The 63,993-nt window shown below is 33.0% G+C and overlaps 3 protein-coding genes across 3 annotated transcripts in view; all 3 read left to right on the top strand.

Moving 5' to 3' along the window:
- Positions 1 to 3,519: 3,519 nt before the first annotated feature.
- LOC127718772 (uncharacterized) lies at positions 3,520 to 11,091 on the top strand. The gene is made up of 4 exons (XM_052224821.1): positions 3,520 to 3,523; positions 4,162 to 4,452; positions 5,653 to 5,967; positions 10,973 to 11,091. Exons 1-4 carry the CDS (start codon positions 3,520 to 3,522, stop codon positions 11,089 to 11,091), a joined length of 729 nt encoding a protein of 242 aa, XP_052080781.1.
- Positions 11,092 to 19,756: 8,665 nt separating this feature from the next.
- Positions 19,757 to 32,217, top strand: LOC127718827 (perlucin-like protein). Its single transcript, XM_052224902.1, has 6 exons — positions 19,757 to 19,770; positions 22,378 to 22,572; positions 23,494 to 23,567; positions 26,625 to 26,706; positions 31,046 to 31,255; positions 32,103 to 32,217. Exons 2-6 carry the CDS (start codon positions 22,380 to 22,382, stop codon positions 32,108 to 32,110), a joined length of 567 nt encoding a protein of 188 aa, XP_052080862.1. The 5' UTR covers positions 19,757 to 19,770; positions 22,378 to 22,379; the 3' UTR covers positions 32,111 to 32,217.
- A 24,333-nt stretch (positions 32,218 to 56,550) lies between these two features.
- The window catches only part of LOC127718798 (uncharacterized), a 10,839-nt gene continuing 3,396 nt past the window's right edge, over positions 56,551 to 63,993 (top strand). The window contains exons 1-2 of the mRNA XM_052224860.1: positions 56,551 to 56,685; positions 61,164 to 63,181. Of these exons, the coding sequence (XP_052080820.1) occupies positions 61,394 to 63,181 (1,788 nt within the window). The 5' untranslated portion in view covers positions 56,551 to 56,685; positions 61,164 to 61,393. The remainder of the gene's footprint in view (positions 56,686 to 61,163; positions 63,182 to 63,993) is intronic.

Raw genomic sequence — 63,993 nt, 5'->3', positions numbered from 1 at the left:
TGCCCCCTTCTTCCCTTTTTATCAGAATTAATTTTTATCTTTTATCTTACTCATTAAGTGTTATATATTAATGAACAAAAGTCAAAACATTCATCAAAATTGAAATGTGTGCATGATAACTGCTTAAAATGGGTCATTTGTGTTAGTTAAAATATGCATTTCTGAGGTAAAATCCAAGGGGACCCGTTACCATGGCAACGGGGACATAAACAAATTTTTTTGTCAACATACTTCTTGTTTGTTTATCGATAGCTACCAACAAACAAAATTTCAAGAAAATCTGAGACTATGCGTGCCGCAACTTGGTTGGTGGTTACAGAGAATTGCTATTAAGTAAACGATAATTTGTGGTAAATTTGGTACCAATATCCTTTTGCAATAATCGTGAGGATATCATTATTAAGTTTTCGCCATCTTAACATAATGATATGTAAGTTTCAGTACAAAAAAAAATCTGAACGAAGATACCTTGTATGTTACAATTTAAAAATGAATCAAAAATTTCTGAAAGGTTTTGCTTCAGTATTGCGAGACATGCGAATCTTATCTTTTGTATGGCAAAAAAGGTGAAATGAACAGCAGATGGATAGCTTTATAATTATCTTTTTCAATGTATTTGTTTCAATCTTGTCAATAATTTTAACGACCGTTTCTCAGTCGTTTATTTGTCATTAGCACAAATTATCACATTAAAAGTAAATTATCATGTAAGGTCTTCATAAATGTAAGTCATCAAAAATTTGAGAATTTGAAAACAAAAACAAATTGATTTGGTTGTTTTTGTATTTCTATTTGTCCTCTTCATCTTGGTTGAGTTTTTTAGTACCTTGAATTAAACGGATAAAACTGAACTGTAAAGTTCATTTTTTCTAAAACTGAAAATTCCTTGAATAAATTGTTATATGTCACATTAGTCTAATAACACCTAAATGATGAAAAGAAAACATAACAGGGTTTCTCAGACCGTATTTACCTATAGATGTTTCTCTAGACTACAGGACAAAAATGATTTGACAAGCAAAAAGTTAGATGTTATCGTCATGAAATAAGGACTATTGGAAAAATTTCCGCGTAACAAAGCAAAACGCGGAAAAATTAATCATATGTATATACAAATAATGAGTCTAGGAGAAATTAATCAAATTCTCATTCTTCTTATTCAACTAATGAAATTACAAATAAACTAATATAATTTAATGATATACAGATTATCTTCTTTTTATCTATATGGAATCCAGGAGTAACATTTCAAATTGGTATAAAATTATATGGTGAAAAAGTTGTGAAAAGGTTCGATTTCATACACCTCAACTGTACTACAGAGTCTATGCCTATTGGAAATTCAATAGAAATAAATGCAAACCATGAGTCTTTCACCATTAGATTATTACAAGAAAAATGTTTTTCGTCAGCCATAGGAGGTCAATGTGCACCCGAATTTTGTCAATGTTCAACAAGAGGACTATGGTATAGCCATATTTATCAGGCAGATCATTCAGAGGGCCAACTTGAAGTTACGTGTTCAATGGTATTTAAATCAACAGGAATACTGTCGGATAGTATTCAAGTAAAGATAATTGGTAAACATTTATTTTTTAGATTTACTTTACCACTAAATAGCAACATTATACTATAATAAATGTATAACAATTACATTCATTATTCTTATGAAGTTTGCATTGATAGTTATGCGGCGTATACACTAATACAACTAAACAACAATACAAATTTAGAGATCGAATCACGGTCTTCATCAAGGGACTAATACATGTAACAATCTCACATGCCAAACCCTAAGTCGCCATGGGATATATAAAATATATAGAACAGAGATCACCATATATCTTTTATCAAATTATTTCTTAATTAATTATCATTACAATTATGAATATTTTCTTTTTAATATGTAAAGTGAAACAATGACATACGCAAATAAATGGAGGGACCATTTACTTTTATAAACACTATTCTCTAGTTAAACTTGTATTTTTTTTTTATTTATCTAATTTTTGGGAATCAGATTTTTCTGGCCCAAAAATTAGAACTGTTGTAGAATTTCCTGTTCATAGTGGTACAGTAGTGCAGTTTATCTGCGATTTTGAAGGATCAAATAAAAACATTACCTTCGTATGGGAATGTGCCAACAAGGAAACAACATTTAGTGGAATAGAGAAAAACCGGCAATATTCTTCAATCATAATTCGAACGATTGATCTTCAACATGACAATACAAATTGTACCTGCACTGTTAATGTAAATGGATATGTTGCGACAGATGCAATTCAAATATATATAAGTAGTAAGTAAATGATAAAATTCATAACTACTGTACAGTAAATATTTCTTATTTTTTGAACTCCTTTTGTGATTCATAATACTTTATATTTGATTAAAAGGTGAAAACGAATGCGAGTCCATTAGATACTGCATACAAATACAAAATTTTTAAGATCAGTTCTTATCAATGCAGTATTTCTACTGACATAGTTTTGCAGCGTTCAGCACGTCTTTTTTTTTTTATCTAATTGTACAGTATATAGTTAAACTCATAAATCATAAATCATGAACGAAAAGCAAAAAAAAAAAAAAACAAAAAAAACAAAACCAAAAAACCCAAATAGATATCTGATACTCAAATTACACTTTGCAGAAAATTTGAGACTCGACAATGCTATAATGCTTCATAAAGTGTTGGAAAAGTTGATGGCGGTCATCTTAGCCAATGGCAATACCAATATATTAACCATATTTATATATTATTATAATAAAGTGTTTCTGACGTATCAAATTTTAAACCGGGAATCCATGATGAGTTTTTATTTCATCAACAAATGTAAAAATAAGAAATAACTATACGAAAAGACGGATGCAGTCGAACCAAGTAAAGACAAAACCAACAGGGCGAAAGACGGGAAGTTAAAACTTTTCATTTCAAACTTAACTTTTATCACTTTCAAGATAACATTTCTCAAATCCAAGTTGATATTCTTATTTCTAAATTGATATTTCGTACTTTCTGATTTTCAAATTGACATATTTCAGTTCCTACTTGATATTTTTTCATTTCCTGAAATTACTTAACTCCAACATGATGTTTCTGAAGTTTCAGAGAAATATCCACTTGAAATTGATAAATGTCAAATGACAGGTGTCTTCAATATATCAAGCTTTAATAGTCTAATTGAATGCAAATCTATGCATCCGAGACTATCAAATTCCATAATACAAAAACCTAATGGAACTTAAAAAAAAGGTGTATAGAAAAACATACAGTAAATATCAGGATTGTGAAATCAGTTAACTCTACAATACCCCAAAAGTACTTTACTTGCTGATAATGTAATCATGCAACGAAGTAATATGAAATAAGAGTTGTTTAGGCGATAGAATGTTATATATTTCTTTTTTTTCTCTGATGAAATGCATCCTCAATTTGAGCAAAAATCACAAAGATTATCAACAATAACTCATGAAAATGTACATAATAATTACGACTACCTTCAAAACTTTGACGTCTAGATGGGTAATAGTTTCATCACATTAGAGAAAATGATAAAACATGTTTATATGAAATGATCGGATTCACGGAACATCACTTCACGCGTGCATGCTGAGTAATTCATGGTAATGTTGCCTTATGTACATTTACATCCTCTCACATTATGTCTTGTGTATTCATAAGAAAATTCAATTCCTGCAAAAGTAGTCACTAGCATCATAGCTGACATCCTTTTTAAATGTATAAGTGACATTAGTGTTTTTCTTGTTCATTACTTTCTCTCTGTTTGAAATCATGGTCACCGAAGGACCAGGACATTGATAGGACAATTTTGAAATACTTATTCTCATTCATAGCATCACTAAATCATTGGAAAAAGATTAAGGTGTTGTAAATATTTTTTTAAGAAAGCAAACCTGTAATGATTGATAATCCTTTTAAATGCGACAACAGAATGACGAAAGGTTGAATGTCGGTGAATATTTTGTAAACAAACATTGGAATGATAAAACAAATATTATGTGCATAACCATCAGACATCAAACATGAGTGTGAATGATATTTTTGAATGTCGTTCCTTCGTAAATGTTATCCGATCTATACAAATCTTTAGAGAAAAGATTTTTTATCATTGTAACCGCTTTGTTCAATTCTCCCTTCAGAAAATCATATTGTATATTCGAGTGAGGCTATTTATTGTAACAATACATCACGAATAGATGTGTCATGCACACTGTCAACTGAACTGCCTGTGTATGGATTTGGTATGTGGAAACATTCTGTCCATGGTACAGCTCTACGTGTTTTGAGAGGCAGAGTGAAGGATGATCAGTCCATTCTTATGTTAACCAATTGTAGTTATCAAGACGCAGGAGACTACGAATGTGTTGCATGGACTAAATTTGAAGGAAAGACCTATTACACCAACACAACTATCAGTTTATATGTTAATAGTAAGTAAAACATAATTATTTTATATTATGTTTTATTAGTAGCATTAAGTATGCATCAAATATTGGAAAATTGTTATTTTGAACACGGGAAATGAATATTGAAAAAAATGTTTTAAGTATGAATAAGAAATGCAGTGTATGTAACTGATTGTGAGGATGTGTATGTAAGGAAATACCAGCATAAGACAGAATGTGTGATTTTGGTGTCCTCAACACATAAACTTAACTATACTAAGTTCCCTTTGATACAACATATTGTCTCGTGGTAGCGTGTTCGCCTGTAGTTCCGGAGGTCGTGGGTTTGAACCCCGGCTGGGACAAACCAAAGACTTTAAAATATGTATTTGCTTCTTCTCCGCGGCATTAAGGAGTGAGAGCAGAGAATGGTCGGCTCGGATTCAGAATACTGTAAACCAACTTATTTTCGCGAACGATTTATATTTTCGTGACTTTCGCTAGTTGTAAAATAACGCGAATATAAATCGTCGCGTATATGTTAAACTTTGAAATTTCCTTTTTTATCTACATCAAGAAAATTTGAGAATCGCGAAATTCAATTGGCGCGAAATGGGCTAGAAAGGGATAAAATCGAAATAAAGTATCCGCGAAAATAAGTTGGTTTACAGTAATGTGTCGGGTAGGATGACATGCCTTATTGTGGACTGTTACCTCGTGAACTTGCACGTTAAAATCCAGCTCAGTGCGTCGGTCTTGTAAACATCAGTCTTTATATTCATATCGCATTAACTTGTTCTCGTCCTGAATACACTTTTATCATTAGATACTGAAAGAAGACAAGTTTAAAAAAAAACATGTTGTTAAGCTTTGTCACTGTCTACAAAGCGTCATAGATCAGTCAATCATTTTAATAGACCAGACTCTTGGGCTGCTCTCTAAAGAAACTTAGGGTATGGGTAACTTATCAAATCAATTAAGTATGTATTTGGAGTTAACTACTTCGAAGGAATAATAACTTTGAGCACGGTGGAATTTTACCAGAGACTTTGCGATTTCACTGTTCACTTTGATAACTTAAATTAAGATATCATGAAATAGTTATATATTTTCAAAATACCCATGCACACTGCTATTGTTAACACGAAAGTATGATACTGTACATATACAAATAAATCGATCTGTCTTGGAACGTTTTCATCAACGGGTATTGTGTTGCTAATCTTGTTTTTCTTTGTTTTGAAGGCCCACCTGTAATCGTTTCAGCCAACAAATTACGACAAACAAAGAGTATAATTCTAACAGTCAAGTTCTGTTCTTCTGAAGAAACTACTGCAATATGGTCAGTGGATAAATCAGTTGTCAATTCTGCTGGGATTATACACACGGTACTCAACAGAACAATTGCATTACAAATTTATAATAAGACTATCTACTGTGAAGGATATATTGCAAATTTGTCAATAAATTCTGGGAAAGCAGGAACATATGTCATGAGCATTCAAAACGACTTTGGTGAGACAAGGCAAGCGTTTAGTGTGGATGTTTTTCAAGCTAAAGGTAGTAAAACTTATATCATACAAATTCAACATGAAAAATAAATGTCCATTGAAGAAGTCGTTCTTCATAAAGGTACTTCTTTATGCTGTTTTTTTTTTTACTGTGGTGAGAAGTGGTAATACATGTACCCTTGTAGAAACATCCTTCAAGGTACGCTTTAAAACATCAAAAAGGTAAAAAAGAAAAGAAATGTGGCTATAAATTCAAGCTTCAACCAAGGGAAACAAGAAAGGAGATGAATAATGTAGTGTGGTTATTTTGATCGCTCAAATAAATAAAATTGTAAAGTTCTGAAAAATTTATACAACGGAACTATCATCAAAAGTCATCCAAATGGGAAGTTTAGCTTGCTATAAAACCAGGTTTTACCAACCGTTTTCGTAGGAAAATACCTGTACCTGTACCAGGAATATGACAGTTGTTTTTCCATTAGTCCTTTTGTTTGATAAAGTCTAACGTTTGATTTTGTCCGTTTTTATGGACTTTCTGCTTTTTGAATTTAGCGTCCAGATCAATGCACATTGATTGTTTTTTATGTCCTTCAACCTTGTAGCACTAAAAGGCAGTATTAGACGAGTGACCTTAACCATAAAATCATATTTTTAATGCACCACCCTAACATACGGCTAAATGATATACCATTCGAAAGCATATCATCTGCCCTATCTTTTTTGCCCGGTCGTCAAATATTCGTACGGTGCAATTTCCGTGAAATCACGATGAAAGGTCAAGGTCGCATACTTTCTAATTTTACAAGATGTCAGCATTTTTGCATACTCTGTCTTCTGAACAATAATATTTTGTATGGAAATATGAAAATCTGTTAGAACAGATGTTAACAGTCACTTATCAAACGCACTTTAAAAGATTAGTGACGGATTTTTGATAAATAGCGCCTTTTTTCATTTGTAATTCACCATAGAACCAAATAACATATTCTATTTAGTGCTCAGGAAGTTTTTGACAACATCAAATTACTACAATTACCTTTCATGATAATTAAACAGCCAATTATAACAACTCGTGCAATTGCCCAAAACACCATCATCTGCAAAAAGATAGCTTTATTGCTGTTCTATGTGAACAAAATTTGTATGTATCAATCTTTTAAAGCTAATTAATTTCTTGAAATACATATACATTGACACATACTGCAAATCTATTTTTTTATTTGAAAATTCTAGCAGTTCACTATTAGTACAATTTCACTTCCTGAGTACTAGTAGTTAAAATATTACACTGTAGTGTAAAGATGAATGATTGATTATTTAACTTCACTTTCGGCACTACTGGCTATTAAATCAAATTGAGAATGGAAATGGGGAATGTGTTAACGAGACAACAACCCGACAAAAAAGCAGAAAACAGACCAAGGTCACCGATGGGTCTCCAACACCTCGAAAAAATCATGTACCCGGAATCAGGCTTCAGCTGGCCCCTGAACAAAAATGTGTTTTAGTTTAGTGAAAACGGACGCCACACTAATCTCCGAAACATATAAATGAACTAAAATTAAATATTAAGATTAACAAAGGCCAGAGGCTCCTGACTTAGGACAGGCGCAAAAATGCGAAGGGGTTAAACATGTTTTGTGAGATCTCAACCATCATCTTTACCTCTTGCAAATGAAGACTAAACAAACACACATCAATACGCACAGTAAAACTCAGTTAAAAAGAAGTCCGAGTCCGATGTCAGAATAGGTACAAAATGTAACTGATGAAATTAGCAAAATGACGGTGATACACAAATTAACAAAGGACTACAGCAGTATTACTGAAATGCCAACTCCAGACATCATGTATCTTCATCATAATTACACAGTATTTTGTGGCGATCAGTTATTATTCGAGGCGGAAGCCGGAGTGCTCTGAGAGACCTTCAGCAGAAAGCTGACAATCCCCGTCAGTTATACTTTAATTATATTTATTAGTATGAATGACGAAATTACTGTGTAGGTGTCATACAAAAATTCAACCAATCATCATCAATGGCCTTTTGTTAAAGTAGGCAACCTCTAATCAAATAAAGCAGTTTTGATGTAGATGTTGAAAATTACTACAGCTACATGTTGCAAGTAAATTTTCTTCATAAAAACTGATATATAAATATGCATTTAAACCAATTTTATTCTAAATTCAATTGCCTATGGTTTTGCATTTAAATCTAATTGTAACTGTATCACAGAATATTCTCATTTAAGACATCAGAAAACAAGCGCGCCGTTTCATACAAGTGATAGGTTTTCCTTGTTATAAAGCCAGGTTTAATGTACCATTTTATACGCAAGAAAATGTAGTATCAAGTAAGGAATATGGCAGTTGCTTTCCTTTTCCGTTATATTTGTTTGAGCTTATAATATTGCCATTTTATAAAGGACTTTCAGTTCTGAATTTCCCTTGAAGTACGGTATTTTTGTCATTTTACGTTTTAGTAGATCATCTGTCATGCATTGCTTATACATTGGCATATATAAGAATGAACAAAGGCAACAGTATATAAGAATGAGGCAGTCTAAAACTATAGTCATAACTTTTCGTGCATAGGTTTCATATCAATATTAAGTGATATTAGTTGGCGTGAAACAAAACATACCAAATGGTATGCATAAGTGTAAATAACATGGGTTAAAACAATCTGTTTAAAATTCAGATCTGTTGCAACTCGCATGTTATTAAATCAGGATAACAAAATCAGAGATCCATATAGTAATTAGATTGTGTTAAGGTAAGATTATGAGATGTAATGGTACATTTGATTTGCTTATTATTTAACTATTTTTTTATCATGAAAAAAATCCCTTCATGTACAATTTCCATATGTGCACTTTAAAGACAAACCGACGTAGGGACGCAAGGTTTATATCTTACATCGATATCTGATCTAGCTGGTTTTCAATTTGAAAAAACAGATAACACATGAAAAAAGCAAAAAAGTCGGACAAACAAACTTCACTCTTTAAAACACTATACCGAAATGTGCGAACACTACATTACACCTGTGGTAAATGCATTTGCTCAGTAAGAATATATTCAATCTTCCACAATATTAATTTTCTGTAAAACAACTAATAATATATGTAATAATGAGCTAACATTTAAAAGAATCAGCCGGATTTGTGATTGAAAAGGCGCATTGTGCAAACAGTATTCGTTCGAATATTGATCGAGAATAAACTTCGTCTTTCGACATCGGAAACACATTTTTACTATATATACCTTGTTTATTCATTAAAGCACTTTCATTACACCTATTCAAATATGGTTAATCATTTTCTTCCGATATTTACTATATTATCTAGCCAAAGAAAAGCCAAATGATTCATATTTGAAGATGGTGTTTTTATGGGGCAACTGCAAAAGTTTCATTAGAAGGCTACATCTAGACCTATATCATATTAATTAAGTTTACAATGATGCAAAAAATTCTCTCGGCCTATAAACGATAAATTAGTTATATTTTTGACATATAGATATTGATTCCTGAAGAATTATTTAGCTTTAAGTGCAATTTTATCATTTTTGGAAGTTTTTTTAAGAAATGCAATTTTATGTAAATATTGCGCAATTTACATTTTAGTTTGCATTTGATTTAGAATTATGGCATTTTGTTTTATAAGATTCAGACAATGTTTAGATGAAAAATAGCATACAGGTACCAGAAAAGAGCATTTTGTTTAATTCTAGCAAAATTTTGTAATATTCATATTTGACCTTTAACCTTGATTTAACGAAAATTGCACCATACGAATTATTGACGACCGGGCAAAATAGAAAGTACAGGTAATAAGCTTCCAAATGATATACAATATAGCCGTATGTTAGGTGGGTGCATTAAAGTCGTTAACTAAGCGTCTTTTTGAAAAATGTCACTCGCCTATATTATGATGCACTCTATGGAAAAGATGATAAAAGATGATCGTTTATTGAAAAGGATGTTGAATACGACCAAAGGGGGAATAATAGTGACTGTCACATAAAATGTTGAACGACTAACCTTAAGCTTTGGAATCTGTACAAAATAACCGAGATCTTACTAAATTATACTGTGGGTGCTCGTAGTACTATTCGTCTTTTTGTGCTCTCCTAACATGTGACAATGAATTACGTATCTTAAGATGTTGTGTATTCTATACATCCATGTACCTTTTCAGGACACACCGGTAATGGAAACTAGTTCTTATGTCGAAATCTTGCAGTTGATTCTAGGAATCTTTTTAGTTAAACATTCTTTTAATTTTACAAAAAAAAATCACACAATTATTTTTCAAATCATCTATAAAAATATTGTTTTGAGCAAAAGAATACAATTTATGAATGATTAAAATTCACAGCATGAGCTGTTAATTCAAAGACACAAAAATATTCCCATAACTTGTTTAATCTAAACATATATACATGTAATCCAGGTATGTACTTTTCAAATAAATACCTAGCAGTTTTGAAATTGGATTGAAGCATATTCTCAGAGGGCAATACCACGATAACATGAATTAGCAATTAACAGCAAACATTTTAAATTATAAAACTGTATGTAATAAATTATAATAAACACAATTTTTAGTTACACAATATTTGAATTTAACACCATATGTACACATTCAAAAACATATCACTATAAGACAATACTTTTATGTTAAGTTTAACATGCAGGCCCTGGATTAGTTTCAGTTAAATCGAATTATGACTATTGAACAGCGGTATACTACTATTGCCTTTATTTAACACATCCACATAGAACAAACATACGACTATAACAATACACACATTACAATTAAAAAAAGCAAGTCATGAAGGAGTGAAATATTAACAAAACATATAAGTATCCAAATCCATATAGTCATAATATCATAAACGGTACGTCATTTTGCTAACATAAACATTGGGAAGATTATGTTGCTTTTTTCACCTCAAACCTCAAAAATGTTTTTCAAAAACATAAATACTTGTAGTTCCATCTCACTAAAATAATTTTAGCTATAAAGTGATTTATCTTTCTAATTTAGGTTTGACAACTACGTTTGACTTCCGATCTGTCATAATTGCCATTACAGTTGTAGGGATATTCATATTAATTATAACAGTTACGGTAATTCTGATGAAAGAAAGAGGTTCTAGTAAGTAATTGTTAGCAGTAGAATTTGAAAAAAAGAAACAAATCTGACAAAAAGTGGAATGTATGTTATTTCCGTTATTATATGACCGTTGTGATGGTATTTGCAAAATTAACAGCCTACATCTTCTCTCAAGTTTTCAAGTTATATATACAATCATATACACTCAACCACACTTGAATAGTAAAAACAAAATGATTTCTAAATGTTACAAGTGGCAAAACCAAAGGTGTTCCTAGCTAGCCCTTTACTAAAAGTAACTGTCACCTGATCTTAAAGCAATTTGTCGTTTTGTAATACAATATTTAATTGTAAATTACAATTTGAAGTGGATTCTTTCAGGAAGAATCCAGAGACTCGCTCTTTTCTTTCATGGAAGTGTTTACAATTATAGGTCAATCTCGGCTTTTCTTAACTAGAAGAATTATGTGTACTTGGGACTCCTTGATTCTCATTTCCAAAATTAGTTTGAACTGCTCCCACCAATTTCGTCTTTTTATTTTTTCATTGATAAGAAGTTTCGAGAAACGTGCATTATTTAGCCGCTTTGTGAGAAATGTTTGCTCGATATACATGTAACGCAAAAGTCAGTATAATTTAACATGTTTAAATTTCTGCGTGGTATCGTCGAACTTTTGTTAAATAACAGTCTAATTACGAATAGATTTCACACAAAAAGCAGTATATTAAGAATGGAAATCATGAAACCATTAAAACTGATTTAACACAAATATGTTAATATAGAGCACTTGCATTTAAACATTATTTGAACGCTTTTCATTTTTATATTTTCTGTTACAAATTTACAATTTACTGATCATTTCAGATATAGTACATATAGTTGGTCCCCATGAACTGTCTAGAATTCCAATGTAAGTTACCTTAAAGAATAAACCAATGTTCTTCTGGTAGCTAACGAAAGGCTTTTTATGTCTTTCGTCACATTAATTTCAAATTTATCTGAAACACCTAAGATAAATAATTTTCCAACAAACGTTTGTTAATCGCATAAGAAATGGCCTTCAATGAATGACTTTCATTTGGAACCTGTTCTACATTGTCTTCAGAACTGTCAGAATAAACTGTCATGGTGAACTTGAGAGTAAGGATAAAATCGTAACGTTAAAGATCTGCTCCTTATCTTGATATTTTCCTCGATACTGATGAGTCTTTTACAGACAAAATGCACAAGCACAGAATTATAAGCCTGCTATCTTTGATGAGTTTTTATGATACATATACTGCAAATTAAATAGCTAGATTCTATGATATCAACTTTCCAACTGACAGATTTCAATTTCTTAGCAATAACATTGCCTCAGCCTCATCGTATGGCGTTTATATATCTCAGATAATACGTTAAACTCGTTTATGTCTACACTAAACTGTCTTTGGAAGCAGGGTAGTGCTTATACACAAACACTGCACCGACAAAGGAAGAAAGACTGAACTCAACAATACAGAATATTTACTGTCACCATCATGAATTGTTAACCGATACGATATGTCTATGTCTCAACTCACTAGCGAAATGTGTTCGCAGTCTTAGATCTTTATATATCAAAATAGTCATCAAATCTGTTAATTTGTGCCAAATTAACTATTGTGCCAATTTTCGGAGTGTTGATTTGCATATTGGGTGGTGAATAAGATGCATGCATAGAAGGAGACGACTACTCATTCGACGCGATCTGTCTTGTTTCTTTAGAAATTATGGTGATTCTGTTGGTTTTTTGTTTTGTCAACTTGGTTAGTCTTCTTAAACAATTTATGAGATTTCGACATCGGTATGCATCATTTGCTGAGAATTACTCATGTACTGAGTTTGAATCATGGACAAAATTTAAGCAGAGTATTACAAATATATTTTTAAATATAATTGATTGCTTTACAATCCGAATTACAGTGGAGATACAACACTTTAACTAAAACAATATTTGCTCTCTCTGAACTTTCAGTGTCTATATTGAGGAATAAACTACATTATAATATAATGAGAAGTGTGGGGATAAAATCGTTTGATTCTAACGAAAATTCGTAAAACGTAGAGATATTATATTATAGGTGTGTAAGGAGACAGATCACATATATAAACATATCTTCAATGTGAAAAAATAGACATAAAATACTACAACACTGACACAAAAAGTTCTATTGAAATTGCCTGTAGATTGTAGTGAAGTGAGAACTGATCAAACTGATCTATGGGTTACCTCTTAAGTTCCCTTCCTTTTCTTGCTTTGCATGGAGAAGTGAAGAACTTAACTGATATGAATGTGATATACTAGTTTTATCATGTTTATATAACATATAATGCTTCGCTTTCTGCATGATTAAAATTGTTTATTTGTATAAAACAGTTCATAAAATTATCTTATTTTGCTAAGACTCATAAAATATACCAAGCTTACAATCTGGTACGCCAGACGCGCGTTTTGTCTTCATAAGACTAATCAGTGGCGCTCGAATCAAAACAGTTGAAATGCGAAATAAAATACGAAGTAAAAGAGCTTGTAAAACCAGAAATTTCAAAAAACTGTGCCAAAAACCTTTAAGGCAATCTGTCCCTTGGGGAAGAAAATCCTTAGCATTTTGTATAATTCAACTGAAACTATGAAAGCAAAGCCCTAAGGCAAAGATCATTTTACGGGATTTGTTTTTCTACCTAGGATCTTGGTTTGGTCTTTGTGCTGTGCAATGTTTTACATGTTTGGATTTTAAAACTTACGATTACCTGACGCAGTAAATTTTAGAAACACAGGTGGTTCAAAACAGAAGTACTTCCATACGTTTTTACAAAAATGTGAATCCATTTCCAGAAAATAAGGTTAGTTAAATTAGTTGAGGCAAGAACACCCGCAAACAAGAGAATATTATGTTTACGTTTAGGATCGATCATTAGTATAGAGAACATCAAGCCAGCTTCAACTATCCACAATGACCAGTGTGTTATATTATCTAAACTATACATGTATGTATACTACATTTCAATAAACCAGTGTTTAACTTTTATTCATAATAATTTCAGATACCATTCAGCACCGTCATCGGAACCTGTTGTTCACATATATGATGACGCGATACCTGGGTATCTTGAAGTAATTGACAACCACTCGGAAAATGAAGACAAAGAAAGTGATGAAACATCTACCAACACGATGAGCAATGCACATGTTTATGAAGATGTCGATTAATTTATGTATGTGGATGTCTCGTTTGTCAAAGACTGTTATCAAAAAGTACTTCTCTATCTTGCTCACATTGACTTTCATAGTGTTCTACATCAGTGCCATGACAGTTGATGATATCAAGACAAAGTTACACCAAGAAAGCATTAGTGCTATTGTTTTGTTTCGTGTTCTGTTTTGTTTTTGAGAGAGAACAACCATCGGCTCTATTGAACAGGTTCATTTATGGTCAAAAAACTAATTTTTGAAACCAAATGCGTTACAGAAAATCAACTCAAGAGTTACTCTGTAATGTTTTTTTTGCAGATTTCTTTTGTCATTTGATATGTAACATTCACGTGACAATTCAAACTTAAAAAAAAATAAAAAATATTGTTTTGACTAATAAAAATGTCCATTCTCTTAATTGAGAAATCACTCTTTGATAAATATACTAATATATTAAGGTCTTATGAAGAAACCAAACAATGTCGTATTAATTTCATTCCAAACACTCAAATCTAAATAATGATCTGAATTTCAAACCATCTTTAGAATTGAATTTAAACCCTATAATTTTACATCTTTCTACGTATGTTCTGAAAAAATATTTATAATTGTACATGTATGTTATTCAGTATGATATTTTTACTGTATTAACATATTTGTAATTTTTACGGTCAGAAATCACCTTTAAATTGTAGTAAGTAAAAGACAAAAATCAATAATAAATTTAACAAGATTTATTATTCAATTTTACAAGAAATATTATACACATAGAAATGTCAACTTAACTGTTAATATCTGAATGTCTGATCCTATAGTCTTTTCTTAATCTGGAATTCTTCTCTTAACTGTAACAGAATCCAACTGAATATTTATATGTCCAATAAGTTCACAAAGTAATATGATGTTGTTAACGTAAATAAAAGTGTCAATCCAAAAACTTCAGAGGTCTTCTGAGATTATTTCTATATTTCTGAATATTAGTACAATTCAGCGTCTGTATATATAGTTACAACAGAAACTTCTAGAAAACTGTAGAAGATAAACTTCTGGAAAACTTTTGAAGTTTAAACTACGCATCGTAGATTATGATCATTCTAGAATTATTATGCAAGTCAAATAGAAAGATTTAATCATTCCATCAGTAACTACGATTGTTCCAGTGATTTCTAAACAGCACAATAACATTATTTTGTAAACAACTATAAATAGGCCACTACCCAATTATGTAAACATCTTATAAGGCCACACAAAACAAATTAGGCCAAGATAAATAATCATAATAATTACAAGCTCATAACATAATGTTATTGTATCATTTTAACAGTACAATTTACACACAAATATTAAAGTCATACGATACTTTAAATCTAGAAAAAAGTTAAATATGTTTTAAATACTTGTATGGCTAAGTTTCACTATAAAACAAGTGTAAGTGGACTTTCTTGTAAAAGAAAATACTTTATCTGATCAAAATCTGCAGAAATGTACTGTTTTGAACTTTTGTCTATCCGTACTCTAATTCGCCGATATTTTTCCGTTATCAATAAAGGCAACAGTAGTATACCGCTGTTCGAAACTCATAAATCGATAGAGATAAAAACAAATCCGGGTTACAAACTTAAACTGAGGGAAACGCATCAAATATAAGAGGAGAACAACGGCACAACAAAAACACAACATTAAAATGTAACACACACAGAAACGAACTATAATATAACAATGGCCATTTTCCTGACTTGGTACAGGACATTTTAAGAAAAAAATGGTGGGTTGAACCTGGTTTTGTGGCATGCCAAACCTCCCGCTTTTATGGCAACGTCAAACACAACACCAAAACGATAAAATCACATGACAGGACCACAATACAAATAAATGGGAGAACATATAGGACAAAGAAACACACGAATAACAGCTAACAAAAGGTACTAGGCTTAAAATTCAATACACCCGACGTGCGTCTCGTCCACACAAGACCAACCAGTGACGCTCAGATGAAAAAAGAAAATAGTTTGAAAGCTAAAACAAGTACAAAGCTGAAGAGCACCGAGGACCAAAACTTCCAAAAAGTTGCGCCTAACACGGCCAGGGTTTTCTGCCTGGGACAAGAACATCTGTATTATTTAGAATAATTTATAATTTTGCAAACAGTAAATTTTATAAAATGATTATATAATAGATATACATGATAAAACCGAAGTAGGGACTAACTACAGAATAAAAACGGATACATTACATAAAACAACTTAATCCAACACATAAAAATACACAGCCGAGTTAGCCAAAGCCTCAACGCACAAAGTGACGTCACTTTTGAAATTCTAAAAAAACACACAAAGTGACGTCAATGACCTTATCTACAACTCCTCTCGTTAGATTTTTGGCCACTGCACAGCATAATTTCGAGGGAAACCGTAATGATATCATGTAAACAAACATGCACTGGAAGGTATATAGTAATATAAAACAAATCAAATACACCAACTCATTTTACCACTGCTATGGAAAAGTTTAATTAAAAAATAAGAACGCGTTGACAGTATAATACCAAATTAACATAGCTCTATCAATTAACTTATTGTTCACTTGCTCCACGATTCTGTGTTGATAGTTTATCTATGTCACGATCCGGTAAACTACTGCAACAAACTCGAAAGTTAATTAGCTTGCAATCAACAATTTCTGAATGAAACATTTGTCGATAAAATGTTTAAAATTCGTAATAAGTGTAAAAAACGTGCATATTTAGAGGACTTAGTTTAGTATATTCGCATGCATTGGTTCAATAATTTTCTTAACATTATAATCACAATAAACTTTATGACTTTAATGAAGTTAATTTATGACTATGTCTATTTTGTTTAGAAAATAAGAAAAATGATAAGGTAAAAGTGTATCATACATATAAATAAACATATGTATATTTATAAAAAATATTTATGTGTTAATATATATGATTAAAGTATTGAATCACGATCTTTATTTCTATTGGTATCAGCTCCCTTCTATTCCGTAATAAATAAAATTAAAATTTTACCAAACATGTAACAGTACAATTATAAACAAAAATACAGGAGAAGCCTGTATCGAGTGACTAGGAAAACATTAGGTGCAGGTGAGTTCTAAGGACTTCCAAGGCAAATTTGAGTCTAAGCTTGTTTTCTTTATATTTGGTTTCAAGATTTACAATGCTGGAATAGTCAATTTGGCAACATCATTTGCTGATATCTCATTAGGGCAGGGAACATGTAATAAGTTGAGAACTATACTGGGACACATCAATCAATTTATATAGCTGTTTTGTTTCGCATCACGGTGCGAAGCTATTAGTTTCATGCGATATTGACGCCTTTTTGAAATCATTACGTAAAAAATATCGGTTCTTATTGGTTGCCTGATGATATTGGCTAGAAAGAGATAAAGAATTTGGAACATGTCCAGAACAGGAGAAGATATTAAATATGGACAAAATTACAATATGGGTATTTAATATCTGATCCGACACTCAATCAATGAATATAGTTGCCTTTACTGGTTTATCTTGCTTATGCAACGTCGAGTAACATTCATATTGATAAATAGGAGGAAGGGCAAAGATGAACAAGTTTCTTAGTGATCATATGCCTATATATAAATATACAACAACACTTAAAAATAACATTACAATGATCTTCAAAAATTTTGTAAGAATGCATGTATTCCATTTTATAAAACCAAATGATATATAAAAAACCAGCTACGCAAACATCACATGATACCCCGAATACAATTCCAATGCAAATCTAGATTCAGTAATACCAAAAAAAAAAGTGTAAAATATGTTAAATTGATCCTAGCATACTAGATGTAGTGCATGACATGTAGAATATTACCTTTCATTAATCTGACCGTCAAATTAACTATAACTGTGGAATGACAAATTATAGATCCATTTAAATTTTGTGGGAATTGTTTTAAGCAAACTTACGTTATTGTAGGAAGTGTTCATGGACAAACTAAAGTTCCCTTCTAAGACGGGTTTATAATACCACACTTATGAGTACATGCACAAAGGAGATAAATAACACCTTTCCCATACTTAAACAATCACATAAGCCACATCTTACTTAAAAGTATGATAAAGCGAAGCAATCCAATTTTAACTTGTCTACACAATTAATATCGCGTGTCACTTATCCCAGATAAAACCTTATACAAACGCTAAAGAGTTAAATGAGCTCAACAATTTACAGCATTTGTATATTCAAACAAACCTAAATGCATTAATACACTTTTGAAAATTACCTACTTTCAATTCGAGGCAACATCAGTTAACTGATGTTCAAATCTCATAAATCGAGTTAAAAGATATAAATCAATGTTTAACAACAAAAACTGACAGAATCGCATGAACTCCAAAAGGAGCCAGACCGGATATATCGGCAGAGTAAACATCTCCTGCTATGCATCCATCGCCATGCGAATCCATACTCAGTAAAAATGTTTCGATCTGGAATAGGAAACAATCAGGAAATATACTGATATGACGACTATTCCAAAGAGCTAAGACATTGTAAACATAAAAGGTTTGTTGGTATCCCTGTTTTCGATTCAAATAACAATACATATCATTATATAACTTTATAAATGTAGAACTCATCTTGATTTAAAAAAGATTATGCCTAATTACCTGATGGTTTAAAATGTTTACGTGCAATGGTTTTAGTTGATGTGTTTCCCTCAGTTTTGGTTTGTGACCCGGATTTGTTACAGTTAAATCGATTTATGACTATTGAACAGCAGTACACTACTATTGAATTATTTAACACCTCAGTTTTTTTTTTAACCTCAGATCGCCTTTTGAAATTACAATAAACAACGTTGGTACGTGCATTTATTTGAACTATTATGTCTGTTTTTTTTCGCTGATACATTGTTGCCAATATAATGGAATTTTATGCGACTGTCATACAAGTGAGAGGTTTAGCTAGCTATTAAACCAGGTTTAATCCACCATGTGTTACCTAAGGAAATGCCTGTACCAAGTCAGGAATATGACACTTGTTTTCTATTCGTTTGATGTGTTTGAGCTTTTGATTTTCCCATTTGTAAAGAGAGTTTCCGTTTTGAATTTTCCTTTGAGTTCGGTATTTTTGTTATTTTACTTTTTTCATATTTTATATGATATAGCTATATAGTAGTGCATTTTGGGTTTAAATAAATACTAGTATCAAACATTTTTTCCGTTCTCGAACATTCTTTGTATGCGAAATACGTAAGGAATACTATTAATCAAATATGATTAACCAAACTCCTATTTTTCTTTTTCTTGCTTACTTTGCAGACTTTTTTTTATTGATTTTTTAGTATTTTTACTTTATGGAAGTAAAACAGCGAAAATAGTAACACATGTTGCATTATTTGGATAAAATCACGTAAGGATCATTGTTGATCTGAGTGTTAGATTTCATTTCATTTTTGAATATCATGTTTCCGTTCAATTGGATTGAGTTATTCGTACCTTTTCTGTTATAGCAGGTAAGTCTTCTAAAACTTATTTCATGATTTCTTCCTTTGTTATCATTGAATAGTAAAAAAAAATTGTAGATTGATGTTAATTTCAATTTTATTATAAAGTTCTTTTACTGTCGTTATATTTTCTACAACCCAAAATATAAAAAATGACTTTATTAGCTAAAAAACATTATAAAAGAGGTTTGACTAAAATACACATGGGGTATATTAATTTTAACAATTATAACTATTAAATCGTAATTGTGTTTAACCAATTATTAACTAAGACGGTTATTTAAATCTGAACAGATCTGAAAAAAAAGTAAAATAAATAATTAAGTCAGGTTCAGTCTTTCAGTCAATTTGCAGACTAGGCAACTGCGGTGAATTTAGTTCAGCCATTTCGCTTGAAGTCAATTAAGATCTGTTCAGTCTATGTCCAGGCTGTTCAGAAGTTGATCTTTACCCGTACAAAACGATTGCATACTTAATTGTCTGAAAACCTACAGAACAGTACTGGATTAACTGCCTGTTCATGTCTGCAGAGTACTGAATTAACAAAAGAAAAATATTTGAAAAACTACTTAATCATTCAACAAGACTGGATGATTTTAGGTTCATACCAATTAGAATTGTTTAATTTTCTAAAAGTCTTAATGAAATAAAGTGTGTGTTTGGAAGTGGTATCCGTAACCATGTGAACCCATATAACTGAAACAAAAAGGGACAACGAAAACGGGTTTAACCCTGCTATTTCTCTCTTGCTCAAATACATTATTCTCCTTGTTTAACCCATGGAACATGTCCCTGTTGGGTTTGGTTGACAGTTTTAAATTAATAACAAAAGGTAAATATTAATCCGTTTTTTTTAAATTCTTCTTGCCATTTAAGACGGACATTTGAAAGTTCTGGAAATCTAGTTTGATTTAATATTTCAATTACAGTCAAGTCATGCACAGTATTAATACTTCACAAACAGTAAATATCCTAAAATTATATAAGACGTTAACATGGTAATCACATCAATTAATCAAAATGAATAAAGCAATAGAAGTACATGTTACGGATAACAAATGTTTCGAGTTAAGTGATCTTACAACAACAACAAAGATGTCAGTATATATTCCTTAAAGAACCGAGGTATACAAGGCGTTTTTTTTCACCGTAATTGGAACCGCACTAACTTCAATATTAGCGAACGTTTCTATGTGGCGTATTTATCTACATAATAGTAACAGAATGTCAAAGGCTCTCAAAGGGTCTTAAAATGATGACTTTCTTTACTTTTTTTTTTAATTCAAAAACAACTTTTTACGCATAAGATTCTAAATTTTAAAATTATTATAATTAAGTATTCACGTATGCGAAAAACTATCAGATTGTGTTTATCAATATTTCTGGTGACCAAAATACACAAAAGTATCACTTACACACGAACAGTATATCTATATGTATATGAAAGCTAAAAACTTTATTTTTAAACTATCTCTAACGGGACAAAAATTTATTTGTCTAGATAAATATGTGTATTTAAATGAAGAAAACAAAATATTACGAAACATGCACTGACTATCTATAAACTCATCATAGATACCAGGATAAAATTTTATATGTGCGCAAGACGCGCGTTTCGTCTACAAAAGACTCATCAGTGACGCTCGAATAAAAAAATGTTAAAAAGGCCAAATAAAATTCGAAGTTGAAGAGCATTGAGGACCAAAAATTCCTAAAAGTTTTGCCAAATACGGCTAAGGTAATCTATTCCTGAGGTAGAAAAGCCTTAGTTTTTCAAAAATTCAGAGTTTTATATACAGTTAATTTATAATTATGACCATATCAATGATAATTCATGTCAACACAGAAGTGCTGACTACTGGGCTGGTGATACCCTCGGGGAATAAAAACTCCACCAGCAGTGGCATCGACCCAGTGGTTGTAAATAAACTCATCATAGATACCAGGATAATATTTATATGTGCGCCAGACGCGCGTTTCGTCTACAAAAGACTCATCAGTGACGCTCGAATCAAAAACTGTTAAAAAGGCCAAATAAAATTTGCAGTTGAAGAGCATTGAGGACCAAAAATTCCTAAAAGTTTTGCCAAATACGGCTAAGGTAATCTATTCCTGAGGTAGAAAAGCCTTAGTTTTTCAAAAATTCAGAGTCTATATTGAATGGTGAATGGTCAACAAAAACATTGTACAGGGAAAAACATGAAGACAGGGATAATCTGTAATATAACTCTTAATCAAGATTCACACAGGGTATATAATGTGACATTTCTAGAATAAACCCTTACTCGGGAATATCATATATGAGACCTGAATAACGTATAATATACTAATATACCTATACATGTTATATAAATACTGTGATAAAAGACATGGCTACAGTGAGAATTTTCACACACATTAATTGCGTTTTGCAAGCAAAAGAAACAAGGAGATTTATATTTAAGAGAGATGAAAACGAAAAAGCGTAAGACGAGTTAAAAAGGTCCAATTCCTAAACAATATATTTTAGTAATGCACTTCATATTAATAACTTTTCTTTTTATATATTCAATTATTATTTATATTAAATAATTTTAGAACTATTATTAAAATACTTTCCTTTGAATGTTTTCTTAGCAATGTATTTGTTAACCTTCGTTGTTATTCTGGCCCTGGCAACATTTGACGTCTTCTCACTGCCATGTCTGTCAAGCAAGGCTAAGAAAGAGTTTGAAACTGTTAGGCAGAAACTCAAAACTTTACATGCTGACCTCGGAAAAAAGGTTTTAGGGCTTGATACCGATTTGAAATCCATGGAAACAGATCTAGCAAGTAAGTTTAGTTTGATGAATACATACAGCACTGGAATGTTTTGCATTAAATAATACGTATTTATTTGTTTGTGTTTAATTTGTTTTTATTTTTTTATTCCTATATAAATGCAGGTTTTCATTTCAATGTCCAGCCATTAGTTTGAAAGTTTGTACGCTTACCTTTAAGATATGTATAATGTGGATATAATACCCTTGCGTTATGTACCGTGTGCAATTTGAAATTCATAAGACCTTAGTTTGATTAGGGTCGTCAAGTTGGTTACTTATTCCTTATTCCTAATCCGTGACATTACTTATTCCTTATTTGTTACTTATTCCTTATTCCTTATTCATTACTTATTCGCTTTTAATGTGTTACTCACTTTTAAGGTGTGTTTTCTTCTATTTTCTTGTCTCTGGTATTAGTTATGGGTTTGGTGCTGTGAAATTACCTTGTGGTGCGTATATGTACCCGTCTCTGTGCTCTACTAATACCCTGTTACTTATTCGCTACTTATTCGTCCCTTGTTTGTTTTTAATATGTTAACCTCTTTTAATGCTTTCTTTGTTTGTTTTTGGAGTCATTGTTGGTTTTTATTCGATTGTGATTCTCTCTCGTGTGACCACTGGATAATAAGAACGGATACAATAATTCCGTTATTCTATTACGTAATGAAAATGATTATTGACATTGTACGTACATTCTGTTTTAAGAATAACCAAGAGCATGTCGATTAGTTTATCATATACAAAAGATGTTTCTGGTGAGTTGTAAACGGAATGAACAGGGGTTAAAAATAAAGAGTAAAAATTTCAAAACAGATATTATTTTTCTAATATTACTGACGAAAAATTCTTTATGTTACCTGGCGCTTACAGTTATTGTATCTTTTTGATCTTATAACTGTAGTTATCTAATTAAAAAATACATCTTATACAGAAAAACAATGGCGGAAATACAATGGACATTGCTATTACCTTGGTGACGATGTTAAATCCTGGTTTGATGCTGAGGTAAGACACATATTAATTGAACTCTAATAAAAAAAGGATACCTGAACAGAATATAAAATTTGTGATGTATTATCCGGAAACTATTTTTCTGCACACAAGTTAGACTATATTTAGTAACCATGACATTAACCTTAGACGTAGTGAACTTAAAACCTATAGGGATCTGTCTCTCAACATATGGAACCATATGTCTAAAGTTGCAATGCAAAATATTGTATATAATTTAATTTCTTGCAATATACCAATCGAAAACTAATTTAAGTCATTTACATTTATTCCAACATTATGTTGCTACCGCTGCTGTCGGACTATTAATCCTCGAGGATATAATCAGCTCGGTAATGGACATGATTTATAACATACTTTTGCAAATCAATTCTGTTATAGATAATGCATATTTTAAGGTTTTTCTTGTCGTAGAACACACCGAGGGGTGTCAGGATTGATCAAATGAAAGACCGACCGTAGGGAGGTCTTTCTTTGGGCAATCCTGACACCCCGAGGTGTGTTCTACGACAAGAAAAACCTAAAAATATGCATTATCTGACTTATATACCGTCAAAAAAATATTGTTTTTTTATAAAGATTTGCAAAATTTAGCATCTTATTTTACCGACCACACTAAAGTGGAATATTCCTTTCTAATGCGTTCAGGTTTTAACACGCCCTACGGCTCATTTAGAATATGAAATAAAACTCACTAATTAATCTAGATATAAACCTTAGAAATTATTATCCATACACAATAAAAATATTACTGTAACTGCATGAAGTAAGACCCAAATGAACTGTTACCATCTGATAACGGTGTATGAAAAATACAAGACACTTTGTAAGTAATTTATTGTACCAACTTAGTTTATGGAAAGGGGAGGTGCTATGTTTTTTTTTTGGTCTATTTGTAATGACATTTTATCGCGGAAAAGTGATTATTTTTTCAACAATTTTAATTGAATCGAATCGAATGAAATATTAAGAATGATATTCTTTTGAATAGCAATACATTTTTTAACAGATAATCAGGATATAATTATATACCCTCCCCCCACCCGACCTCATTTTGAGGTACGTGAATGTTATTCAAGAATATTTTATTAGTTAATCATTTGATAGAGTAAAAGGTATACATAAATGTAAAAAAGTTAAGAACTGACACGAAAGGGGCACGAAATCGTGATACATGTACATGTTACACGAAAACGAATATCAATACATGTAGGTCACAGTATGATTTCCTATTCAGTGTATACCGTCCTGAACATGCATGAAATATTTGCCACTGGACGTTAAGTACCCATCAATTAATCAACCTATTCAGTGTGAATCAATAAGATTTTCAAAACCTTACACACGAATATGTTAAATCTGGCTTTATTTTAAAGTGTAATTAAAGTTTTACATTAAAATTCATCTCGCATATATGATAATGTCTCTGTATCGTAGCGATAAATTAACAAAACTTCACATTATTTGTTTCTAAAAATAAAATTCGGGCAATGACGATTTTTTTTACACCTATCATAGATTGAACTTTAAAAAATAAATTCCCAAATCGGCAACAGAAACTATCAGACGAATATAATTTTGAAGTAAATTATAGTATGCATTTTTATCAAGGAAAATAATGACCCCACACAGGTCATTATTTTATGCCTTGGAGCATATTTCATTGAAACATGGTATCGTCCGGGTTGATTCTTCGAAAGAATGACCTATCGTTCTGAATGAAAATAACTCCATATAGGTATATATATAACTGATGATAATTTGCGAAATTATTAAAAAAAATAGGTTCCAAGTCTTTCTTGGCAAAATTGACCTCAAATGGATTTTGTAATTCTTTTAAATCCCATACGATCTTGTATAAGTAGTGTTACATCTTTGGCTTTAAATGTTTTTGGTTAGTGTTACTGATGAAAGTTAATCTAGAAAAGTTCTTCGAAATCAACACATGTATAAAGTGCTATTTTCAATACTTTTATATACATTTTAATCAATTATTTGCCATGGAGCATTAATGTTTTCGCTAAACACCCGCAACTAGCTGATTTTTATCGTCATAATTTAAATTTGAAGGATGAAACACGCTTTGGTATGTTGTCATTGCGCCTTTTTCTGTTAAAAGTCACATTTTTTGTTGTGTCAACAATCTTGCTACTTCGAGTACGAAAAGAACGACGACTGCGTATAAATAATAACAGATAGTTGAAAAGATGTCCAGAAAGAGTATGCTTCGTATGACATTGTAAAATGCTATATGTATAGTATATCAGCATTTTCAATTAATAAATCATACATTCTGTTAATTTCAAAAGACAAGTACAAGATTTTACTTAACATGCAAGCTTTAAGTAAAGGAATGTCATATCTCATTGGATACAAAACACACGTCTTGTGTGCCAAGTTATATTTGTAAGCCTTGCATCTTTATGAAATTTTACAACCACTGGGTTGATGTCACTACTGTTGGACATTTTAGCCCTACAGAGTAGCATCACAATAGTCACAATTTTTTTATTATTAATATAAAAAAAAAGATGTGGTATGATTGCCAGTGAGACAACTCTCCACAAGAGACCAAATGACACAGAAATTAACAACTATAGGTCACCGCACGGCATTCAACAATAAGTAAAACCCATATCGCATAGTCAGCTTTAAAAGACCCCGAAATGACAAATGTAAAACAATTCAAACGAGAAAACTAACGGCCTGTTTTATGTACAAAATAATGAACGAAAAACAAATATGATATACAGCAATAAATGACAACCACTGAATTACTCCTGACTTGGGAGAGGCACATACAGAATGTGGGGAGGTGGGTTAAAGGCGCGCCAACCCCCCACCCTCGCCACTTAACCTGGGACAGTGGTGTAACAGTACAACATCAGAACAAACTATAAAAATCAGTTGAAAAGGGCTTAACTCATCAGATCAATACAAAGCAGAAATACATCTAACAAAAACACAGAGTGGACGTGGCAGGGTATTAAGTCTGTTATTTTTATGAGTTTTTACTACTTCTACAGTTATTCTCTAATCTTTTCTTTTCAGCGAAAATGTAAACATATAGGTGGTCATCTTGTGAAGATAGACGACAAGCCAGAAAATAATTGGCTGAAATCACAACTTGCAGGTATGAATTTTAGTTTATTCATTGCAGAAGGAAAACGCCTTTAGCATATGTTTAGTGTTTGAATTAACTATCCAATGCATTAACTATAATTATCGCATGTTAATTACATGCAGCTTGTGTAGCCATAGTTACCATTTATGTACGTGATTTATTCTGTAGGTAAAACAGTTAATATCCAAATGTATTACATGTTTCAATATAGTTCAGTAATGAAATATATCGGAAAAAAAAAGAAAAGAAAACATATACATAACAACCAACCAAAGGAATAGATTCATGAAGGGGCAATGTTGACCTGAAATTCCATTTAATTTCACGTGACAGAAGTTTTAGTAATCGTTATATGAACAAATGTGTAAACTATCTGATATGTAGTTTGATGCATTATAAAAGAAATGATAGCATTATGACGTCAAAATTGTATGCTCTCACGATGATAATCATGATTTTATCTAAACTTAATGTAATTTTGATACTATGCCCTTCAAACGGCATGATTTACATGAAACATACATTTTAATGATCCCTTAAGATGTGTGTGTTACCCCTATAGGTATTTAAAAAAAAAATTTGGTCAAAGGTTATGACCGATATTTGTCCCGGAAGCAAATTGATCTGAAAGTTGCTTTTAACAACACAAAATATGACTACACAAGTTTTAACGTTTATTCTCTAAAAGTAAACAGTAGAGTATGAAAATGTCTATTTGTTTTTAATTTTCTTATACTAGATTATAAATATTAAATTTTAGAAATGATATTAAAAAGTCGAGTTTTAGGGATAAATTCTATTAGTGTTAATATCACCCTCCTTTTAGGGTATCACAAGCCTTATAGTAAGCACTTCTTTGTTGACATGAAATATCATTATTAAGTTTAATTCTTGTTACTTTGTGGTATATGAAATATTGAATTATTCGAATAACTAATTTTATTCCTATGCATCTACAGACTACGCTGTATTTGGCAAACTTCGTATTTAATTAGCCTTTGGTTGGAGCTCTTCTGACATGTGTTTGATGTAGAAAAAACTCTTGTCTAATATAACAAACTATAAGCCTTGTAATTTAAAAAGTTTTCATATCCATAAGAAATTACTTTTAGATATATCTTTTATGCCCCCGCTTCAAAGAAGAATTTTACCTCAGTTCGTCCATCTTGTGTTCATTTTTTCAATTCCGTTGTCCGTCTGTTCTTGATAAATTTTGTCTCATCTTTCTCATTAAAAAATCAAATCAGAGCTTTTTTTTTAAATTGGTAAGCTGTACCATATATCCTAATGACACCTTTTTCAAACCGTGACTTATCAAAGACGAAGAACTGGATCTTCCATCACTGTATTGGATACCTAAACTACATAAGTGTCCTTACAAACAACGGTATATTGCTGGGTCTTCCAAGTGCTCCACGAAACCTCTTTCTAAATTATTAACATCTATTTTATCAGCAATCAAAGCCGGGCTCCAAAGTTATTGTGAAACTGCCTATTCTAGAGATGGCGTGAATCAGATGTGGATACTAAAAAATTCCAAAGATCTTTTAGAGTACATACAATCTAAGACTCTCTCATCTTGCAATAGTATTAAAACATTTGACTTTTCTATACTTTACACAAGTATTCCCCATTTCAAACTAAAAGACAAATTGAAAGAGTTGGTATTACTTTGTTTCATTAAAAAGAATGGCGAACGTAGATACAAGTATCTTGTCTTGGGGAGGGATAAATCCTACTTTGTAAAGAATCACTCTGATTCAAACAAAAAATTCTCTGAAACTGACATTATCAAGATGCTTGATTTCTTGATTGACAACATATTTGTTACGTTTGGAGGACGTGTTTTTCAACAGACTGTCGGAATTCCAATGGGAACCAATTGTGCCCCTCTTCTTGCCGACTTGTTTCTTTATTATTATGAGGCTGACTTCATACAGAAGCTTCTTTAGAAGAGAGATAAGAAGTTAGCAATATCCTTTAACTCTACGTTCCGCTATATAGATGATGTTCTCTCACTAAATAATACAAAATTTGGTGACTATGATGAACGAATCTATCCCATCGAACTAGAGATAAAGGATACTACAGATACAGTTAAGTCTGCCTCATATCTTGACTTACATCTAGAAATTGACAATGAGGGTCGGTTGAAAACAAAACTTTACGACAAAAGAGATGATTTCAGCTTCCCAATTGTGAACTTTCCATTTCTATGTAGCAACATTCCAGCAGCGCCTGCATACGGAGTATATATCTCCCAATTGATACGATATTCCCGGGCTTGTGTTTCCTATCATGATTTCCTTGATAGAGGATTGCTGCTCACAAGGAAGCTATTAAACCAAGAGTTCCAAATGGTGAAGTTGAAGTCATCCCTTCGTAAATTTTACGGACGCCATCACGAGTTGGTTGACCGTTATGGAATAACCGTTTCACAGATGATATCGGATATGTTCCTTATGTCGTAACTACAATACCCTTCCCTTTTCACGAATGTGACTTACCGAATTAGACTATTTACCGGATTTGTAATAACATAAGCAACTCGACGGGTGCCACATGTGGAGCAGGATCTGCTTACCCTTCCGGAGCACCTGAGATCACCCCCAGTTTTTGGTGGGGTTCGTGTTGCTTAGTCTTTAGTTTTCTATGTTGTGTCATCTGTACTATTATTTGTCTGTTTGTCTTTTTATTTTTGGCCATGACGTTGTCAGTTTGTTTTCGATCTATGAGTTTGACTGTCCCTCTGGTATCTTTCGTCCCTCTTTTATCGACTTCCTGCTTTCCGACTACATTATTATATGTTCTTCCGTGATGAAGGTGTAAACAGTAATCGTCGCAATTTTTCTCTGTAACTAACATTTTGTTTGTTCTGAATTTTGGAAACATTCTTTTTTTGATAAGCTATACAGTATGCCATGGTTTCGGATCCGTCACTGTCAAAGCGTCTTGATATTTGGTACCAGGTTTCATACTTGTAACCTATACCGTAGGTATCTTAACGAAATTTCCAATGGCGTCAGTCTAGTACTAAATCTAAAGACTTAAAAGTTGATTTCAATTCTCCCATTGTGAAATTTTCCTTTCTGTGTAGCAACATTCCAACAACTCCTGCATATGAATTATTTTCCAGTTGATACAATATTGCAGGGTTTCTGTTTCATATCGTGATTTCTTAGACAAAGGGTTCCTGCTTTTATAGAAGCTATTGCCCTAAGGGTTCCTGCTTTTATAGAAGCTATTGCCCTAAGGGTACCGAATGGTAAAGTTGAAGTCATCCCTTCGAAAGTTTTACGAAAATAAGGATGATTTGGTCGACCGTTATTGATTATCTGTGTCAGAAATTACCACTTGACGAATATGTTACATTTGTAGTAACCACAACCTCGTACTCTTTTCCTCGATTGTGAAATTACCGAATGCGACTTATCAGGGTATTTTTACTTGCAAGTAATACAACTACTGGAGCATACCCATCCGGAGAAAATGAGATCATCCCGGTTTTTGGTTGGGTTCGTGTTGCCCAATCATTATTGCTTTTTTATTTTTATTTTTATTTTCGTATTTTTTTCCGGTTTTCGTATGATGATGTCTGTTTTAATTCACGTATGATTTTTAAATTTTAACTACCTGTATGCCTTATACGTGTAGATACTTTACATTGGTGTTCGTATAAATGATTTTCGTAACATTGTTCGCAGTAACAGTAGATAACTTTCTCCTGAGTTTTGGGGCCTTCCTTTATATTGGTAGGTTATACAGTTTGACACATTTTCAAACATGTCACTTACAAAATGTATCAAATTCATGCTTTCCACATTCATGCATGCACTTTATATTGATGATAACAAAAGAATATCAGATCCCCCCCCCCCCCCCCCCCCGCATTTTTCGTATCACTGTTAAGTCACAACTTCTTGGTTGTCGGTTTCTATCTTCATATACTTTTAAAAGGTATACATTGTAGCTTGTTTTCATACAAGTCAATTATACACAGTCTTTTTTGGCTGGTCACATGTACGTTTTCCCATTGGTGCATTTTTGAAAAATGTCTTTTGCGTTTTCCAGTATTTTATTCGTTTGTGAATTCATTTCTTTTTAATCACAAACACGGATATAACCAGTAAGTAGTTGCTGACATACTTCTTATTGTATTTTTATTCATAAATTTTAAATTGATGCGAAACAGTTTCGAAGCATCCCAATGTTTTAGCATTTGTTTTTAATTTCTAAATATTTTGTCAATATTTGAGTATTGTACTTTGTAAAAAACTAGATAGTTACAATAGACAGTATGCAACAACATATTGATTTGCATTTGTTTGTTTATTTTTGTTGTAAAAAGCTTCTACATACTGGATTGGACTAATTGATTTAAAAGAAGGGGAATTCCGATGGTCCTATGATCAACAGCTGGTGAAATATAAAAACTACAACAAAGGTGAACCAAACAATCATGGAGGTAACGAAGATTGCGTTACTCTATTGTCCAGTGGAAAGTGGAATGACAATGTATGCTCCAATACATTTATGTATATTTGTGAAAATAATTTTTGTGAGTAAACAAGTAAACAATAAGATTAATATCTTTAAAATCATTCTTTATATTGTATTTGACAGATTACTATATTTATTTATTTCTGTTTGTTTGGTTGTTTATTTTTTTCTTTGTTTTCGTTTTGTGTGTTTGTTTGTTTTTCATTGATTGTTCTTATTCCTTGGTTTGTTTTTGCAAAATTAATGTTCGACATAAGAACAGAGTAACGTACTTTTGCTTCTTTATTTCCAATGATTGAACACACTGAAAAAAGATAGCGGTTACAAGTTAGCGGAAAACATCAAAAGATAAATATACTAGACCGACACGTTAAGATCAATGTTTAACGCGGTAACACAAAATGTCAGATGATAACAATCCATAGGGACCACTCAACCTGCAAAAAATATATTCTGATATTGAACATACAGAAAAGTACTGCGGAAATTCACAGCATGCCCGTCCTCCCTGTCTGGGTAAAAGCTATAATTTAATATTGTGTTTTACGCTGAAAGTTTATTGGGAAAACAACAAAGAGAATAAACAAGGAAATATGTATAAAATTCAATATATAATACCCCAACATGAGCAAACAAACATATCTAAAGGGCAAAAGCATACTTTTAGCATCCATAAAAATATCACCCTTATTCCTATCTAAAATGCATCTATGTAGAAATATAATAAAACGTACAATGAACATATCGAGAAACCGTAAGCATTGGACTGTTTGGAAACCACCTTGATTTAATTTACAATTTAAAAAATCATGGTTTCACTGCTTTCCCCATGTATTTTATATACAATATATGATATATCGTCTACATCACACAAATCACTAACATATTTTAGTCCTTTTTTTCAGGCTATTAAATGGCAACGAAAATCACATCTTGAGGCAGAAAACACGATCGAACGGCTATTAAAAATTTATTTCAATAAAGAATTAGTAAGTTTGAAAATAACAATTACCATGTTCATGATGTTGTTTTCTATAAATGACATGGTTTAGAAATTCAAAGATATCCATGATGTCTTTCTTATTTTTCGCTTGATTTAGGCTTTTTGCGTTAAAGTGGCGTAAAGCTTATATCAATCAATCGATCAATCTACTTTTCAAAGATTGTTTGTGTTCGTTTGCAGATTCTGTGTTAATAATGTATCTAGTGCAATAATAAAATTGAGAATGGAAATTGGGAATATGTCAAAGAGACAACAACCCGACCAAAGAGCAGACAATAGCCGAAGGCCACCAATGGGTCTTCAATTCAGCCAGAAAATCCCGCACCCGGAGGTGGTCCTCAGCTGGCCCCTAAAAAAATTATGTGCTAGTTCAGTGAAAATAGACGTCACACTAAACTCCAAAACATATAAATGAACTAAAATTAAAGACATACGTTTGCCCATGCTTCTCTATATATTCTTCTTCAAATTTCAGTAACCCATTATTCTCTATTCTTTATATTTCAGCACCCCAATACTCTCTATTCATTATATTTCAGCACCCCATTATTCTCTATTCTTTAGCTTTTGGTCTGTTTTTCTCTATTCTTTATTATTTTTTTACCTGTATTTTGCTCATTTTGCCCATTATGCTCTATAAAATTGAGAATAGAAATGGGGAATGTGTCAAAGAGACAACAACCCGACCAAAGAGCAGAAAACAGCCGAAGGCCACCAATGGGTCTTCAATACAGCGAGAAAATCCACCACCCGGAAGCAGGCTTCAGCTGGCCCCTAAACAAAAATGTGTACTTGTTCAGTGAAAGTGAACGTCACACTAAACTCCGAAACATATAAATGAGCTAAAATTAAAAAAAACCCAACATATTAGACTAACAAAGGCCAGAGGCTCCTGACTTGGGACAGGCGCAAAAATGCGGCGGGGTTAAACATGTTTTGTGAGATCTCAACCCTCCCCTATACCTCTAGTCAATGTAGAAAAAAGAAACACATAGCAATACGCACAGTAAAACTCAGTTTAGAAGAAGTCCGAGTCCGATGTCAGAATAGGTAACAAAAGAAACTAAGCAAAATGACAATGACACATAAATGAACAAAGGACTACTAGCAGTTACTGACATGCCAGCTAAAACCTCAATTAAACTGATTGAAAGATTATGTCGTCGTCATATGAAAATCAAGTACAATCCCTCCCGTTAGGGGTTTAGTATCATACCATCATAGAATATATGAGAAGAACATAACCCGTATCATGCCAACAACTGGTTTTAGAATAAATGTGTTTATTTCCGATGCGAAGACCCTATGAGTGAATCAAGATTAATACCAAAATATGCAATCCTTAATGACTTGACAACAGTATCGTACATGTAACTATATCCTTTCAGAATAAGTCTGTTTAAAGGTTTGGTTAGCTTTTTAGGTGAATGCCGACATTTTTGTGCTTTGTAAAGAATATTACCATAAAATATTGGATGTGAAATACCTGAACGTATAAGATGTCTGCATGTTGATTTATATTCACGAATGATGTCCTTGTACCGATGATAAAATTTAGTATATGTTTTGACCAGTTTGTGATATCGAAAACCCTGGTGTAATAATTTTTCAGCAAACAGAGATTTCTTTTGTTGAAATCAAATACGTTGTTACATACACGAGCGAATCGAACAAGTTGAGATATATAAACACCATAAGATGGCGACAAGGGAACGTCACCATCTAAAATGGATAATTAACAATAGGAAATGAAAAATCATCTCTTTTATCATAAATTTTGGTATTAACTTTCCCGTTCAAGATAAAGATATCAAGATCCAGAAAAGGGCAGTGTTCATTGTTAGTATTAACTTTATTTAAAGTCAGTTCGGCAGGATAAATCTGTTTAGTGTACAAACTGAAGTCGTCATTATTGAGAGCCAATGTATCATCTAAATATCTAAAAGTGTTATTAAATTTTTGAATCAGATGTTGTTTCGATGGGTCTTTGCTGATTTTAGTCATAAATTGTAACTCATTACAAGAAACAGAAACAGGTCCGCAATAAGTGGTGCACAGATAGTCCCCATGGGAATTCCGATAACCTGACGATATACGGAATCTCCATAGCGAACAAAAATGTTATCTAGTAAAAATTCAAGGGCAGTAATAGTATCAAAGCAGGTCCAATTGACATGATTCTTTTGTTTGTTGTTACTAAAAAATGACCTAAGAGAGTTTGAACATATATATTCGCATTCCGACTTTTTAAATGCCCATTTAATCAGGTGTGTGAAAGATTATGAGGCAACGTGGTATATAGGGTAAAAAAAATCAAAACTTTGAACAGATTCGAAATCACCAATATAAGCATGTAATTTATCAGGTACTTCCAACGAATTTTTGACACTCCTAAAGTAATAAACTCCACTATTTTCTAACGCCTTATTTTAACAATTTATTACCAGGTTTTTGATTGTACCAAGTGTACTTGTAAGTAGAATAGATAGTTTAGTAGTGGAACAATGGCTTGAAGACGAAATAAATCTATATTTGTAAGGAGTTTTATGCAGCTTCGGAAGCCATTACATAGTTGAAACTTTCATTGTATTTGGTTTTGCTTGTAAAGAGGTAGCTAAAAGTTTATGTTTGTTACAGATGTCATTTTCCGAAAAATGGAGTCAGTTGGAATGTTGGGGAATTCTTGATTTCCTTTTGTAGAACATCAATGTAAAATTTACGTCAAACAATAATGATATTGGTAGCAGCCTTATCAGCCGGGACAAAAATATATTCCTTGGCGAGTTCTTTAGCTTATGTTTGATAATAAAACTGTTTGAGTTATAATGTATTGCTTAACATCCAGTCGCGATAAAAGAGTTTTGAAATCACGAATAAATAAAGTGTTGTTTTCATCTACATATTCAGGACTAAACGATATTATATAAATAATACATAGCTGAGAGGGTGTTAGAGCATATCATTAACCCAAAAAATCATTGTCAACCGAGGCGAAGCCAAGATTTACTATGTTTTTTCGAGGGGTAACAATCTGCTCTATTACCCTCTTAGCTTTGTGTTATTTACTTTATTATACTGAATGTTCTGTTATTATCTTTTGAATTGAAAGTAAATATATATGAAATCATGAGCATAAAAACGTTACAGTTACGAGATGTACTGTTATATTTTGACAGTCTATGAAATAGTTCTGAGGCCAAAACGTATAACTTGAGAGCATTATTTTTAAAATTATTGATGTAAATTCAATTCATTTTGTCCTTTAAATTGTCGTTTTTTTTTATTGGTTTGCACGAGAGGGTGACATACAAAAAATTGTCTCCCGCTGAGTCATGGGATAGAGTAAAATATCTCTCGTATCAGCCAATCAAAATCTAACATTTTAACGTGAAGTATAATAATAGCAAATATCGACTTTGGAGATCTGAAATATTCATGGATTAGGATAAAGGGCAGCAGGTTGTCTTAACGGTAAGATAAGTAAGAGTACATTCCTGATGGTCATAAATTTAGCGCTATAACAAATGTGGTCCTTTTTCTTACAAACAGGGAGATCTTTCTCTTCCAACATATTTGAAATAACTGTTCTAAATCAGACCGACATAACCGTCTGATTGTCCTTTGCAATTTTGTGAAGGCACACGTAACGTCAATGTTATCAATCTGGTGTATTAATTAAGCCCAGAAAAAACAATGACAATATTAATTTTCGGTATTAGGCTTGAAATGACATTTTCGGGATTCAACACACGCCAATGTGTATGTCATGAGTAGTACGATTTGTCTTATATGGGTTCGTGTTGCTCGGTCTTTGGTTTTCTATGCTATATTTTGTAGACGGTTATGTGCATTTTTTGTCATTTTACGTTATTTTGCCATGTTGTTGGCACTTTGTCCTTCGACTTATGAGTTTGACTATCAGTGAGCTTTTCTCATCACTTGGTGTCAGTCGTCCTTTAACTTATACAAAAATCTACTCCTCTAAAACTATTAAGCCAAATTTAACCAATTTTGGCCACAATTATTATTAGAGTATATAGTTAATAAAATGTACCCGATGACCAGGCTGACCAACCAACAAGGCTGACTTGGCTTAAAATAGAACATAAGTGTAAAATACAAGGTTGTCTATTATCTTGAAAACCGCTGTAAATATTGAAAATTTGTTATGGTAAAAATGAATTTTCTGCCAACAGGCGAGACATATCTCCGTGTCAACAGTTTATTGTGTTTTCTGCCTTATATCTTATAAACTATAATAGATTGATTGATTGATTGATTGGTGTTTAACGCCACTTTCAGTACTATTGTGCAATAACATGGCGGTCAGTTCGTATTGGTGTAGGAATCCGGATTGCCCGGAAGGAACCATCGACCTTCGGTAGGAAAACTGACAATCCTAGTAAATTAAGATTGGAATCGAGAGCACCTGCGGGATTCCAAATCACAACTTCAGTGTTGACAGGCTAGTAATACAGCAGTCCGACTACTTTGACCAATCGGCCACCGAAACCTCCTATAATAGATAAATAAAATCTCAAATAAATAAAAATGATCAGCAAGACAAGATCTGAGTACAACTTTATATTTAGGACTATCAACATAAAACCAATGGTCAGTATATTAGGCGAGACATTTCAGAGTGTGCATTCTTGTTTATATTGAGTCCGATTTTCAAATTGGTTCGCATTAAGGTCCAAAGGGATAAAACTTAAATTTAGTTTGATATTAACAAAATTGAATTCTTAGGGTTTTTTGATATGCTGAAACTTAACATGTATTTAGGTTTTTGATTTTGGGTCCAGTTTTCAAGTTGGTCCAAATCGGGGTTCAAAATTAAACTTTGTTTGATTTCAACAAAAACTTAATATATGGGGGATATTGACATTGAAATATATGGGGAATATATTGGCACTCACACCACATCTTCTTATATCTATTATTTGATATTCTGAATCTAACTGTGTATTTATATTTCGGGATTTTTGTCCCCTTTTACAATTGGTCCACATTGAGGTCCAAAGGGATCAAAATTAAACTTTGTTTGATTGTATCAAAAATGAATTATTGGCGTTCTTTGATATGCTGAATCTTACCATGTATTTAGATTTTGGATATTGGACCATAATACATTTTGTAGACTGTCACTAGGTAAATGTCCAATTTCAAACTTTTAAGTTCTTTGACCACATTTATTCTGAGTCAGAAACCTATGCTGTGTCAAATATTTAATCACAATCCAAAATCAGAGCTGTATTAAGTTTGAATGTTGTGACCATACTTTTCCCTACTGTTGAAGGTTCGACCTCTGCGGTCGTATCAAGCTGCGCCCTGTGCAGCATTTTATCTCTTTGAGTTCAACCAATCATATATAAGAAAAGGCTAGGCCAGCCATCATGCTTTTTGACGAAATCAGACTATAGTTCTTTAGGCTCAGAAAAGGGCCTTGTAAGGAGCATATCTGCCTAGTTTGATTTCATTTTGTGGAGTCAAGAACTTTAAAGATCAAAATGTAAAAAGTTAACAGACATATAGGGCCAGCTGCAGCCCGCCTCCCGGTGCGGGATTTTTCCGCTGTGTTGAAGACCCATTGGTGGCCTTGGGCTGTTTTATGCTCTTTGGTCGGGTTGTTGTCTCTTTGACACATTCCCCATTTCCATTCTCAATTTTATATGAGTCATGACAGACTCAAATGATGTCAAATGATTATACTTTTTGACAATTATTCTTTTTTCTGTGAAACCCCATCCAGACCCTCATGTAGACTTCCAACATAGCAAAGAAAACGAAATAACTCTCGTTCAAATTGTGTCAATCCAAAACTATCTATCACATGATTTAATAACAATTGTAGCTTATTTCACCTTACACTTTGAAACTGCATGTACCTTAAAAGCCAATGATTTAAGGAACACTTTATAAAAGACTGAGTTAAATAGATATAAGAAGATGTGGTATGAGTGCCAATGAGACAACTCTCCATCCAAGTCAAAATTTATAAAAGTAAACCATTATAGGTCACAGTACGGTCTTCAACACGGAGCCTTGGCTCACACCGAACAGTAAGCTATAAAGGGCCCCAAAAAATTACTAGTGTAAAACCATTCAAACGGGAAAACCAACGGTCTAATCTATATAAAAAACGAGAAACAAGAAACACTTATGAACCACATCAACAAACGACAACTACTGAACATCAGATTCCTGACTTAGGACAGATGCAAACAAATGCAGCGGGTTTAAACGTTTTAATGGTACCAAACCTTCATCCTTTTTCTGAAACAATAGTGTAACATCACAACATAGAAAGACACACTATAAAATATCAACTGAAATAGCTTAACTCAATCAAAGGACATATTAACACCATTGAACATCATTGAACAAATAAATTTGACCTATGACACAATGTAAATACAAAATAAATAAACTAAGGGTAGAATAATAAAAGTAACATGTTATATCGGTAAGAAATGTTAAACAATTAAAGAAAAACAATATGCTCGAACAAACATATCAGCCATTTGTAATAACTTTTAACACAGGTAAATGAAAATAATTTTGTTGTTAGGTATACGTGTACAGTACCAATAGAGAAAGGAAATATTTTTACAAAATAAATAATTTTGATGTTCATAGTACGAAGTGAAAATTTATAGTTATACCAAACACTTATCAAAGCTGGTATGTAGACCAGATATAACCCTGAATAACATTAAATAACAAAAAAGCAATACAATTAGTATCAACAGGTCAAATAAACAAGAAAGTACGATTTGAGAGTACTCGCAGTTACTGACAGCTAATTAAAAGCCAAAACAATTAATAATAAAAAATCATGCATCAGAGACTAAATGTCGTTTTTAATTTGATAGCCTTGCTTTTCTTGAAAGAAGTATAATTATGATTTGTTCTATTATTGATTTCCTCAAACAGGCCTTAATTCCACAAATTTGACTTTCTTGCAAAATCATTGTTTTCGTTTGTTTAAGACGACTGATTTGCTATGGCAACCAAGGACACTACTTTATAAAAATTGACATATTTTTTAAAGCTTCATTGAAAAGTCGACAAATTTACATAATATGAATGAAATCTAAAGATAGCCATGGCCCTTATAGAGAACGTCTCTTAAGTACAAATGTATTTCTAAAGGCAGATTATCTTGATGATACCTCTTTGAGTTAATGATTACTTAAGGATATCTCCATTTGTAAATATAATGGCGTACATGTCGTTTCAGAACACCAGAGTCAATGCGTTTATCAAGGACTCAGTCAGTTGAATTATTTTTGTTTGGAGTTACAAAGTAAAAAGTCCGTTGATCTGAGTAGTATTGGACCGTTGATCTTGATTTATCGGAGTAACGTTTAAACATCTATTGCAAGTCATATATTATTTCAATTTGTATAATTTATATTATTTTGAAATATAAACATGTGTGTCATTATTACAAAAACATAGTCAAAAAGACATCCATCAAAAAAAATAACGGCGTGTTACTCAGTCGATGATTTTGTAACAAAAAAAAAAACACATTTGAAAGCAACCTATATTTGTCTTATCTTATCATAAAAAAAAATTTGATGGTTGTAAAATACAAATTTTGTTTTTGTTAATATGTCTTTTGATTGAGTTAAGCCATTTCAATTGATATTTTATAGTGTGTCTTTCCATGTTGTGATGTTACACTATTGTTTCAGGTTAGGGTGAATGTTGGCGCCTATCAAAACGTTTAAACCCGCTGCATTTGTTTGCACCTGTCCTAAGTCAGGAACCTGATGTTCAGTGGTTGTCGTTTGTTGATGTGGTTGATAAGTGTTTCTCGTTTCTCGTTTTTTATATAGAATAGACCGTTGGTTTTCCTGTTTGAAAGGTTTTACACTAGTCATTTTTTGGGCCCTTTATAGCTTGCTGTTCGGTGTGAGCCAAGGTTCCCTATTGACGGCCGTACTTTGACCTATAATGGTTTACTTTTACAAATTGTGACTTGGAAGGAGAGCTGTCTCATTGGCACTCATACCACATCTTCTTATATCTACTAATTCAAACCATTACCAACAGAAACATTTACATTGAGATTTTTAAGTTTTCAAAGTGTGTAGTTTTCAAGGATCTGCTTATAAAAAAAATTTAAAAACAATTTCCTGTTGTAAGATCGTCCCTGACAAAGGTCTATTGAAGTGCCGAAATATTTGTTTTTCAATAAGATAATATTTCATCCTTTTTGTACACATCTTTTATCTGTATTGTTGCACAAATCTTTAGTCGTGTTTATTCACATTTGTCATTTGTCTATGGTCTCTTTCATCTCTGTTTTGCAACTGCAAAGGACTTTGGTCCCAACAATTGATAGTCAATTCCAACCACCTACTTGTACCAAGGTACTGAAATGCAACCATTTAACATTCAATAGAGAACAATATTTCCAGGGTTACGAAATAGCACAGCACAGCATTTTTTTGCCAAACATCTACATTTGAATGTCACCCCGAATGAATGTCGGAAGACATATTGTTATTTGTTTTTCTTTCTTCATATTTTTATTTTTCCTCACTTTTTGTCAGACTTATTCATTTCCCATGCATAATATATATTATAGTCGAGTAACGAGACGACTTAAGTATGATTACTTATTAGTAGATCATGTCCTGCTATTCAGTTTTGCTTGTAAAAGTCTCTCCCAATTTGCTGTAGTGCAAAAAAAATTTAAGACAAAATATGAATAGTTAAATTCGACCATGCTGTTGATCATGTCATGCTGATCGTCTTTCCTATTTGCATTTTGTTTTTTATCTACTAAAGAGTAACAAAAACTGATTAAAATCCGTCATTCAATGGTAATGATGAATATTAAGAGTAAAAATCGTCATTCAAGAGCAATAACTCTCTACTGACGATTGCAACCAACTTTGGCGTATTAGTAGGTCTTGTCCAGCTGAAATGTTTTGCTCAACACAGTTTTTTTAAGTATAAAAATAAGAAGATACTGTATTTTCTGCACAAAAGCAACCAATAGATACGGATAGAAATCGTCCTTCGACATGTTCAAGGTCAATAAATTGTACAAGGAGTCGACTGAAGAATTTAATCATGATAACTGATTAACAGATCCAGTTCCTTCCTTTTACATATTTAAAAGAGCAATGATTTGTATAATGAGTCAACTGTCGTGTTGAGTCATTATAAGGGTGGTACATAACACTACAGGGAGATAAATCTGTAAAAATCAGCTGAACGTTTTAATCACGTTCTATTGTTAAGGAAATATTAAGCTTCTCAATGATGAAAATTTGTGTTTGTCAAACTGCTATATATCCAATGAAATGTTTCCGATAATTCGGATCTATAGGGGGTCACCACGTGACGGCGTTAAACCAATCACAACATCATAATTTACCCGCGGTGCGATAAAGTAGATTTCATACAGAAGCATCATAACGCTACGTCCATTATACACCAGCCGTATAACAACAATTGATCACTTATCATCTGATTTTAAAAAGTACGAAATGCCACTTTGTCTAAAGTACCTCGGCAAAACATGATAGTATATAATATCAAGATTCAGGATTTAATTCATATAAAGGTGACGGACCACCTACAGCCAGATAAAAGAAATAGATTTCTATGTATTTATTTGTTATTTGCGTGAAATTATTGATCATAAATACACACATATTACAATTTTCTATTGTGAGATATCATATTTTCTACAGCCGTTCTATATTAATGGAGAAATAAGTAACAATGCACGACAACATGATGCATAGATTGAACCTTACTTCGAATGTGTTTAATGTCGCATTAAATTGTGCACATTGAATGGAAAGAAACGTACATACAGAAGGATATTGCGAAATCAGCCACTTTTTCCACGCAAATATTTGTATTGCTAAGCATTATTCTCTATTATTTATCTTTTTTTTTCCTATTTTTTCTTTATTCTTAATTTTTTAGCCTTCATTTCATGTATTCTGCACCTTTTGACAATTATTCTTTTTTCTGTGTAACCCCATCCAGACCCTCATGTAGACCTCCAACATAGCAAAGAAAACGAAATAACTCTCGTTCAAATTGTGTCAACCCAAAACTATCTATCACATGATTTAATAACAATTTTAGCTTATTTCACCTTACACTTTGAAACTGCATGTACATAAAAAGCCAATAATTTAAGGAACACTTTATAAAAGACTGAGTGAAATGTCGTTTTCAATTTGATAGCTTTGCTATTCTTGAAAGAAATATAATTATGATTTGTTCTATTTTTGATTTCCTCAAACAGGCCTTAATTCCACAAATTTGACTTTCCTGCAAAATCATCGTTTTCGTTTGTTTAAGACGACTGATTTGCTATGGCAACCAAGGACACTACTTTATAAAAATTGACATATTTTTTAAAGCTTCATTGAAAAGTCTACAAATTTACATAATATGAATGAAATCTGAAGATAGCCATGGCCCTTATAGAGAACGTCTCTTAAGTACAAATGTATTTCTAAAGGCAGATTTTCTTGATGACACTTCTTTGAGTTAATGATAACTTAAGGATATCTCCTGTTGTAAATATAATGGCGTACATGTCGTTACAGAACACCAGAGTCAATGCGTTTATCAAGGACTCAGTCAGTTGAATTATTTTGTTTGGAGTTACATAGTAAAAAGTCCGTTGATCTGAGTAGTATTGGACCGTTGATCTTGATTTATCGGGGTAACGTTTAAACATCTATTGTAAGTCATATATTATTTCAATTTGTATAATTTATATTATTTTGAAATATAAACATGTGTGTCATTATTACAAAAACATAGTCAAAAAGACATCCAAAAAATAAATAACGGCGTGTTACTCAGTCAATGATTTTGTAAAAAAAAAACACACACATTTGAAAGCAACATATATCTGTCTTATCTTATCATAAAAACATTTTTGATGGTTGTAAAATACAAATCTTGTTTTTGTGAATATGTCTTTTGATTGAGTTAAACCATTTCAATCGATATTTTAAAGTGTGTCTTTCCATGTTGTGATGTTACACTGTTGTTTCAGGTTAGGGTGAATGTTGGCGCCTATCAAAACGTTTAAACCCGCTGCATTTGTTTGCACCTGTCCTAAGTCAGGAACCTGATGTTCAGTGGTTGTCGTTTGTTGATGTGGTTGATATATCTATGGTCTCTTTCACCTCTGTTTTGCAACTGCAAAGGACTTTGGTCCCAACAATTGATAGTTAAGTCCAAACACCTACTTGTACCAAGGTACTGAAATGCAACCATTTAACATTCAATAGAGAACAATATTTGCAGGTTTACGAAATAGCACAGCACAGCATTTTTTGCCAAACATCTACATGTGTATGTCACCCCGAATGAATGTCGAAAGACATATTGTTATTTTTTTTTTCTTTCTTCATATTTTTCTTTTTCCTCACTTTTTGTCAGACTTATTCATTTCCCATGCATAATATATATAAAAGTCGAGTAACGAGACGACTTCAGTATGATTACTTATTAGTAGATCATGTCCTGCTATTCAGTTTTGCTTGTAAAAGTCTCTCCCAATTTGCTGTAGTTTAAAAAAAAATTTAAGACAAAATATGAAAAGTTAAATTCGACCATGCTGTTGATCATGTCATGCTGATCGTCTTTCCTATTTGCATTTTGTTTTTTATCTACTAACAAAAACTGATTATAATCCGTCATTCAATGGTAATGATGAATATTATGAGTAAAAATCGTCATTCAAGAGCAATAACTCTCGACTGACGATTGCAACCACTTTGGCGTATTAGTAGGTCTTGTCCAGCTGAAATGTTTTGCTCAACACAGTTTTTTTAAGTATAGAAATAAGAAGATACTGTATTTTCTGCACAAAAGCAACCAATAGATACGGATAGAAATCGTCCTTCGACATGTTCAAGGTCAATAAATTGTACAAGGAGTCGACTGAAGAATTTAATCATGATAACTGATTAACAGATCCAGTTTCTTCCTTTTACATATTTAAAAGAGCAATGATTTGTATAATGAGTCAACTGTCGTGTTGAGTCATTATAAGGTGGTACATAACACTACAGGGAGATAAATCTGTAAAAATCAGCTGAACGTTTTAATCACGTTCTATTGTTAAGGAAATATTAAGCTTCTCAATGATGAAAATTAGAATTTGTCAAACTGCTATATATCCAATGAAATGTTTCCGATAATTCGGATCTATAGGGGGTCACCACGTGACGGCGTTAAACCAATCACAACATCATAATTTACCCGCGGTGCGATAAAGTAGATTTCATACAGAAGCATCATAACGCTACGTCCATTATACACCAGCCGTATAACAACAATTGATCACTTATCATCTGATTTTAAAAAGTACGAAATGCCACTTTGTCTAAAGTACCTCGGCAAAACATGATAGTATATAATATCAAGATTCAGGATTTAATTCATATAGAGGTGACGGACCACCTACAGCCAGATAAAAGAAATAGATTTCTATGTATTTATTTGTTATTTGCGTGAAATTATAGATCATAAATACACACATATTACAATTTTCTATTGTGAGATATCATATTTTCTACACCCGTTCTATATTAATGGAGAAATAAGTAATAATGCACGACAACATGATGCATAGATTGAACCTTACCTCGAATTTGTTTAATGTCGCATTAAATTGTGCACATTGAATGGAAAGAAACGTACATACAGAAGGATATTGCGAAATCAGCCACTTTTTCCACGTAAATATTTGTATTGCTAAGCATGGAATAAAAGTAATGGGTCAGGTCAAAATGATCTTTCTTTCGTCAGAAAATGTTAGATTTTTTTTAAATGTATCTGTGGTCTTCTTAATTAACTATAACTTAAAGTTCTTTGTGATATCCAATATATATACGGTTTAAAGTATGATCATTCCATAGTTTGATAGTAACTTGCTTTGTTCTATTTCTAAGCAAACATATTAACATTAAATTAATTTAAATACAGATCTCCAAAGTTCTTTCAAAATCAAATCAGTTATTTTTGGAATCATAGCCATTGGGATATTCATTCTGACAGGGACTGGTACAGTTATCTTATCTACCAGAAGGAAATGCAAGAGTAGGTTTGAAAAGAAAATTGTTTTGTTCTATTTATATGCAAACATATTTACATTAAATTAATTTAGATACAGATCTCCAAAGTTCTTTCGAAATCCAATCAGTTATTTTTTGAGTCGTAGCCATTGGGATATTCATTCTGACAGGGACCGGAACTGTTATCTTGTCTACGAGAAGGAAATGCAAGAATAAGTGTGTTACTAAATATATTGTATCAGTGCGCACGATATTGATACTAGTTAACGTTACACATTTTGAAGCCTATTCCATTCAATTCAACGTAAAATCACTATTTAAGACAGACAGTTTAGATACCAGAAACATACTAATGTCTACACAGGCCAGAGTCTGAGCTTGTTTTGCTAAATGATATAAAAACTAAATTGACGAAAAAGGTCATTAATTTAAAATCATAAAATGAAAAAAATACATTTTGCAAATAAAACATTTGATATAAAAGTTCGTATTTAATATGAAACTATAATATATAATTAATACGAAATAACATCAACTAAAATTATATCAATTGAATAAATGACAAAGAATAGCAAAGGTGGTGAAAAAAATTTGCCACAAATCCACTCTTAGGTTGAAAGAGTGGATCCCCCACCCGAGGACTCTGGCGACGTGAATACAATTTATATATAACTTGTAAGAATTTGGAGGCATGACAATCACATACACCGAATTTTATTATTAAAAACACTATATTTTGGTAAAACTTTTCAACATTGAAATGAAATATTAAAAGTTCATATAATCATAAACCTACATATATAAAGATTAGTACCATCAGAAATTCTAATACTGTAACATAAATGCGGACAACGGGTACAATTGACATAATTTTATAAAGGTTGATCTGGATATTATAAGATAATATGATTTCTAAATGTCTGCAGGTATCAATGAAATTATTTTCCAAGTGGTGTTTTGTTTAGTCTCAATTTCATCGTATAAGCTGTGTTCTATATAACAACAAAGAAAGGCAAGTAAGAATAGAAGAACCCTTGATGGCTTGAATTTATTTCTTTACATGATAAGTTACTGAATCTATTGGGAACACTTTTCTTCATTTGCATTGTTTATTTTAAGTTTTAATTGTTTTTTTTCTTTCATTTGAAGGGTAAATAAATCAGCTGTGTTTTCTTCATTTCTTAATACTCATATTTTCAGTAATCTTTTGTAGATATCATACATATAGTTGGTCCCCACGAACTATCTCCTTCTATACCAATGTAAGTATAATTTAAATAATAATGGTAGTATTGAGCATACACATTAAGATGACACTATACCTTTTATTCATACAGCTCCTACCGTTGCTACGTATAAATACAGCCCTGGCTGTACATTATTCATGTTTGAGCGTTCCAGGTTAATCCATAAAATCGCTTCGAAAGGACGGAATTTATAGTGTTATTTTCATTAAATCTGCACAAATTCAACAGGGTTTTAGGGCTTTTATCTTCTGGATTTTTTAAGATTATAGTTTACTACTTGTTTACAATATTTTATAATTATTGGCATACAAAAATATAGACTGAAACCTTTTGGTGCTAACATAGAGTAATTCAAATTTTAATCAGACCATCGCATAACTTATTCCATAATCACAGAACTAATGCTATAAATAACGAAACTAAACAGGAAAATCCTATTATGCAGCTTGACCTCAAATGAAAAAATCGAAGTAAAAATACAAAATTATTTGATTACGTTAGATAGTTATAGTTGTAATTCACTTTAGCTGAAAATAATATTTATACTAAAAGTCTTCTATATTTACTTTCAGGTTGTATATTTGGATATTTTTATAATTTTAACAACAATAATTATTTGAACAGTCCTTGACAAATTAATATTTTTTGGATTTAAACTGTACACATCCAAGTCCTTTGGTCTCTGGTGAAAAGGTATCTCATTGGCACTTATATTACATCTATTTACTTTTACATCGTCTCGGACAATGGTGTTTTACGCTTTTTATTTGCCTTCTGCTTCAAAAAAGAAACACCAATAGTCGGCAATGCGTTATGATTAATGACGAATAATCGGACGAAAAATCACATTAAAAGAAATGGCCTATGAAGTAATTTCAAACAACATAATTATGTCATTTGCACTTTTTTACATAAAAAAGCTAGTTATGAATGAAATCAATATACGCTTAAAGGTTTACCGAAATTGAAAGTTATTAACGTTTACTTTGCTTTAATTTTAGATACCATTCAGCCCCAGGCTCAGAAAATGTTCCTCCAATTTATGATACCGCCAATTCTGGATACCTTGAAGTCGTCCATGATAGTCTTCAACAAGCTCCTTCATTTGAATCTGATGAGGACATTAAGTTCGAAAACGAAAATTTAAATGTCAGAACTAGTACTATAAATGTTTATGAAGAAATAGACTGATATGTCACGTTGTTTTACACTCGCTACGGTTCAAAAACATGAAGTGTAAATCATGGTTTCTACTTACAATGCCTGAGGATTCGTTCTTCTCGAACTTGTTCGCAGCAGTTCTCAGAGATCGTTAGTTAACTTAAGGCATGGTATTCTAATTGTCTAAAGGATTAAATCTGCTGATATAGGGCATTTGGTCTGGGTTTGAGACTAAGATTTATTTGGGGGATCAAAAGGGGGTTTGTGTTTGCTATATGGAAACATTTTTATGTTTGTATTTTTGGAATCGATCTTATCTTATTGAGTTCAACAATTTTAAATATCTTATAAGCTTCAGTTTAATGACAGAATGAATAAATGCATGAATTTATTCTCCTTACAGTTGTATGACTATTCCACTCTGTCACGGAATTAAATCCCGAAAGTTGTTGGAACCTATTGGAATTTCGGTTTATAGAATATTCCAATATTTACATACATAGGAATCTGATGTTCAGTAGTTGTCGTTTGTTGATGTGGTTCATAAGTGTTTCTCGTTTCTCGTTTTTTATATAGATTAGACCGTTGGTTTTCCCGTTTGAATGGTTTCACACTAGTAATTTTGGGGGCCCTTTATAGCTTACTGTTCGGTGTGAGCCAAGGCTCCGTGTTGAAGACCGTACTGTGACCTATAATGGTTTACTTTTATAAATTTTGACTTGGATGGAGAGTTGTCTCATTGGCACTCATACCACATCTTCTTATATCTATATACATGTATATGCATAACATTACAATCTCAAGGATCGTTTAGGATGTTCGCCTCTGTGTTTCCAATAACAAGCTTTTAAAAAAACTGTTATAAATTGATAGTATATAATAACGGAACTTGAAAATCAGAAAAGGAACTAAAGTTCCGTGTCCATGTTTTTGAAACAAAATCAATTGAAAATTTGTCGGGAAAAGATTCAATCAAGATTTTACATAAAATTAACATTGAAGCTTTTTTTTCTTAAAAAAACAGGAAAAAATAACAAGGATTTTATAAAATTTTCTTAAATGACTTTTAAAACAATATGTAATAAAATTATGAAAGGAACTGTAGGGATTGCATCTTAGGACACTGTGACGTCTTGGGATCAAGTTTTTGGTACCAACATTCGTGATTGGTTTAAATTTTCACTTCAAAGGCTCATTCTGAATATGCATGAAATATTTGCCAAATGACATTAAGCAAAACAACAATCAATCACTACTATTTGAAGCATTTTTCAATTGCAATTTCGGTTTCTCAATGCTCTTCAGTTTCGTACTGTATGTGGCCTTTTTAAACTTGCTTCATTCGAGTGTCTCTGATAAGTATTTGGTAGACAAAACGCGCGTCTGTCGTACATAATTTCAATCCTGGTATCTATGATGAGTTGATGTTAACCCTTTCGATTTTTTACTCTGTAGCTGACACGGTAATATTGACACCCTAAGCATGATGTTTAAGTTACAGTGTTCAAAGAGTTGAACATTATAAAATTCAAATCTTTTTTTAAAGTTTTTTGAAAATGAAAACGCTGTAGATTTAGAAAGATATGGTAGTTGATATGATAGTTTTTTTTTATTCTTGTAATTCAGTAATTCTGCATTGATGTCCTTGAATAGTGTTTTGAGTTTTGTTTTGTGTTGACAACTCAGTCGTGTCCTTTACGATTGTCGAAGACATTATTTGAGTCACAGAAACAAAATCATATTAGCACTTTAGTTTTGAGACACTGTCTTAAGATGGTATGGGTGTCTTCCACATCTTGGAGAGCAGAACATAGTCAGTCGAGACTTTAAGTGAATTCAGCAGATTTCAATGCTAAATGCAATTTATTAAAAAGAGATTTCAATTAAATGAACAAATTGGTGTGGTTCTATCTTATGATTTATAAATGTTTACAAAGGGCACATTTCATCGGATAATATCGTTATAGACACGTTTGGGTGAGGTAAAAATCGGACACATTTGAGCGGACAAAATAAACAGACACTTTTAGAGAAATGGGACACGTTTGAGCAAAATGGCGAGGCGGACGTTTGAGGAGGGAGGGGGATGGACACGTTTGAGAGTGTTATATATTTAAAAGGTAGAATAAGATATTTCATCATAGTTGATATTTACTGTAGCAAATAAATGTATGTGCGGAACGCGTAGAATTTCGTTATTTATTTTTTGATTCTTATTTAAGACCGGATATTTCTTACCGTACTTTCTGTTGCACCTAAGTTCACAGTAGTGTAAAAAGGCCGATTCTGCGGCACTTTCCATTTTTAAGGGGAAATCTAGCACAAATCCAACTCTAGATTTTTACAATGTAAACGGAGCAGCATCCCAATTAGTCTTAGGGTAGAAACAAGAATATGGCTTTTTTTGTAAACAATGGTAGAAACACCTTAAAGGGGATGTAATCCTAGGGTAGATACAAAAATATGGCTTTCGTACAAAAGATGGCGGAACTCAGAAGTCAAAAAATCAAAGACGACGACTTTATCAACGATAATGTTTTCGAGGAAAATGCAAAGGATCAGAGCCTGGAAACCCTGAAATGGAAGGAACTCCCAATTGGAGTGATTTATAAAATCCTGGAAGTGGTAGAAGTAGATGGGAAGTTTGGGAGGAGTAACATCCTCGCCTTGAAAAACAAGGGTGTGGGCCTGCAGTATACTGAACAGAGAGAAGGAACCCTTGGAAGGAGCTTTCGTGAGAAGTACTAGAAGTCAACAAAAAGACAAAGCAGGAGTACTTTTCTTGCAACCTTGTGAGAAAGTAAGTCCAAAAAAAAAAAAAAAAAAAAAAATAATGGGGCGGTTGGGGTACAAAAAAATTTTCAAATCCGACATTTCTGCTGGATTGGAAAGTTATTTTTTTTATGTTTGAAACGTCGCACATCGTGAAGTGAAGCGAAATGGAGCACATCGTGAAACGATGTGTGTAGTGAAGCGTAACGGAACGATTTGTGACGTTTTTTACGGCGCATGCGCATTAAGGTCCTCACTAAAAGTGGTGGAAGGTTGTCGCAATTGTTGTTTTTCCTCATAGTAAAAAGGCAAGCATTTGACAATGGTTGCAAATTCAATATCATTGACAACATCATCTTCCAAAGCCTTACTGATCTTATCTTCAATCTTAGATCTATAAGTTCTGGCTAAATGTATGGTGTCTTCATGTTTTTTCCGTTTCTTGTAGAGACGTTTTGATAGCACCGTTAACGCCACTATTACGGTAGAGTTGATTAAGGCTAATGAACCCAAAGGAATGCACGCGACAGCTCCTATTCCAGTTGCAGCCGTACCAAGTGCGCCAGCTGTATAAATGACATTCGTTAGTGAACAGGTTGTTAATGCAATGGAAACAACCTTACCCAATCTGTTATAGGTTTTCAATGTTTGGGAATATTTGAAGATTTCAGACTCCAATTCCTTTTCGGTTGAATCGATTTTTGTCTCTTTGTAGGATTGCTTTCCAGAGTCAACTTCATCCATTTATTTATAGGAGCATACCGAGGAGGGGAATGTTTTTGGAGGGGCTGTTTGCACCTAAGGTCAGACCGGCTCCGTCGTGGAATTGCTGACCACACTTCAAGTAGAGTCCATCACCATATGTGATCTGGGCGTTTGAGGGTTTGAGGTAGAGACCGTTGCCACTATGTTTCACTGTGCAAACGCATCCACCACGTTTCAGGTACAATCCAGACCCTAAGGCCTTGTTGACGGCTACACCACCAAGACCACTCAAGGCTCCAACACCCAAGGCGGGTAGAATGGTTTTTGCTAACATGGGGAGTGCCCTCATTGCAAGCCCCGCCAGCATGGGTAGGAAGCCACCCACCTTCTGCATGTTTTCCTTCAATTGGGTCGAACTCAACTCTAGGACCATTCCACCAGTACCCATCTGTAGGAGCTTGGCGATCTTTTGAACCTGGCGGGTGGTGAGCAACATCTTGTGTTTGCCTTGCAGGTTTGTATGGGACAAACGAATGGAGATCGGACAACCTTTCTTAGCCGCCCGCTGAAGTTTATCAGCTTGACCTTTTGTCAAGTTCAAACCATGTTCGTGATAAATCATTTATTTATACCTCACGAAGATGAAAGCGATTGGTGAGATGTTCACCCCTGAAATCGATGGGCATACCGTCTTGATCGGTGAGATACGTTTGCATGCGATTGATGGTTCGCAAGGTCACCGGCAAGTATACTAGATTTTTGGGGGTTTGAATGATCTTCATACCAGGATCGACTGCGGGAAAGAAGCTGTAGATGGTAGACTGCTGGATACCGTTCACATAACTACCATGGATGATATCACTATTTACCAGAATGCTGTTAATGCTGATGATATTCACAATGTGTTCACCCTCAGTGTAACCATTTGAAGCCCTATCAAAAGTGTAGAGTCGTCGCTCAAACCCCAACACGGTGCTAAGGCTGTTTTCAACATCAAAGTCCACTTGAAAGCGTCTGGCTAGGGTCAGGGTTGCTCTCAGCGTCGAGCGGTTGGCATCGATGATGATTTTAGTTTTGTGCTGGTTGAGACGAATCTGTCGCTGGACCTCATTGTTAATTTCATTTATACCGTACGAGCCAGTGCTTAACACAATGGGAAACCAGGTAACACCTTCGTCTTGAGAATAGCGGAAGGAATTGTTACCTGCGTGAATGTTTGGGATGGAGTAGTAGGTTTCCAGGTTTACCAATGCCATCTCGTAGGCCTTGGATTCCTTGAGTTGCAGTGGGGGGTAGAACCGGGTAAGGATTTGGCTATTGTTTCCAGAGACGATGAAGGAAAACCCATGCTTTGGGTCGGTGTTATTGACAATTTGCTGCAACGATATGTTGTACATTTATTTATGGTAGACCATTGTCACATATTTTTGCTTCCACTCTTCGATACCATCATACTGCTCCTTGAGTTGTCTATCAGCCTTCCCCACGATCGCATAGACTTCGGCGGGGCGACTGGCAAAGAGGAGTTGTAGGTGAATTTTATCCATTTTACTTTTTAGTACACGACGTTCATCTTCTGACCATCGGATTCAAACTGTAGGATTCTGTCGGAAATGACAAGTGCAAACGCTTCGGTGTTGGCTGGAACATTGCGGGCGAATTCGGCTCGGATCTGAATGTCTACCGTAGATTCTTTGAGACGTTCAGACTGATGACTCACATCGATTACAAACAAGGGGTACAAGTCAATGAAATCGGAGGGTTTGATACCAGCATTACTGTGGAGAATGTCCATGTTGTGGAATTTCTTTCTGAAGTCGGAGGCCTCTTTGAACACTCTGGCGATTCTATTTTCGTTGAAAGCTGCATTATAGTCGACTGCCGGATAACGTTCAGCGTTGAGGGTGACATGGATATTTCGCAATCGACAGTGATCGAACACGGAAGCATTATGCGTTTGGTCACCACTTCTGTTGGTTTGGAAGGCAATGATGATATATCTAGGCTTTTCGCGGCCACTAGGCGTCAGTTAAACTGTGAGGCTTGGGGAACGGCTATGGAATCGCACTGTCTCATGCGAAATCCACAGTGGATCTTGGATTTACTCTGGATGGATTTGTACAGTTGCATCTTATTTTCGTCTGAGGGGGTGACGTGAGGGACGAACCACAATAGTTTACTTAGGACGATCTTTGCCGGATCGTTGACGGCAGCTGCTCTCAGAATGGCATTAGCATTTGAATCGCGAACGAGTGAGAGTTCGTGCCTGAACTCGTACACTATTTTGTTGTAATCATCTGCGAATCCAAAAAATATGTTTTAGGGGGATGGCAAACGAAAACGATCCTTTGTTGGTGGGCTTGGTGATAATGTATCCATGGCGGGCTGCAAATCTAGTGTTCTCAGCCTCAGCATCGGTTGAAGAATCCTTATACCACAGTTGGTTGAAACCCTGCGATTTGGAGAAGTCGTCAGGGTAGGTTAACATTCCCAGCATAGTGGTGGCGATGCCGGGGTCGTTAATATGTTCGATCTGCTGACCGGAAAGCCTGTAACTGATGCTCTCGAAGAGATACATGATACCATTATGGGTGAGCGACACAAGATCGCCATTGGCATATGCTGTGTCATCATTCTTGAGAAGTCGACCTTCCACCACGTGATAACTCTCGGCGGGTTGTAGGAACAAATCCTGGGTTTCGATGTTGATTCGGATTTTCAGCACCGGCATTGTTCAGCTGGGCACCGGCTTGTGGTTCGTATTCTCGAACCTGATATTCCTGGAGACTTTCGTCGAAGGTCAACCCTTCGGTGATTGTAAGGATGTCAGACATAATGTATTTATTTATAGCGTTGGACGAAGTCGTGGATGGTTTTGATATCAGATCCGGAGATTAGATTGTTTAACCGAACTTGCTCTGGCTTCTTGCGTTGAACATTAGGCTGTCCAGGGGTTTTACTGCGTTTTCTGGGGTGGGTCACTTTATCAACCACATGCACTACTGGACGAAAAAACAACTGTCCATACCAGTAACAGTCGTTGTACGACTGTCTTAGTCTGTGGAAGACTGAAGATGACTGTCAAAGAAACTGATACAGTTGATTAATGTCTGTCCCAACACTTTTATGGGTTGTGAAAATCAAAAAATGTTATCAACAGTAATTTAAGGACTGTTGCAGTGGTTTACGGGGTTGTCACAGTCAAATACTATTTATTACAGTCTTTCCAAAAGTTGTGGCAGTTGTATAATGTTTGTCCCAACCTTTTAATAGTTGGGACAGTTGAAATTTGTTTGTGTCAACTTTTCAGACGTTGATGCAGTCAAAAAATGTTTGTTACAACGTTTTTAGAGTTGGGACAGTTGTAAAATGTTTGTTACAACTTTTTAAAGGTTGTTACAGTCATAAAATGTTTATTACAAATTGTAAAAGGTTGCTACAGTCGTTAAATGTTTAAAACAAACATTTCATAGGTTGTTGCAGTCGACAAATATTTTAGCGTCACGGTAGCAACTCAGTGTAAAAAAGAAATTACGTTTCACCCGGCTCTCACGATTTGATATAGTTGTGAAATAGCCCATAATTTATAGTATTATTATCTATTGTGCGGTTGTTGACTTGTTTTGTTTTTTATTTATTTATTTTGCGATCGTTGTTTGTCTTTTGTCGTTTTCCGTTTATTGCCATAGCATTGTCCGTTCATTTTTGACATGTGCGTTTGACTTTCCTTTAAGTATCTGTACTTTTTAATTTATCTATTCAGATTCGTTCATAACTGGTTTTACATACCAGAAGCCTTCGTTTAAAAATGGAGTTTTAATATTACTGAAGAAGATGCTAATGAATTCATTCAAATTTATATTTGAAAAAGTTTTGATAAATTCTGAGGAATAGAAAATGTACCGTCGGTGTACCTGAAGTAAATTTAAAGAATATGACTAAGTTACCAATATTGTACAGTTTAATTTGAATTACTCCCCGTGAGGGATATTTCCGATGATAAAAAAAAATTAATTAAATCTGTCAAGTTTCATTAAAAACGGAAAACAATTGTTCACCGTGAACGATTTACCCTCTTTATTTTCTTGTCGGCAAGCTGGACCTGCAGGTCGGCAAACTATATTTTACACAGGAAACTACAGATGTTAGACCACATGTACAATATAACCTGAGCTGGAAATTACAATCGGTGAGTAGAAATGAACAATATTTTAAAGCATGTCTATCGAATAATCATGGATCCAAGATTTTGAAGGGAAAATGTGCACATTTTGTTCTTCCTACATTACAGACAGGCTATGAATCGACGATCTATATCACCACACTCGTGCATAGTTGCATGTTCCAAGGCAAAGTTAGGATTTGGGCTTGGAAAAGTTGTGCATCATTGAAATTCATGTATGACACCATTCCCCCTCCAACTTTTATCATGTGAATGTCATTTAATCCATTATTTACTTTGAATACATCACACCAAGGGTGACAAGGTCAAAGGAATAAAAAAATGTTACTCTTGATCTTCATCGTCTTACTGTTAAACTCTAACATGTGGGGCATTGGCTAACTTTTGTTGTGTGGGATGGCCTTTTACAGGACCTATGTATACATCATGTACATATTGTATGTTAAGGTTCATGTGGACCCTACAGAAAAAAAATGTCTGCCAAAAATCATAACAATTTCAGACACTTCAATTGTACTTTTGTGAGGAATTTATAAACTTATTTTAACATTAATATGAAAATTTGTCATGCATAGTTTCTTCTGCAATAACATGCAAAGCACATCTTCAATTTGATTAATTATTTTAAACATTCAATTTTACCCGTTATAGATTTCATACACCTTCGAGGAAAAAAAGTAAACCGCATTCACGCGTACTATTTTTTACATATTTTTGATATAAAACATTACCTTGTGATCTAAGCGAGGGCATGCTATACTTTTTTTTTTTTTTTAATTCATTACACTGTCCAATTTCCTTATAAAATTCCAATGTTGTAAAATGCGAGACTTCCATTGACGAAAATCCAAGCTTTCAAACTTTGAAAGGAGAGGAAATAAAATCCTTGCAATATTGATGGACAAAAATGTAGAAAATTATAACTTTTTACATCATAACCAGTACTAACTCACTGATTTAAACATCAGAAACCCATAAAATTGTTTACCATGACATTATTTTTTATGTGATTGTGTTTGTTTTGGTTCGTCTTCTTCCATGCTGTTTCCGCAAAGTATTAAATACATCCGCAAAATAAAACTAATAATTTTTATCACTAAAAGGATTTGATTTTTCGATGTGGTAAACAAACATATATTTATCAAATTACCATTTACAATTTCTGATCATAAAATAAGGGTAAATATTTATGATTTTGTAGGAACTATATTTTGTGAAGTCATATCCGGATTGGGCGGAAGTGCAAACAACCCTGATCATTGACAAGACAGAAAGTGAAAGTAGACTAAAAGCCAATATTGGGTGAAATTTTATAAAATTACACACTTCCACTTGGTAAGTTATAACGTCAGGTATATATGGTTACTACATTTTGTCTAACAACCCCTTGCGATCACTTATATCAGCTGAAATTAGGTATATGATCTCTTGATCACCAGTCGGTTTCGTTTTGAAATTACACTTTTTATGGTTTTATTTTTTTTATTTCATCTGTAGAGTTGTACCCTTGTCACTGAAATAAAGTGAAAAATTTCGATATTTGTAATAAAAAAATGGTTTTATTATTGAATTTCTGGTGTTTACACACCTACAATTATATGGACACCTGTTCATGCTATCACTATCAGCACTATAAAAATATATTTCGATATCACATCTCAAAACTTAACTATAATCAATGGCAAAGAAGAAGAAACAACTAAGCAGGTTTGGATTGCCTTCTGGCAGATATAGTTCCACAAGAAAGAGTGTAAGCTTGTTTAGTGGACGTCAGAAAAGCGAGTTCGAGTGCCACCTAAATGTACAGGAGGATTTTAAGATAAAACTTATTAGAAAGTTTAGGTCATTAAAGCGAAATAAAGCAAAGAGAATAAATCTGTGGCACAAGTGTTCTAAGAAGAACTACTATATATACCGTAGTAAAGAAGGAAAGTATCAAAAGCATAAAGTTACAAATATTACTGCCTCTGGATACAGATTAATAAATTTAAAATCAATGCAAGACCATTTCACTGAAATTACTACCCACACAATGTTTTGCGAAGCAGCCAGAACAATTGCCTATAATGGAGGGAGCGCTATAAATTTGGAATCACAACTTTCAAGCTATGGCTTAGCCTGTATTCTGTCAGCACGTTGTACAGGTTGTCAGAAACAGTTTGTGTTGGAGACTAGTCCAAAATTAAAAACAGAGGGAAGCAACCATTACGACATCAATGTAAGAGCTACATGGGGTTCCCTAACAAGTGGTAATGGACTAGCGCAACTGAATGAGTTAATGTCAACAATGGATTCACCATCTATGACTCAAAAAACCTTTTCAACAATTGAGAATGAAATCAACCATTGGTGGGAGAACATGCTAGAGGAAGATCTGAAATGTGCTATCGAGGAAGAAAAACTCATAGCGATAGAAAATAATAGATTTCATGAAGGTCGGTTTATATTATTTTCTTTTCAATTTAAAAAAACAAGCATCCCATTGTGCATGAGCTAACAAATTTTTTATGCATCATGCTTGTCCACACCTCTAAATTTTTACTAGCAATACATGTAGATTAAAAACAAAAACATTAAATTATCATGAAATAAGCTGAAATACTGCTCACTGGACATTAATCATTCAAAACATTAATGGTCAACAAATTCATTAATAAAATCATTATCATCAGCTTACATTTTGTAGCAAACATATTATATAACCTCCTGTACAAGAAAAGCCTTTTAATAATAAGTAAGTAATTATATAACAAGCACCTAATTTTAGGGGCCATTGGCAGATTGGCCCCCAAAACATTTGTAATTCTAAACCCTGAAGATACATCAAAACATCACCATTATCACACTGATTTAAATTTTAAACATTTACAATATAATAATAAGGTGTGGTCAGTGGCGTAGCTAAGCAACTTTTAAATGTACGCCCGAACCTCGGCGAGGGGTTTGAGGGTCCCCAGGGGGTACAGGGCAAGGGACCTCCCAGCAGGGATCCAACGGAAGCGATTTATTGAGCGTTGAGCGAGAGATACTATTTCTGTCATTAAAGCTCAATAGCAACATACTTTAAAATATAATTTCTTGATTTTTTCATGTATAATTTATTCAGTGTGTTGATTTGGAATCTAATGGCCAATAGTTGTTACTATGAAATATGTTTAAAAGGAGATGTGGGGTAAAACAATCAATCGACCACAGATCCAAACTTTTCGAAATATAAAAAAAGCAAGTCTACATTTTCCATTTTTCAATGGTGTCGTTCTTTCGATTATTATGACTTAATCTAGTTTCTCCCCTTTTATGCGCAAATTTCGTTAATGGACAAGTACATGCAATAATAAATTTTCATAGATGGTCAGGTGTGATATAAACATACTCAAAGGGTTCCGTGGAATCCTGTGTTTCGCCTGGGATTGCTGCTGTCGGTTAAACTATAAAAAATGGATCCATTTAAATTATCAGTCAAATACAGGATTTAAAAGAAATCAAACTTTTCTTTAAATGTTTTTCTTGATCTTGGGTGATCTTGGAAGATAAGCTTCTGTCCAAGTTTCATAACAATCTATGAAAGTTTACAAATGTAGCCCCCAAAAAATGGTAAAATACTGAAAAATGAAAAAAAAATATAACTTTTAGACTGAAATTTGCTGACTGTTATAAAAGTTTTGAAATCATTTAAAAATAAAGGAATATGATGCCTCACAAACAGTAACTGTACATGTATCTACTTGTTAACTTATAAAAACAATGTTCTTTTCAGTAAAATGCAGAAAAATTCAAAGTAAATTTTCATAATTATGCTCTGGATACTCTTTTGATCATAAAAAAGTTTCAGCCTATATTCTGTAAAATTTCATAAAGGTTTTACAAATTTATTGATGTTAAAAAAGAATTTTAAATATTTAACCACAGGCTGAACATAAATATTGACGACACAGTGGCGGATCCAGAACTTTTCATAAGGGGGGGGGGGGCTCCAGTCATGCTTCAGTGATTCCCTATATAATCAACCAATTAGATCACTATACAGATACACAGAATACATGTTCTACACTTCCTAATACATGTAATACTATTGCAACAAGTCTAGAAATTGACAATGAAGGTCACTTGAAAATAAAACTGAACAACAAAAGAGATGATTTCAGCTTCAATTGTGAACTTTCCATTTCAAAGTAGCAACTCCTGCATACAGAGTAAATATCTCCAAGCTTAAAAGATATTCAAGGGCTTGTATATCCTATCATAATTTCCTTCATAGAGGGTTGCTGCTCACAAAGAAGCTATATATATATATTTAACCAAGAGTTCAAAGTCCTGAATTTTTTCAATTTAACCATCACAAGTTGGTTGACTGTTATATGGAATATCCATTTCACAGTTCATAGTGGATATCTTTCAAGTGTCGTAAATACAATACTGTTATCTTTTCCATGAATTTGACCTATAAATTACTGGGTTTGTACTAACAGGACGGGTGCCACATGTGTAGCATTATGACCTTATATCACACACAGTTTTTTGTTGGATTCATGTTCAATCTTTTGATTAGTTTTTTATGTTTTATTTTGTGTATTGTTGTTTGTCTATGGTCTTTGTCTTTTTAATCATGGCTTGGTCACATTATTTTTTACTTATGAGTTTGAATGGACCTTTGATATCTGTCCCCTCTTTTAATAGTATTCATTGTCAATTTTTATACGACCACAAAAATTTTTTTGTGGTCGAATATTGGTATGACGTTGGCGTCGTCGTCGTCCGAAGACACATTAGCTTTCGCACTCTAACTTTAGTTTAAGTCAATGGATCTCAATGAAATTTTACCATAAGGTTCAATACCACAAAAGGAAGGTGGGGATTGATTTTGGGGGTTATGGTACCCACAGTTAAGGAATTAGGGGCCAAAAATAAGCATTTTTGTAACTTCCAGACATAACTTGTGTGTTAGTGTATGGATCTCTCCGACATTGTACCACAAGGTTCCATATCACAAAGGGAATGCTGGGATTGAGTTTGGGGTTAATTACCCAAAAAGTTTAGGAATAAGGGGCCAAAAATAAGCATTTTTCTAGTTTCCAGACAATAACGTGTTAAAATGTATGGATCTCTCTGAAATTGTACTGCAAGGTACCATACCACAAAGGGAAGGCTGGGATTGAATTTGGGGGTAATTCCCTCAAAATTTTAGTAATTAGGGGCCATATTTACGAATTAAAAATAGATCTTATCTTATATTGTTTTTAAACAGCATGATCATTAGAATTCCTCATTGCAGAAAAACATTCATTAGTTTAATGTGCATATTTTCGGATAATGGATTCTTATCTTCATATAACATACATTTGTATGATATAAGGTTTATAAATCTGCTAATTTTGATGCAGTTATTGAAGGTGTTATTAATAGATAAAATCTTTAGAAATTCAAAATGTCCAATCTTCAATAATGAGCAAAGTTCCTTCATCATATTGAAAGCTTTCTGATTTGTCATTCTACATTGATGGAACTTAAAAAAATTTATATTAGCTAGTGAAAGCAATATTTACACTGCCATTGACTTGTACAGTCATTATGGATTAGCCAAAGGATATCTCATGCAAGTTATCTTTAGAGCCATTTTAAAAACTTCTCTTGTTTATCTTTATTATGTCAACAAATTCAATATGCCATCATCATGATCATGGCAATATATACTTTTGATCAAGCTGTTTATTTGATCTGTGGTAATTTGTAGGAATTAATCTTGGACATATTTATAGTTGAAATAACTAGTAGTTGCATAAGTTAAAGTCTGGTATTTTTTTATTTTTTTTTAGGTGTACCATCAATTAGTGTCATTTGTGATGGGGGGTGGTCCAAAAGATCACATAAGCATACCTACAATGCATTAGGGGGAGTTGCAATCATTATTGGAGTTGAAACCAAAAAAATACTTCATGTGGGAGTCCGAAATAAGTTTTGTTATATTTGTAATAGAGCAAAAACTTTGAAACTTGATGTAGAAGAACATGAATGTTTTAAGAACTGGGATAAATCTAGTCAGGCAATGGAGGCGGATATAATTGTGGAAGGGTTTCTAAAAGCAGACAAACATGGAATAAGATATATGCACTTAATTGGTGATGGTGACTCCTCTGTGTATTCCCAAATACAACAGAAAGTCCCAGTATGGGGAAAGCATGTTAAAAACATAGAGTGTGCGAATCACACCTGTAAATGTCTCCGGTCAAATTTGGAGAAGCTAGTGGTGGAGACTCCAACTTATAAAGGAAAAGGAAAACTTTGCAAACGAACAAGAATAAGAATAACAAGTGCTGTAAGATGTGCAATTCGCATGAGATCGAAGGAGAAAGATAAATTAAAGGCTGCAAAACAACTAGAATTTGATATAAGAAACACATTATCACATGTATACGGTGACCATACCAGGTGTAGTGAATTCTGCAAAGCTGGGAAAGCAAGTAAGACAAATGCTGGTCAGCATATAGATTTAGACAATGATGACACTGATGATAATGTTTTTACTGATCAGGCGTCTATGTGGTCAGATGGAACATCCTTAGAGGCACAAGAAGAATCACGGTTTGATTATGATTTATTCCCATCAGACTTGGATAGTGCAATGCGTCAGGATATAGCATTGATATTAAACAACGTGGCTAAGAAAAGCATCAGTTTGATAGGTAACTTTACAACAAACCTTGCCGAATGCTGGATGCATATGAGATCCAAGTTTGATGGGGGTAAAATCTTTAACCACTGCAACCGTGGATCATGGCATACCAGATGCTATGGTGCAGCACTACGTTTTAACAGGGGTCCGAAATGGTCAACATCTACATGGCAAGACATCACAAACACCATACCAGGCTACCATTTTGATAAGCTTTTTACTGAACGACAATTAGCTTTGGAAAATAACAACATCATAAAATCAAAACCTGAAATTAAAAGTAGTAGATGGAAGAGAAAAATGGCATCAGTTAAGGAAGGTAACACAAAAAAGGCAAGAATGCATTATGGAAACCAAAGTATACAAGTTGAGGAAGACATAACCAAATCTGAGTTAGAGGGAAAAAAGACAATATTTATGGAAAAAAATTATAATTTAGAATTATCTCATATTAAAGAAATTGAAAAACACACTAAATTACAGATAACATCAGCTTCATGGATGGATGAGAGAAAGAAAAGATTAACAGCATCAAATTTCGGCCTTGTTTACAAAAGGAATCCTAAAATACCTGTAACTCCTTTGGTAAATTCTTTATTATACAGTACCTTTAAAGGTAACAAAGCTACTAGACTTGGACTAAGAGAGGAAAGGGTGACAATACAAGAATATATTCAACAAAAAGCCAAACAAAAAGTTAAAGTAAAAGTAGAAAACATGGGTCTTGTTGTGGATGAAGAGGTTCAATTTTTAGGTGCTAGCCCAGATGGGAAAGTAATGGATGAACATAACAACCTAGGATTAATAGAAATTAAAAATGTTCTTCACAACAAAGAAATGACCTTATTACAGGCTACATCTTCCATTAAAAACTTCTGCCTAGAGAAAAATAATAATCATGAGCTGAAACTTAAAAAAACTCACAACTATTATTATCAATGTCAGGGACTTATGAACATTTGTAAATTACCGTGGATTGATTTTATTGTACGCACCACTAATCCGTATGATATGAATATTGATAGAATCTATAGAGACTCAGTTTTGTGGGAGCAGAATTTATTACCAAAACTAAAGGCCTTTTTCTTAAATGCAATGCTACCAGAACTTAGTCATCCAAGGCACAACAAATATCCTGGTATTAGAGAACCTGGTATATGGGTATGCATTTTATAAAATAATCCTGTGCTGTTTTCTTTAAAAAAAATTAACAATTCACACTTCAAAGGTTGCTCAACACTTCAGTTTTGGTTGATTATATTGGACAATTTGAATAGATTAATCAGACTAGTGTCAATTGTTGACCTTTTTTTAATTTTATAAAAGTCTGGGTCAGACCCAAAGGTTTCCCTGTGGATTCACCTGTACCATGTAAAATTGATTTGGTATATTTTCATATATATTGTATATAAGATAAATTTTAAAATGTTCACAAGAATATTGAAAAAAAACCAGCTGATATAAATGGTCACAAGTAAAAATTTACTTATTTCTGTAGTCAAACAAATGTCATTTATAAAATAAAAGGGCAATTCAATATTTGTTCAATTAGAATTATTAAAAAATTATCACATTTAGATAATCAATTTCCTTAATATTATTCTCATAATTTTATATTGAACAATAGTATGGACTTTTTTGACAAAAAAATGATTACATTTAAAGATCATTTGTGAGGTTTAAGCAATATTTTAAGTCCAATCTTGCATACTGAACAGATTGAACAGGCACCAAAATGCACTTGATTTATATGCTCATTGTTGAAGGCCGTACATTGACCTATAATGGTTTACTTTTATAAATTGTTATTTGGATGGAGAGTTGTCTCATTGGCACTCATACCACATCTTCCTATATCTATTTGCATTTTAATTCTTTATTGTCAGTAGGCTTGTAGTAAGTAGCTGTGTATGTTTTAAATTAAACTGAATGTTATATTTATTGCAGATTATTTTTTACCTATAGTTATTTTC

The sequence above is a fragment of the Mytilus californianus genome, unplaced genomic scaffold (genome assembly GCF_021869535.1).
Source record: "Mytilus californianus isolate M0D057914Y unplaced genomic scaffold, xbMytCali1.0.p SCAF_10, whole genome shotgun sequence".
Classification (NCBI taxonomy): Eukaryota; Metazoa; Mollusca; class Bivalvia; order Mytilida; family Mytilidae; genus Mytilus; species Mytilus californianus.
Note: the sequence above shows the minus strand (reverse complement) of the source record. Positions and strands in the feature narration are given on the sequence as shown.

Coding starts and splice junctions, on each gene's coding strand:
- LOC127718772 (XM_052224821.1), top strand. Junction 4,453..5,652: donor TATCAGTTTATATGTTAATA/GTAAGTAAAACA, acceptor TTTGTTTTGAAG/GCCCACCTGTAATCGTTTCA. Junction 5,968..10,972: donor GGATGTTTTTCAAGCTAAAG/GTAGTAAAACTT, acceptor TTTCTAATTTAG/GTTTGACAACTACGTTTGAC.
- LOC127718827 (XM_052224902.1), top strand. CDS start 22,380: ATGTATTTGTTAACCTTCGTTGTTATTCTGGCCCTGGCAACATTTGAC. Junction 23,568..26,624: donor AATCCTGGTTTGATGCTGAG/GTAAGACACATA, acceptor TTTTCTTTTCAG/CGAAAATGTAAACATATAGG. Junction 26,707..31,045: donor GCTGAAATCACAACTTGCAG/GTATGAATTTTA, acceptor TGTTGTAAAAAG/CTTCTACATACTGGATTGGA.